The 72,089-nt window shown below is 44.4% G+C and overlaps 2 long non-coding RNA genes across 2 annotated transcripts; both read left to right on the top strand.

The window, feature by feature from the left end:
* Positions 1 to 16,352: 16,352 nt before the first annotated feature.
* LOC140212864 (uncharacterized) lies at positions 16,353 to 38,886 on the top strand. The gene is made up of 3 exons (XR_011889827.1): positions 16,353 to 16,443; positions 34,906 to 35,015; positions 38,820 to 38,886. It is a non-coding gene; the product is annotated as an uncharacterized lncRNA (long non-coding RNA).
* A 3,960-nt stretch (positions 38,887 to 42,846) lies between these two features.
* Positions 42,847 to 55,320, top strand: LOC129380145 (uncharacterized). The gene is made up of 3 exons (XR_011889826.1): positions 42,847 to 43,173; positions 47,160 to 47,332; positions 54,697 to 55,320. It is a non-coding gene; the product is annotated as an uncharacterized lncRNA (long non-coding RNA).
* Positions 55,321 to 72,089: the final 16,769 nt, after the last annotated feature.

Here is a 72,089-nt window from a genome sequence, read left to right as displayed (position 1 = left end):
TTTTGTCCCCAGGCATGCACGCTGTATTACTAACACGCACGGTCGCACTCGTGCACATTCACTCGCTGCCATGCATGCACCGCAAGCACGCAAGCGCACCCAAACATGCACTAACACGCGCGCACACGTTCACGTGTGCACACACGCCGCGAACGCTGACAAACGCGTACACGCACTCTTGTGCATGCATATGCAAATACGCAGGCACTAGCAGGCGCACACTCTCTCTGTCCCTCGCACGCACACCCACACAAACACTCTCTAACTCCCTCTTGCATACACACGCTCTCTCCTCCTCGCACACACACACTCTCTCTGTCTCCCTCGCGCACAAACGCACACCTTCCTCACACGCACGTACTCTCTCTATCCGTCGTACACGCGCGCGCATGCACACACACACACGCACACACAATACGCACGTAAAGTCATTCATGCGCACACAAACACGCACACATTTGCTCGCACTCGCGCATGCTGAAAGTCGAAAACACATGTTGGCACGCGTACACGTTCACATGCGCCCACGCATGCATCGCAAGCGCGCGCACACCGCACGCACACGCGCACGCACACGCAGGCACTCACACACGCCGCAAACGCTCACACACGGACACACGCACTCGCGCGCATGCAGACGGAAATACCGAGGCACACGCCTGCACACACATACACAGAGCGCACACGCGCATACAACCATACCCAGGCAAGCTCAAGGCATGCACACGCATAACCACTCTCTACCATCTCGGCTGCCTCTCAAAAACCTGCGCGTGCAAACAGACTGCATAACACTCCCTCTACCATTATCGTCGCAATGCCAACTGCAATAAATCGTTTCACGGTTAAAATTTTTCGCTTCCTCAAGTCAATGCGCACTCTGCCGGGAGGGTGCAAAACGATTTCCTCATGTCGTGGCACTTCATCGCCCCTGTCAGAGCTGCTTTTACGCACCACATTTGTTCCCACGAACTGTCAAAAAGCATACGTTGTTAGAAGGGACTACCCTCTTGATGTAGTCAGTTGAAACTTTTTGACCCACGGCCGGTAATCTGAAGTATAACTTTGAAAAAAAAAATTTCCCATTGAATTATACTTGTGCATTTCTGTAAAGTTCTGACGGATAATGTCCAGAATTCCTAGACATGGACGCGTCGTTCGCCCCAAAATCGGAAATAATGGTGTTTACGTAAACGCTCAAACTCAATTTTTAACTGCGCACCATGGCAACGTTTAGTAGGCCGATCGTATTGGGCACATCTTGCCCCGCCGCAGCCGTCGCAGTGCAAATCATTGAAGATGGAGCGGAAGCACCGCCAACGGTATGTTTGATTGCGAAGAACTCAGCTTCGTCGCAACATATTGCTGAACTTTGTGCGGCAAAGTTTTTCTGAATTAGTCAAATTTAAATTGAAATGCGTTTCTCGACTGAGATAAAACATGGTTCAGGGCCCGTTTATTGGCAATCCTGTGAAAGTCTTCCATAGAAAGTATGCATTTCGAGTTTTCTCCGAGAAAATAGCAATTGTTCTTTCATTTTATGCATGTGGTTTCTGTGGCATACTATCAGCTAGATAAGGCCAATCTGGGCAGCCGACAAAATAGGGGAATGTGCATCAGGTCGCTGGGCAACGCTTAATATTATGGGGTTTTCCGTGCCCAAACCACGATCTGATTATGAGTCGCTCCGTAGTGGGAGACTCTGGAAATCGGGATTACCTGGGGTTCTTTAACGTGCACCTAAATCTAAGCACATGGCTGTTTTCGCATTTCGCCCCCATCGAAATGCGACCGCGGTGGCCGGGACTCAATCACGCGACCTCGCGCTTAGCAGTCTAACACCATAGCCACTAAGCTACCGCCGCGGGTACTGGGCACCGCTTTGTGGGGTCATCGGTGCCGATGGTAAACAGTTATCAAATGCGGAGGCCCAGGGCAAGTTCACGCACGTGATGCGCCCCTTCCGCTTTGTTTTCGTTTTTTTCCTGCTCTGCAACCATTTTCCACTTGTGTAAATGCGTCTTCAGCCGGGGATAAGCGTGCTGTCGCATGCTTTTTCCGAGCCTGCCATGTAAATCCAAAGTTAGTCTTGTGACGCGTCGCTACGAAAAGACACTGCTGTGCTCCACGGAACGGCGTTAGGCACAAGGGGCCATCGTGCGGTACTTCCCAAAGTTGGCAACCGTGAAATACGCAGTGGTCATCCCGTGCACTCACTTTCTTTGGTGAGGCGGTTTGTCCGCTCTCTGAGGGTCGCGCGACCACTGGGAGTATATATGCGGTGAACCAGAAGCCGTAAATTTGGCCGTCGACTACGAACGACGTTGTACCAATTGTGCGCAACAAAATAGACAGTGTTACCAATGGTGTGGCCGTGACAATTCGCCACCGTTCGATGTGACAACGAACCGCAAACCGTAGCAGAAAGCTTGTCGTTACGAATCATCAGTGATTACCGGCCATTGAAGCATTGTTAGGTTCCGCGGTCTCCCAGCCGAGAACTACCGCGATCACGGGTGTGTCTGTGCTTGCGTGTGGGTAGAGAGCTCGGAACGGCTTGAATCTAAATGTTTGGTGACAGAACTTGCGTTGCGATCAGCCTGCGTTAAGGTGGCTAATTGGCCGAATATTCGCACGTGCTTGTGTGCTTTCCACGCGCACTCATGTTGCTGTTCCGTCTGTTCGTGCATCAGTTCGATCGGTCCGGTCGAGCTAATGTACCGATAAAGAACGCGCGTGAAGGCGCAGACCACGGCCAGGCCATTCAGAGAAGGTTCTCATATCCGAAAAATCGAATATTAGATATGCGAAGCGCGCAACGAATTTTTCCAACGTTCCCTACTGCGTTCGCAGTGAAATATTTGAGTAATTGCATGCCCCACTTTTACGGTCATGGCTGTGTGACATTCGTACTTACAGTAAAATTACGCTATATATTCTCCCTCCTGTTTCAGATAAACGTCTGTTGAAAGTCAGAGCTTGTTCGTCTGGCCTCTTCCAACTCTGTTTCATTTTTACAGTGTGTGCTCCCTAATCGCGAATGTCTCATTGTGCATAGAAGGAAATATCAGCTATACTTTCATGCTCTTCGGTCATGCGTCATGCACTAGGTGACGCATGTGCTTCACTATGTAGTCTACATCCATTACAAACACCATGAGTTGTTCTTCCTAATACTCCATTAAAGATGCCTTTGGGCGGCAGTCCAACAAAATGAAACGTTCACTATGGAAGAACTGGAAGATCGCCGCAATTCTCAGTTGTGGTTGTAGGTTCCCTACCATGCAGTGGGAAGGTGCCTTCTACTTTTATTTACATTTTTTCTTTATTGGGAACGAAAATATCATCGTACCTATTACCTTGATTTGGAAATATATTGGCCCAATAGAACAAAAGTGGCCTTTTGTGGTTTCCTGGCTTCCTTGCCCGCTGGTGTGTAATCACGCTATGTGCATTCCGATTTATTTTTTACCTATTACCTTCATTCGGAAATATACTGGCTCAATAAGAACAAAGCGGTCTTTTGTGCTTTCCTCAATTCCTTGTCCGCAGTTTCATGCTGCACGCGATATGCTCTCTGATATTTTTTTTTTGTTTTGCTATCACTTGTAAAGGTATTTGTCCTTAAGAATCCAAATTAGAATGCGTACTCTTTAGTTTTTGTTTGCTCTTTCGAGAATATTACGCTTTAATTAAACTGTCTCTCTAAAATGTGAGGATATTGATTGCCTCATTTTAAAAGTTTATTGTAATGTTTGATATGGGAAGCGTAGGAAGTCTAAGGCAAGAATGTGGTCTTTATTATGAGAGGAAATTTAAACTACCCGTCTCGCCTCAACTCGTGCCAGCTTACGTGCTATGTGATTTCTTTAGGGAGGCCTCCGTGGAGTGGTATGGACGGATTGCATGCAGTTCATTATTATCTTGGTCGCCCCTACCGTTGTGCTCGGAAAGATCATGGTGGACTCGCTGTCTGCAAACTCAACCGTGCAGCCACTGAGTGATATGGACATGAGGATGTACATGGGAGAGTAAGTAGGGATATTGAAAGCCCAACGAAAATGGTCTTTTTCTTTTTTTAAAAGATATAAAAAATGTTAGAGTAGGCGGGAACACAAATATAGCAATTAGCGTGGTTTGTTTTCTTTACTAAAAGTTGATGCCTATTAGTTGTACAGCACCAGTTAACTTATGTTTCGCCTTTGTTTAGGCTAGCATTGAACAAGCAACTTTTCAATAATTTTCGACCGCGCAGGAACACCATTTGTAAAACGTTAAATAAATGGCGCCCAGTATACATAGTAGAAGCAGTCGGGTCAAAAAGCGAACACTTTATTACAGGATGAAAGAAAGCAGGCGCGGGAGTAGCACTTCTTAAACCAACATGCACTAACCAATTGTCAAGGAGCATGTTATCTAATACACATAAAATATTAGTCAGAGAAAATTCCTTACTTTTTTGTATAGCATGAGTGAATGTTTGATGCTAGCCTGCGTGGCGTGGCATAAAAAAAAAAAAAGCGGGAAACGCAAATGTGTGCTCCGGCAACTTTTGATGTTCATTTGCAGCTATCTTTACTCCCTTTAATCGTGCAAATAACGGGGTATATTATCCGAGATTTCTTCTCCTGAAGGTAGAGATGGTACTAGCACACATCTAGCACCCACGTGACAAAAAAAAATAAATCAGGAACGTCGAAGTGGGGTGCTATAATGCGGAAGTTTTCAAGAATGTGTTCACGACTGCCTTTGAGGCATGTGTGCTGCGGAAGCATTACATAGCGTATCTTCAAGCATTTTTTTTAGTTTTCCTTAATGCTGGCGTTTACGCAATTAGGCGTGTAAAAAGAAGTAGACCACACGACAAGCATTCCTCGTTGTTCGAGCTGGTATGTATTTGGCAAAATTTTGTAGGGGCGTCTTAGCCTGATTTACTCAGTTTGTTTAAACTTTGGAATGTATTTCTAGGATCTGAACAAATTACTTTCATGTCCGTGTTCCTTAAAACTGAACCTGAATGTTACCAACTAATACTACCGCAGTCATGAAACCTTTAGTTTTCTATGGTACGTTGTTTCTGTGTGCATGCTTCGCTCTCACTGTTCATTTATTTTTCAACGCTGATTTTCACCCAGGTACTCAAGAAGTAGAAATACATCTGCCCCCTGCGGTATACCAATGCCCTTCAAAGCGGTTTTGAGCATGTGTAGTTCAAACTTCAAAAAGTTGAAATATACTTTCTCAGGCATATATTTTGTAAAAGAAGTTTGTAGCTGCTACGCGAGTCAATGCGCTTTCCTGATATCACTGTGTGAAACGCGTATGTGATAATCGATACAGAAAAATACTGGTGTTGGAAAATAGCAGAACCTCTCTTTTTGCCAATCTTACACGTGAAAGAAAAGTATTGCGCAAAATTCAACACAGGTACAGGCGCCAACAAAAGTGGTATACTCTATGCAGTCCACGCAGCGGCTGCCGGAGCAGCAGCAACCGTACCACGTGACTTTGGGGTGCCATATACCTCCCAAGCGCCGGGCGGGCCGGCAGCGTTAGAGCGCAGGCAGCGCAGGTTCCTTACGTTTTTTGTGTTCCGATTGTCGCGCTCGCGTTTGACTGCAAGGAAATCATGCCTGGCTGCTGTGCCTTCGGATGCCGTAACAGAAATGGAACTGGAAAGGTGTTTTTCTAGATTCCGACCGGGAAAAATGACCGAGAGTGTCGTTCTGCGTGGTTACACAGAATCGGCCGGGAGAGCTTCAAGCCTACAAAAACACCCGCGTGTGCGAGGTATAAGTACACCTTGCTTGTGCTTTTCGGCACTGTTTTAGAAGATATTTAAGCGAAGTACACGCGGTGTTAGCGACGCTACAAAAATAGGAATTCATTGCAGGGATCGTCCGCGTCTTGCACGCTTCACGCGGGTACACGTGTACGCGTTTTTTGCTGAACACACGCAGTTATTCCGTGCTCGTGGCAGGCGAAGGTACACTTGTCGCTCAAGAATTCCGCGTCCTCACGTGCACCAGGTACTCGCATGATTTGTCCGCGCACGTGAGCACGCTCTCGCCTCTGGTCATCCGACCAATATGGCACTGGTTTTTCGCAGATCGTGACGATCGCAGTCAATAAAAACATGGTCAATACGAGGCCCATGATACTTCCTTTTTTCCACTTATCATTTGCTCCTTTATACATACGCATTTCGAGCTTGAAATTAATGGCCAGGTGATATTCACAGCACATGCTTCAAATTTTGAGCTTGTATACCGAGCACATGCAATGAACTGAAGTCAGCATACATATCATGTTTTATGTTGGAATGCTACGGTGCACACCCAAATAATGTTGTGCTTGATGCATAACAAGAAATAAAAAATGACAGAACACCCAGTAGCTCTAGTTTCACACTGTCACTATGCATATTACATAAACCGCTCTAAAAGCACAAGAATTTTATACATCACCTATGTAACTTAGAAAAAAAATTGCTGCGTCACCAGCGCGCGTTCCTGCTTCTTTTTTTACACAGGCAGCAAATTTTGGCAATCTAAGAAAACAGTCATAAATAAGTTGAGAAGGATAGCCGCTGATGAACGCACTAGACAGCCGCGTTCATAAATCGCAATGTAGCAAACTCTCGCTCATTATCAGTGTACTGAAGTACATATACGTTGCTGTAATCACGCAAATGGCTCATATTTGCCTCCCACGAGATTTAGTGCACAAAATGGTCATCGAAGTTGGTTTTTACGCCTGCTGTGCATAGATCGTCTTTCAATCACGGCCAAGCACCGGTGCGCACGAGGCAGTCGCAATGTGACGTGCGTATACGGCGGACGAAGTAGCCCGGCAGAATCGAGAACGAGCGGTATCCGTTTACGAACTAAATTAAATGTATCCGATTTAGCTTGTGAAATTATAAAATGAACGTACGTGTCTGTGACACTGTCAGGTGTTAGTTCCGTCCTGCTTGGAAATATTCAATAGAAGCCGACGGCGGTCCACGATGTTCATGCCCAAAAGTACAAGCTTGCCTCATTCCGGCTCGAAGTGACGAAATGTATCCTTCGTAACTCGCTCCGCGGAAGGGGGGAAAAAACGCGCACACGAGCTCCCGATAGCAGCGCTAAGCTGCTGCCCACAATCGTAGCACAGTTCCAGCGGCAACCACAATCCGCGTGCAAAACAACCACCGGCTGCATTACTTCGCCCAAAATAACATGTTATTTTCGTTCTTAGCAACCATTATCTCCGGGCACAAAGTATTTGTACTCACTCAACCCGATGTGTCACCGAATATCAAGCTCTTCCAACACGGCGGCCTTCCCGCGACGCAGTCGGCTTGGAAGGTATATGGCGGTGGCCGCTCAGTGTTGCCAGTCAAATCCCGCCCTTTGCGGTACTCTGAAATTTTTTTCCAGTGTCTCTACGGCACACTGCATCGCGAGGCCGTCTACAGGCGGCATCTGGGATCGAGACAGCCAATTGGTGGCCTTTATTATCGGCAGACATGATCCCAGATGCTGCCTGTAAATGGCCTTGCGATGCAGTTTGCCGTTGCACCGGCTCCCTACGTGGACTGCGTGGAGTATACCACGTTTGTCGGCGCCTGTACGTACTAAGGGATACGGAGTAGCGCTAAATGAAGTACAGGATCACATTAAATATGCTAGTTACTGCACAAACAAATTAGAAAAAAATGTTGCTTCCGAATACTTCCAATTGTTTGTTCAATTGCCACTCAAGCTGTAAATTCTGGTACGCTGAAGTTTTATTTCTCATTTCCAATCGGCCGACGTTCAAAAGCCAGATACAGTGCACCAAACACTTGACTCTCATGTTTTGTCACTGAGGCAGACAGGGTTGCCTGTGCTCTGTTCAACACCAGCCACCCGTGAGTTCCGCGGCGCGGGTTTTGCGCCGCCTCCTTTGAAAGATGGCGCCAGGCTGCGTAACTGGCTTGGCTTCATCCATCGCGCCGTGGATGGTTGAGATTGTTGTGAGATGGTTCTCAGTAATTGTAGTAATTCATCTAACCATTCTGCTTTGCCGGTAGCCATTTCATGCTGACACATTATCGAGTACGAGAGACACAGCATTTTTTAATAGTTCCTGCTTGCCAAATGAGACAGCGTATTCGGAGCACTGGAAACAAGTTTAACGTCAAAGTGTTGTCCTATTTGCTTGACAGATGGGGCATGCAGTGTATGCAAGGTGCGACGGTGATTTTGTTGACCTTCTTGGCTGACCTTTGTACCCCTGCATCACCAACGCATCCTTGCTGTTCTTTTTTCCCGATACACTGCCTCAGCTACTGAGAGAAAGACAGGATCCTGGGTAACCTGCTCTTTCTAGACGTTTCGCCGGCTCTAAAAAACTGCCCCCCCCCCCCCCCCCCCCCAGGCGTGGTGGCAAGACTTGTGCAAAGCACTTGAGAAATATGGCTGCACAGTTGCCTTCTTTACTAATTTACTATGAGCGGATGTAAATAGAAGGCGTGGCTTCTGCGCACGAGGCTCATCTAGCCAGCACGTGTGAGCCGCTGAGAACACGTTCCTGGTATCTGTGCCGAATGTAGTCGTCCTTTTTCGGGCCCCTCATGCGCCAACACAAGTCACCACACACGGCGTTATGGTAGACACAATTGAAACCCCCTGTTTCTGAATATCGATACGTTCATTGCATTCCACGACAGTGGACGTGAGGTACGAAGACGTGAAGCAACCCACGAGCGCTAATGCCAGCCATGTTTCGGAATTGCAAAACTCCTGAATTATGAACACCTTCTTCAGTGTCCTTCAGTATATCTCTTGAATATTGGAGGTAATTTATGTCCACCGAGGAAGCTTTCGATGCAGCAGCCTGATTACTGCATCAAACATTGTACAACCTGCCCTGAATTTTCAATCATGGATAGATCAGCTACGGTGAAAGGGGGGGGGGGGGGGTTGCAACTTACCTTTTAAGAACCGCCCCAAATTATTTTGCCAGGATCCCATTTTTGAGAGAAGTAACCTCAACTGTATCGAGTGTTAGTGCGTCTTAGCACCGGGCTTGGTACGTCTGGTTACAATTCGTCCTCGTGTTTTTCGCGCTGTTTAGCATTTGTATGAATGACTAACTAGCCCAGATAGCCACCTTGCTATGTTTCCTTGTATCCTTGACTGAGTGGAAGGACTGGCGTGAACGCCTCTCTGTTTGCCCGGTATTAACGTTAGCCACAACCTCAAGAGAGGTGGGTGGTGTCAGCGCTCGAGACAGGGAGGTACGGTAGCGCCACGGTGTTCTTTTCTCTTCTTATTCGTAGCAATACGCAGGCCATGAACTTACATGGCGCTGAGGTGGCCTTTCGAAGAGCTTATATTGCTTGGCGTTTTCTTTGTGTAGCTTGACTCTAATAACAGCTTTTTCTGGGGGTTTGTGTCGGTCTCTAGGTTGTCACTTTGAAGAAAGAAAAAAGTCAGTCACCCAATAAAATATTTTACCATCCTTAATCAGCTCCCGTTATCAAGGATCCCGGCCAGGGCGGCCGCATTTCAAAGAAGGCAAAATGCTAAAACACCCGTGTACATAGATTTACGCGCACGTTGAAGAACCGCAGGCGGTCCAAATTTCCGGAATACCCCACTACAGCGTGCCTCATAATCAGAAGGTGGTTTTGGCACGCAAAACCCCATAATCTCTCTCTCTCTCTCTCTCTATTATCAAGGACTTTCAAAAGCTGCACCCCGCCACAAGACATCGTTAATTCCTTATGGAGTTGACTTGGTGCGTAATCGTCGGCACTTAATGCACCCACTGTTTATTTGGAGGCGCTATTAATAACTTATTTCTACAAAACAAGAAAAGAGCTAATTTTGTTCGTATTTTGTCGCTTCCCGAATAGAAGTTTTACATTTTGTGGAGGCGATGAGCCCATTTTGTTACCAATGCACAGCGCAGCTTTACTAGTGCAGTACAGCTACACCTTTCACATTTTGCTGGTTTTTCTATACAAATAACTATACACGGAAAATAAATGGAGTATATATGACCAAAATGTGCCTTTATTCTAGGTAATGCCATCGACACGATTTTTTATGCGTCCTTGCGTTGCCAGGTGCATTGGTATTAAGAGGAGTCTTTCATATCGGTGCAGTCTGCTCATTGAAACCCAATTCGCAACATGATACTGCTGCCGTATGCACCAGCTCAGAAAATACCGACGTCACTTCTTTTGGTAGTTTCAGTTTCAACTTGACCATCGACGAAAACGTATGGTCCTGTATAGTGGGAACAACAGCACTGGCAATATATCGACTATGTCTTGACCAAATGGTTGTACAGCGGATAATGGCATCTCCTTCATTGAAGAAAGCTCGAAGGTATGCAATTCTTGTGTTGCAATGACGAGGCGTTTCCTTTTTTTTTTCAGTTTTGTGAGCTGAACTTTCGGCTTCAGCTCCTTCTATCTCTGAATTACAGTTGACATCGTTGCGTTCATCTATTATTTCTTCATGTGAATCCAATATTGTTAGTGCTAACAGCAAATCGTTGGTTTTTATTGGTGGAGTATATTTTATTTTACTAAATATAAAGAAAGCCCGATTTACCATTCTACTGCTCTGGCATGGATCACATGGTCAAGATGTTAGCACATATGCAGAAACCAACCTTTCGAAACTAATTCTGCAGGATGACTTGCTCACGCGAACGATATGTAAATCGCCTTTAGAGACGGTAAACGCTGCTAAAAAAATGTTCTAATCGCCTTTCTATTCGGCGTAAAAAATGATAGCTGCGGCTTTAAGTCTCTCAGGTTTCAAGCAAGCGCAACATGGAATGACCGAGAGCTGGCTTTTTCTAGAAATTTCGTCCCTGCATACTATGGCGGCTGTTTCAGATTTCACCAAGGATTGTTTTTTTTTTTTTTCATCAGCAAGGTCTTAGCTTCATACCTTGCTGGGGAGCCTAAATCTAAATCTAAGTTCTAAAAGAATTCAAACCCGCAACCAGCAAGCAGGGTGATGCACGCGACAGCAGGCTATGCTGTCTCCGGGGTCGTGCAACAGTTCGCCCTGATAACTGCGGGGCAAGCCCCAGTTAACGATTTCACTGTCTTCTTCACTGGCCTGACTTACTTGAATGAAGGAAGAGCGAGTAGAAGTGCCAAACTCCGCGAATGAAAGCACAGGACGTTCCGCTTTATTAAAGTATTTGTACGTATGGAGGCGTAGATTTCATGCCGTGATGACAAATAGATGATTTTGGTAGTTTGACCACGTAATACCGTAAAAAACAAGGGGCGGAATTCACTACGGGAACTTACGAACAAATTTTGGCGTAACAACAATCTTACTATACAAACGTGTTCCCAAAGTTTAGTCTTCGCAAGTTCAGCAAGTTTGCGGCGCCGGCACAGAAAATATGAGCGCTGTAGACGAAAAAAGGCGCATATGTAAGGGTGGCATAGGTGGGAATTTCGGTACTTCCGTCAAGATTTAGCGTAATTCAATTCACAAAACCTAAACAGTCGTCGCAGATGGCGACCTATGAAGTATCTTTACGATAGGGGTGTTGAAATCTTACGACCATAATCATGTCTATCTGCGCCGCCCGAGCTGACTCGGGTAAGTGTTGGAACGCGCTGTTTCGAGTTATTGGCCAGAGACCACAATTGATAGCCAACGATAGCGCGTGCTTATACATTTGCGGTGCGGTGTGATTTGTCAACTCAAAGTGCTTTGAGCTCTTTCTATGCACAACTGCAATGCACCTGCGCTGCTTTGTAAGGTAGTAGCATTAATGCTCAGCGGCAAACTTCTTTCTTATGTCTGATGAGCTTTGTTTCTGTATGCGCGCAATGGCCTAAGTTTTCATGCTTGTCATTGCACTCTATTGGGTCTTAAAAATAGAAGCGTAGCGCCCATGACTGGCATGTAGTTTTTACAGAGAAAGCTGTACATGGCTAACTTTCCGTAGGGTTTTTCGGCGTCCGGCAACAGAAACGGACTTCGTGATTTTTAACAGACGCATACGGGTGCAGTCCGCCTCCACAGATGTCAAAATGCCGAACAGATTAGAACGCTCGGCTTGAACAATAGCGTGGCGTCGAAGTTATGGCAGTGTATAAGCAGGAGAGGTAACGGCACTAAAAACAGGAACGCTGGAGGGAACAGCAACGAGACTGTAAACGGCGCCTCGAATAATGTTCCCGCGATGCTGAACGAAAACGACAATGGCCAGCACGGGCACCTCCGAACCAGCAACGGCGCCAGACTCGCAACGCAAAAAAATGAGAACCATCCCACTCTGTGAAGACGGAATGGTATCAAAAGCACTTTGCTTTTCGTTTGGAAGATTTTACTGTCGTGAGCTTTGGCTGCCATTTCATCTTCACAGAGTGGGATGGATGTAATTTCTTCATTGATGTGTTTTGAACACTTCTATCATTTCTTTTTCTAGTTTGCGCAATCTCTTGGTCATAGTGCTGCGGATGATACTTTTTCAAACGCCTTAAGGCTATAACTTCATGCGAGATGAAACAATAAAAAAGAACGCTTATACGTATCGAATTATCAAAACTTCTAGCTGTTGCACAATTCCATTGTAGTCTTTCGCACTGTTAGCCTCAGCCTTGTTTTATAAAGCTCACAGTTTCAATTCAGTACGAAGTGGAAGCGGCGTAGTGTCTGTGCCCGCAATTTGGCACATTCTCTGATCCCCGTTGTGAAACAACGTATGCGTAGGATGTATGCCAATCCTGTCTCTGATATGAAGCGGCACGTCAATTCGATGACATACAGGTGCCATAATGGCCAAGCACCAGGCTGCGAGCGCGCTTGTGGCTATTTCACCGATAAGTACTAGGCAGCAGAACTTGCCTCCGACTACGGCTTGCCTTAACCATGTGAGTTTTATGTTGAGTTTCAGTTACCCTCATGTGATGTTACGTACATCAAAACAGTAAAATGTTCGGATCAGCAAACATAGTGGAAAATTTTGTTACAAGAACCGGAGTATAGCTGTACCAGTACAAAATATAAACTAGGAATACGTCGCAACTTACACTCTTTGAAATAATTTATCAGTATAGCGTTGTGACGTGCAGCACTGAAGGCTAATTTGTTGCTGTGAAAACCGAAAGCGTGGCCAAGGTTTTTGAACTTCTACATAGAGTCATTAAACAAAGGAAGTACTCGAAGTGTTTTCTTAAGTTCTCTTTGTGTCTATGCAGAACCGTCCTCTCAGGTGCTCTCTTACTTTTTCTACCATACGCTTCGTGCGATTTATTGGGGATTGCGATGACTATATGGTACAGAGGATGTGATCCAATGCTATCAGGTGCCATAAAGAGGATTGACCAGGTAAGCGTTTTATTCGAGCAGCTTATCTCAGGATAATTACCTACTTTAGCGCTAGAGGAGGTATTCCATTTGTAATGGCAACAAACAGCAAATTATCGCGGCCAACGAATCTCTACAAAACTTCTCTTACATGTTCTCTTCGGCACTTTACTCATCTCTGCCAAACAGTACGGTTGAACTCGTTCAGTAAGTTTTGCTGCGACAGGAGTTAATTGCTCTGAACAGGGTTTGCGTTGTCCGTCCGTCCAATTAATTACGATGATGATAGCAGCTGTCATCGTCGACGTAACTTTTCGTCATCAGCCTGCCTAATCATCCCCAGCTTCAACATCGCCATAGTACGGAGAAAAATAAAATTGTTTCATGACGGCCTCCACTTTCATTCGATACGATGCCACGGCAGGAATATATATTCCAGTGGAAGACACACTAACCAATACGCTTTGATGGATCTTTTATTGCTCGGAAAAAAGAGCAGCAGCCCATCTACAAGCAATAAAGTTTAGGTAAACACACACACGCAGACGAACACATGCACGTAACAAAATCATTCGTTCTGGCTGAGGCGACTGAGCGGCATGCATACTATGTACACATGCCGCACTTTCCAGAATAAAGCTATCTTGTCCGTCGTGGAGTTTCCGCATGTCGATCGCACGTGCCACTTTTAAAATAAATATGGGACTAACTTTTGTGAACATATCACATGGCGGATTTTGGGGATTTTGAAAGCCGAAAGGCAAATTGAAAAGGTGTTACATCAATGTCATTTTTCAGGGTCCTTAGGACAGGCTATGAAGCAGTGTTTTATAGTTTCTTAACGTCGACTAAAGAGAAATCTGTTCACCAGGGCACATATCAACGTCTGGCATGTTGCTATCTCTTAACTGGAAGGGTTGCTGTCAGCACCATAAAAAACGTTACAGTGTCGTTTCATTTAGTGAACCCGGGTGACGCGCAAGCGTATGGGTGCTATAGCGTACACGATGCTATCGGCCCCCGGTGTGCGTTGACGCCTACTCCATCCACATCACAAGTCGTACTCAAGAAAGGGGTCGCGTGGCCGTTCTATACGGCGATAGATTCCATCACCGCGTGCCGAAGTTACAAAAAAACGCCGCTGTGCCGGTAAGCGCGCGCCGCTTTAAAAAGCGCTGATAGCAGCGAAGCGTAGGCACTTTGCAAATGAGAAATCTCAAGAACGCGAGCTGACTGTTATGCGCTACTTGTGCGGTAATTCAGTGAGTGGCATAAACAGCAACCTGCAACTACTCATAGCATAAACAATCACCATAACAATAGCTCTGGTATAAAATAACTGCTGATGGCTGTCGACCCAAATGCAATTCGCGTTCAAGGAACGTCGCATCACAGCGCATTGCCACCGCAGGAGCGCCTCAAGTATGAGGCACGTACTGTACCCGGGCTCCTCTCAAGCCCATCCCTCTGTATACGCTGCGACATTTGGCGGCGGCGCCTCCACGAAGACCCCACGTGATGCCTGTCTTAACGTACAGTCAGACCACACTTTCTGAATATGTAGGACGGCAGTTCAATCCCGTTTATAACTGGATACGTTTTGAAGGATTTATTCTTTTATCGTTGAAGACCGGCACGTACCCTGCGGCACAAAGCCAATGACTTAAGATGGCGTGAGAGGTTAGATAGAGACAAACAAACTTGCCGCCAACTTGTCATGGGGTGAAGGTATTTTAATAGCTTGAAAACATGTCCGACGGTTGGTTTCGAAATTTGTTCCGTCATCACAGCAGCCCTGTGTTCGAATCATTGCATAACAGACTATGCAGTGACCCAAGCTGGCGTGATTTAGGTGACGCATAGAAAGACAAACAAACGATGCCGCTAACATGGTCATGTTCCCCCCAAAAAATGCTAATACCATTATCAAACAGAGTAAGACGCAAACAACTCACACAGAAAAGAGGGAGAGAGATAAATGCATAAGTGACAGGGGCGGTCTTTCTTCTGGAGAGAGCTTCGCTTAGCACCCGAAAGTGTTCGCTGACATCATAAGTGGAAATCACATTTCTTATTTTTTTCATATCTCTCGCTCAAATGAACCATTAGCACCACCTTACTGATACACAATCAGGCGCAATTGAGACTGTTACGACAATAACTTGAGCGTGTGTGTGGAGCCTGTGTTGATGTTGTAATGTGGCTGCTAACGTGATAAGAAAGTTTCGGCCTACCCATCAAGAGAAGCCGTATTTGTAGTGTTACATATGGAAGCGTTAATAATATTGACACGTATAGTTCTTTATCTTTTTTTAGTCACCGCTTTTCATCGGCAAACAAACGTTAAATGCTATCGCTCGGCGCAGGACGTGCCTGCCTCGGTCAAGAGTTTCCCGAATTTACCGATAGTTCTATGCGTTCGCTGTTGACACCAATGCTTTAATATGATTGTACGCATGACGCGAATTGTGTAGTACGTTGTGAGGGGGTATGAACCATTCCTTATGGTGATATTTTTTGCATCATTGGACTAGGCGCTGCTTCTTTCCCGTATGATTCATTGCAACGGGCCATTTAGGGCTTTCGCCTTAATAAACAGGCAGACATAATTCTGGAACTTTCTTCCTATTAAAAATTTTAGCACATATAAATTGAATTGTCTGTAGCGCTGAAAGTCGAAAAATGGCAAGATTTATTTGAACTGAGTGTCGTTTTATATAGCAACATTAATTTTGACAATTCTCTTTCACATTTTCAGAGATGATGTGACGCCCCAGCGGCGAGAATCTGACATTTACATTTGTTGAAATTTTGCCACTCATTTAACCACAACCTTTCAGCACTTGTCGCGCTTTCAATACGAGTTGTAAGGCAGACAACCATTTTGTAGCAGTCTTTAAACATTTCCTAATGTTTGTGCTTTCCTTGAACTACTTGCCCAGAGCTGTAGCAGCAATTTCTTTTTGTAGGAATTAATTAGGCACTAAGACCGGAATTTAAACCTAATTATTATTTCTAATTTTCAGATTATACCGCATTACATTGCTACTGAACTCATAAACATACCTGGATTCGCAGGGCTGTACTTGGCTGGTGTTGTAAGTGCTGGAACAAGGTAAGGAGAATAAACAGAGGACAGTGCTGCTGAAGTATTGCAGCGGAGAGAGACAATTAATTTATTCAGAAGGCAGAGCGACTTCATGTGCGTATGAGGAGCACGATAACCTGCCAAGAAGGTCTTATTATTTGAGGCGTCTTATTAAGCTCCACGGTGGGCAAATCTTCAATTTATACTTTTCTGGACAATTAAAGCTAGCCTTCATGCTTGCCCACTGATAACTGCGCAGGATACAAGCAGTGAATTTTTTCATGTAGCTTTCATTATTTACTTCAGTATGTCGCGCTGTGTTGTCTACAGCCCCTGCGTATGGTTTGTTCGCTCCGGCTTTATGCAATTTACCACCAATTGGAGGCATACTGTGTACTTTCCCGAAAACATTGTGCAAAAATATTCGACAATGTTGACCAATTTCAGCGACCAGCCGAACGCTGCTAGAAAGCTGTCCCTTTTGTTAAATGTGCAATGCGCTTGAAGGCGTATATTTTTGCAGCGAGGACATATATGTCGAGATTGTTGTTTCATCGCGTAATTTCTAAGAAAAAAGCATCGTTTCCCACTAGGCTTGTAGTGGTGCCAAAGCCCCTCTCCTACTGCCAGCACAGGTTGAGAGGGCTACAGGACAAGAAGAAGCCAGTCCTTTTTGAGTGCTCGATGACAGCATCAAAACCTTCAAACGCCTCAAATTTATAGGACGGCACCACGGGCCTGCCTAATCACTTACATGCACAACGATGTTACGCAAGCGGCTGTTCGAATGATCCTAGATTACTTTCGCGTTCTTGGCCGTTGTCCTATTTTTATAACTAGAGTAATAGGTCTGTCTAATTATTGTAATTTGGCGAAATTTGTTGCCATTGAAAATTCCATATGTAGAACTTATAGCTCTGTATGACGGGGGTTCACATTAAATGTCTTCTTCTTTATTCCGATATATTTACGCGCCCTTTTTGTCATTGGTGAACGTCCGATCGCAGTCAACTGACCACGAAAATTGTTGAAAGCGCCGAAGAAAGCTGTTCATTTTATAAATTCTCCCTCCTACGTCACCTTTGATAAGTTTTTTAAATGGAGTTTCCTAGTTTTTAGCGTTATTATGAGATTAGCTAAAAATTCTTGGATCTGATTTTTGACTGTGTACGAACATTTTGTTTGGTCATCTCGCCTTTGTGTCTGTGCATTCGTTAAGCGTGACCTATTGTCAGTTGTTACATGTAGCGCGCTATAACGTCAAACTATTCCAAACTTTTCTATTCCAATTCTGCGATCAGCCCACAGCGATTGGTCGAAAACTTTTCTGGACCACCCCCACTTCACCTGTCTGTCACGCGACGTCCCAAAAACCAAGATAAGTCCCCATCTGATATGACATGTACACACTGATTATGCATAATTTCACCGAACAAAACAAAAATAGTTATTTCTCATTCGACACCTTTTTCTCATTAGCCCTCGGCTATTGGTCAAAAGTTTTCGGGGTGCACCCACATCACCTGCCTCTCACGGACGTCACAAAAGCGCAAAAACTTACCGCGTCAAAGTGACGTGTGCGCGTTGAAGATGCAATAATATGCCGAACAAAACTGAATTTTCTTCTGAACAGCCGCAGGCTGCCCCCTTCCGAAAGGAATAAAAGATGGCTGCCGCCAATCACTCCGGCACTGGCTACTCGACCCTGCCGAAGAGCACACGTTTATTTGTGTGCATTAAAACTTTTTACGTGGCCGTGCAACGTTTTCGCGAACTTTCGGTACCTTTACGAGCTCGTTCTGCCAACTCTTCTTTGCTGAGGATCCATTTTAGCGTCATTCTTGTCTCCGTTACATGCCGCCGCGATTGTCGATGAGCGACCGCAAGCTAAGTAAGAGAAAGCGGACCAATCGCAGACGCCGGCACCACCCTCTTCATCCGGTCATCGATATTCAGTGCAGTGGCTCAGCCCCATCGAATCCCTCTCCACTTGAGCATGCTCCTTGCCTCTTGCGAGCCAATTAGATAAGACAAGCCACTCAGTGCAGGCAATGTTATTCCTTTTTCAAGCAAACAAAACTGACCACCTATGAACGAGGGGGCGTTTGATTGGTTTGTTCAGACAACACTGCGGATGAGCGCCCGATGCTTGAGTCGGCAGCTACGTAAATTTGACGTCAGAAGATTGGAATAAAAACATATTGCAATAATTTTACGTTATACGGCCCCTGTTTACGACCACAAATATCTTTTTCATATGCATCTTTATGTGGTGGCTTGAAGCAGCGATTGAACACCGGACTTCTAGTGTCAAGGTCATAAGTTCCAATCCTGGTCCAGTCTACCACCTTTTCATGCTTAGGGTGGCGGATTGCACCGGCAAAAAAGTTCCGAGTGTCGGTGCTGCTTTACTAGTCAAGGAGTAAGCAAATTAGCAAGGCTTCAACCAAGAAACTCTCACAGAAGATTAGGAATTGGCCTCAGTAGTGCAATGCTTCACCACTACCTCCTTCCTGGCTCTTGCAATTAACCCATGGCCCTCAGTTCCCAGCGGTTGTGAATCACCTGACCAAGGCATCGGTCAGACCTGCGACGTGGCATAGGGTACTAAGAATCTCTGGATCCCAACAGGTTGCCACTGGAATCTGAACCTGGGAACGTTTAACACGACAACCCTATCGAGCGCGACTAGCTTATCAAGGTCTTTTGAGGAATTACCAGGCATTGCCGTGACATTATTGGCCTTAGGCTAAAAGAACTGCTGAGAGTTACACAGTGCTGACTAGCGGCGACGTCCTGTGCTACAGAGGTTTTCCAGATAACGGAGAATACGTGGTAAGATCTTATTCGTGTAGTCTTAGCGGGCAACATGGAGTAGTTCTACAACATTATTGAGAGGGTGGCTGTCGTCGTAATAAAGACAAATGGGCGATTAAGAAAAAGGTAGCACAGGCTTACGCTCCAACCTCCAGTCATTATCATGAAGAAATAAAATAGTTTTAGGAAGATATTGAATTAGCAATGGAAAAGCTGCTGAATATACTGTTGTCATGGCTGACTTCAATACAAAAGTGGCCGAAAAGGAAGCCAGAGAACAAGCAATTCGCTACTAGGACAGCTACTCTAGGAACACTAGAGGAGAGATGTTGGTAGAATTCGCGGAAAGGAATTGACTCCGAAAAATGAATACATTCCATAGTTACTGCTAGGTAGGGCAAAGTGCACTGACCGTAGGTTAATGAGCTCTTGGATTTCTCTCAATTAGAAGAAAGAGTAAAATTAATCAAGAAGAAACAGGTCAGCCTAGACGCAGCAGGGTTAAATGCAGGCGAATTCAAGCTGGTGCTCGCAAACAACTATGTAGCTTTAGAACAGTAAGACGAAGGCAGCATAGAAGTAACGACTGAAACCGTAACTAAGCTGATTTCAGGAGGTGAAGTGCGCGGTAAGACACCAAGGGAACCCGTAGGCAAGCTCTCCCAAGTAACAAAGGACCTAATGAAGAAAAGATAAAGCATTTAGATGTCTAACTCAAGAGGTCTGTAGAATTCATTGAATTGTCAAAACTGTTCAACAAGAAGAAAGTAAGGAATATTCAATATAGCACCGTGGTAAAGGCTGAGGAAGCAGTAAAAAATGGCCCTAACGTGAAATTAGTGAGACGAAAACTTGGCATAGGACGAGGCAATGTTTATGTACGGAATGTAAGCGGGTAATATCATCAGCAATTTTGATGTTATAGTCAAAGCAGCCGAATTACATACTGACATTTACTGTTCCCAGATCAGTACAGAGAGCTGCTCTCGGTACTGGATAAAAAATACTTGGAATAAGTTTAACGTTCCCTCACTAACTTATATGGCCGTGGATACCAGGTCCTTTCTGCATTCGCTCATTCGTTCAGTACAAATAAAAATAACACGACGTGAAACGATTCAGTGTCGATCACACATGGAATATATATCTCGCAATGCCCCAATACATGTCGCCGAACGATCCCGCCGCACCTCCAGTATTACCACTGCAGCTTGATGGGGCCGTAGAGCTTCCAGCATAACTCGCTAATAGGTACTCTGGCGCTAGTATCTATGGAAGCTGCAAGCATGGTGCGTTAGGCAGAATGGGATTGCTAGTTAGTGTATTCATTTTCCAAAACAACAGGAAGACTAAAAGTCATCATTTTCATCATCATCAGCAGCAGCAGCAGCCTGGCTACGCCTACAGCAGAGCAAATGCCTCTTCCATACATGTCCAACTACCCTGGTCATGTGCTAATTGTGGCCACGTTGTCCCTGCAAACGTCTTAATCTCATCCGTCCACCTAACTTTCTGCCGCCCCCTGGTACGCTTCTCTTCTCTTCGAATCCAGTCCGTAACCCTTGATGACCATCGGTTATCTTCCCTCCTCATTACATGTCCTGCCCATGCCCATTTGTTTTTTTTTATTTCAACTAAGATGCCATTAACTCGCTTTTGTTCCCTTACCCAATCTGCTCCCTTCATATCCTTTAACGTAACACCCATCATTCTATCCATAGCTCCGTGCGTCGTTCTCAATTTAAGTAGAACTCTTTTCGTAAGCATCTAGGTTTCTGTAGCGTAGGTGAGTACTGTTAAGACACAGCTGTGAAACACTTTTCTCGTTTTCCTTGGCTAAAAGTACTATCCCTCTAATACCTACCAAGCCATAATTCGGTAATGATGACGTCAGCATATCTAATATTCTTTTAGCATTACCTCTAGTTTCTTTTTTGGTACGTGCGTAACAAGCCTATCCTTGATGGCAATATTTATCTTCCAGACATGCGAGACATTCGCATATCCATTGATGGCGTAGGAACAATGCTCTCAGCGTTAAAATCTATCTTTTCGGCCGTTCCCGACAAAATTTTCGAGTTCTGTTTTAAATGCGTGTGCCGCTACTGTTTCCAGATAATCTTTAACAAACTCTTGTCTAAATCTCTGCTACCCAATAAATAGACAATAGCAAATATTCGCGTTCGTAAAATTGTTCCATGATACCATGTTTCCATTTACTGATCTACCTCTCTAACTATTATATGCTGCAAAATGTTAGAATACGTTCTTCGTTTATCGAAAATTCGTCATTTGACAGGTATGATTTTATTTGTGCACTTGATTTTCTTTTGAAGAAGTTTCTTAAGCACTGCACAGCTAGCAAAATTTTCGCACAGTATTTTATTGGCATAAAGTGCATCTAAACTGTCATAGTGCATTTATTTTAATTTCAGAAAAGCTTTCGGCACGCTACAACGCTTTCTTCTGCTTCTTAAACGCTTACATGCTTGGCAGACAATGTCATAAACTGAATCCGTATCCATATCAACAGCCAATAAATAAATTCTGCAATTTACCACTCGGACTATGAACTTGTTGGTGGCACATCAGATGTGTTTCTATAGTCTGTAATAGGACACGCTTCCTATTCTTAATCTACGTCAAAGACAAGAACGTCTCATGAGCAGTCCGGCTTTAAGCAGATTATTGTTTATTATAGAAATCTATTCGTTGTTTTCAATGGCGACAGAACCTTAGATAAGGACCTGATCCAGAACATCTTGTGGTGCGATAACGATAAATCGGAAGGAAAGCATTTAAATTTAAACACGTCCTCTCTAGCTGCAAACGTAATGTAATGAAATTTAATTGCTACTCAAAAATTAAAATATTGCTACGCTCTAAAACGTAAAAATGTCTCGTAATCTCCCCGAGAGAACCCTTGTGAAATAGACGTCTTGAAGCGATCAATTTTAAGAGGCCCTGAACCACTTGCCGAAGTTGAGAAATGCATTTGAAGGTGAAGTGGGCTATTCCAAAAATACTTTGGAACAAGATTGCTTCAGTGAGATTAGCAGAATTGGAGTTATTAACAATAAAATGTTCCGTTGGCGGTGCTTTCGCTCATTTAATATTTTGCACGGCGAAGGCTACGGCCGAGCGGGACGTGCCCACATAGTTCCGACTACTGAAAGTCACCGTGGCGCGCAGTTCAAATTTGATTTTGGATGTTAACGTAGACGGCACTACTTCCGGTTTTGACGTCTACGACGTGGCAAACGTAAGAAAACGAGCTTGCCTTCAGCGACCTCCAGTGCGCTTAGCCAGTGCACTCCTATCGGCTCAACGCTGCGGCCGTGGTATCTACGCTGCGTAGCGCACCGCAGCTACGTACAACTGTTGGGCGTACATGCGCAGCATTTGCTTTCTGCACGACAGGGCTTAGAGTGGACGCTCGCGCTCATGTGCTCATCTAAGCGTGCTATGTGGCGCGGACTGGCTTTGTTCTTCACCAGCTTGACCGACGGATCCACGTCTAGATTAAGCATTTTGAAGCGCTATCGATAAATCTCCCACGGTGACTAACCAGGAGTAGCCAGAAGTGAGCGCACGCTGGCAACCGCGCGTGTGGTCTGACTGGCCTGGCCTTAAGTTTCGCGATATTCAAGGCTAGCGGAGCGGTCAGAACTAGTAGAAATGAGCGAGAGCCGACGCCTACGACACGAATAAGCACGGCGGCGAAAGTTTTGTTTGCTACGCAGGCGGTCGCGGCCGAGCGTGAGCGTGAACTAACGAAAGGCATTTGCGTCGGCATTTCATTCTTGTGTCCATGTTTCCAACTCCCGCTTGTTCCGGAAGTGCGTTCTCATTACCGAAATTCGAAACCAAATGTTCGCTTCCTTCAGCTGGTTTATTAAATTTCTTCAGGAGACATACAGACTAAGAGTAGGAAGAAGAGTACTGATCCAAACACCCTACTTGATCGACGTCAGCTGCTGATCAATACCACCCGCGTTTGAGAATCCGCTATATTAAATAATAAAGCGTCCAGAAAAAAATATTGAGGAGCAGGCTTCTGTTGAAAAGAGAGCGTTTGGGAGACATGTAACGTGGCGCTCCCCTTGAAAGCTCCACGCATCGCGCACGACTGTGAAACTTGGCTGAGTCGCTCACAGATCGCAGGATACGCTATCTGCAGGCTATGTTTTTTCATTAAAACATGAGGAGTGGTCCAGGAACGCTTTAAAAGGCAGCCGACATTTCCATTTTTATTAGCAACACCTTTAAGCTGGCACCTCAGGAAATAAGAGTAGTGTTCTATACGAACAACAAGGAGTCCATTCTCGAATAAACGGTATTTATATGTAACTTCCTCCCATCGACATGGAAGGAAGCGTTCGTAGTTCCCGTTCTGAAGCTGGGAAAAGACCCTTCCTTGGCGGCAAGTTACCGTCCGATAGTTCTAACAAATTTTCTGTGTAAGCTTTTTGATAAATGATAAATCGCAAACTTATACATTTCCTTGAGCTCAACAATATGCTTGATCCTTATCAGTGTGGCTTTCGAGAAGGGCGGTCGACAACCGATCATCTTGTGCGCATTGAAGGAAATATCCGCGATGCATTTATACATAAATAGTTTTTCCTATCGATATTCCTCGACATGGAGAAAGCGTATGACACGGCATGGCGTTACGGGATCTTGCGAGACCTGTCGGAAATTGTCATCCGTGGAAATATGCTGAACACACTTGAAAGCTATTTGTTAAATCGTACCTTCCGAGTAAAAGTCGGTAATACACTGTCACGTCCTTTTACGCAGCAAACTGGTGTACCCCAGGGAGGCGTGCTCAGCCGCGCTCTCTTTATCGTTTAAGATGAATACACTTCGTTCTTCACTGCCCCCAGCCATTTTTTATTCCGTCTACATAGACGATATACAGATAGGCTTCAAATCCTGCAACCTTACAGTGTGTGAAAGACAGGTACAGCAGGGCTTAAACAAGGTGTCCAAGTGGGCAAACCAAAATGAATTTAAAATCAACCCGCACGAAAGTTCTTGTGTTCTCTTCACAAGGAAGAGAGGCTTGGTACCTGATCCCTGTGTAGAACTGGGTGGACAACAAATTCCTGTTAACAAAGAACACAAATTTCTAGGTGTTATCCTTGACTCCAGGCTTACATTCATTTCACGCATAAAATGTCGTAAAGCAAGATGTCTAATAACCATGAACTTAAAGTTCAATCCCACACTACATGGGGTAGCGACAGGAGGTGCCTGTTGAATCTTTACAGGAGCCTAGTTAGATAACGGTTACATTATAGTGCCGTAATATTTCACTCTGCTGCACCGAGTGCGCTAAAACTGTTAGACCCCGTTCATCATCTGGGTATCCGCCTGGCCACTGGCGCATTTAGAAGAAGCCCGGTCGAAAGTCTATATGCAGCGTCAGACGAGTGGTCACTACATTTTCAGAGAACGTACATCAGGTTTATCTATTTTCTCAATGTGCGATCCAATAAGGAACGTCCGTGTTTCAAAACTGTTACTTGACGTATCAAACGCTTTTTCATAATAAACCCTCCATGAGACTTCCTTTCTCACTGCGTGCAAGAGAACTTAGCACGGAAATGGATGTCCCTGTTCTCGAACATCGACTAATGCCTCCAACTAAGCTATTAGCGCCCTGGGAGTGGCAGGTGACAGACTGTGACGTATCGTTTGTAGAGGTCACAAAACACGCACCTGACATTGAAATCGCTATGCATTTCCGTGAACTTCATTCGAAGTACAGCTGCTCCGAATTCTACACAGACGCGTCAAAATCACATGCTGGTGTATCTTATGCTGCTGTTGGTCCCTCTCTTTCTAAATCTGACTTATTGAACCCGCGAACAAGTATCTTCACTGCAGAAGCCTATGCAGTATTGTATGCAGTAAGATATATACAGAAATTAAAACTCGACAGAGCAATTGTATACACAGACTCGCTAAGTCTCGTAAAAGCGTTAATTTCATTACAAAACCTTAAAAATCATGTTTTTATTGAACTTTACTCCCTCTTGTGCAGTATTTACATGTCACATATACACGTAGTAATATGCTGGGTACCTGGCCATAGAGGTATCGAGGGTAATGTACTGGCTGATAAAATGGCCACATCACACACATCACTACTTTTCCTACAGCTGCTGTCGCTGTCACAGATCTGAAGCTTTTCTTGCGTAAGAAACTACGACAACACTGGCAACGCATGTAGAACGCAGAAATAAACAATAAACTGCACGTTTTAAAGCCACAGTTAGGTTTTTGGCCCTCCCCAACAAAATCACGGCGAACAGATGTCCTATTCTGCCGCCTCAGAATAGGGCACACATTGGGTATACACAATTTTCTGCTTACGGGAAATGAACCGCCAACCTGTGGTCGATGTGGTGAGAGGCTGACCGTCCTCCACGTCCTCTTGGAGTGTCGCAAAGCCGAATCTGAAAGAAAGAAACATTTTCCTCTTGCATATCGTTATTGCATACCTCTTCACCCAGCTATGTTTCTTGGTAAGGAACCATTTTTCAACACCAAAGTAGTCCTCAATTTTTTAAATGAGGTTGTCCTACATCTTATGAGCCCAATAAATTCGTAGCGCATCCTCTTTCCAGAGGATGCCGCTGTGATAGTTGTCTTATATAGCACATGCCTCCAGGCCCTCTTGTCGCAAGGGCTCTAACGAGGCCATGGTGCTCTAGTGTATTTTAGAAATTTATGCATTTTTTATATCGTATCATTATATTGCAATGCACCTTAATGTTCGTAGTACACGTCATTTGTCATCGCCATAATTTTATTACACGTACATTTTATGCACTTTACAGTGACTATATTTTAGGCCCCTTTACAGCCACGTCACATCAACTTCATAGAGCCCATCACTCCATTACGAAATCACTAACACTTGCATGGCGCTCTTTGGCCATACCTGGCCCTCGCGTCAATAAAAACCACACATTCATTCATTCATTAAAACATGAGGAGTGGTCCAGGAATGCTGTAAAAGGCAGCCGACATTTCCATTTTTATTAGTAACACCTTTAAGCTGGCACCTCAGGAAATAAGAGTAGTGTTGTATACGAACAACGTGGAGTCCATTCTCGAAGAAACGGTATCTATATGGAATACCTATTCTGTAACTCTAATGATCGACCTCTTATCTACCCTACGCATCATATGATAGGCCCAGCTTCATTTTTTCTGTAGGAGAGTCACTGAGTCTATATTTACAAAAAATAAACCAAACAGCTTTACGTTATACCATCTCTAAAGCGTTAATGTTAATATTCTTATAGAGATCCCCACAATGCATGCATATTCTGGTTTCGATCGGATGAATAAAGTGTAAGCCAGTAATCTAGTACCAGAGGGAGCATGCTTTAGTTTGTGCCTGAGGAGACGAAAGCTTCCCGAAAGACGAGTGACACACATTAGAAATGTGGCTATTCCAGCTGAGGTCACTGGTTATTGTGATTCCAAGATATTTATTATAGCGGACTTTCGTAAGCGGTTCAGAATCGAGGTTACAGACAAACGACATTTTATTTATTTATTTATTTATTTATTTATTTATTTATTTATTTATTTATTTATTTATTATGTACATGTAGACCATAACAAGAGATCCGAGGTATTCAGCCCCGCACCGCCCTATTCAAGTCATTTCTTTTTACGCGACATCTGTACAATCAGTACTCCTTATGCTAAATCGTTCACTCACGGCACTACGCTCGGGGCAGCTATTATAATTGCGCTTTTCGGTAGTTGACTGGTACGCGTGATTGTCCCTCAATGGCACTGGCATTACATGTTTGTATTGTTGTACTCGTTTGTATCTAATATTGCAATCCGGGCGCATGTAATGATCCTACAAAAGTAAGTAACAGTAAATAAATATCTTTAAAAAACGGACACTTGTTTTACTACAATTTCGTTCTGATCGGCTTTCCTCTCTCACACTCGACCACACCGCCTTCGCTCAGCTGAATCGAAAGAAATGGAGCGCTGGGGGTGTGTTCCAAAAGGGCGCGCCTTCATTTTTTAAGTGGTACGCGTGCGCGGCAAATTTCTTTTCTCTGCGTCTGTCTAAGACGCTTTTACACGGTGTACAGTTAACGCGCCAAGAAGTGTTTGTACCCAGCCTTTCCACGATCGTACGAGTCACAGTCAGAGGAAGTTAAGGTGCTTAGCATAGACTCCTAATCGTTCCGCGTATATAATGTCATGGAGGCCAGAATTTGAGGTTTGAGGTTTATTTATTTATTTCTTTCTGTACATCAACAGAAATAGAAGCAAAAGCAAAAGGCTATACAGCCTGACAGAGGCTTTTGCTCCGGGATACAGTTCAGCAAGCAGACATAAGCAGACAAAAGATAATCATAGAACAATCTAAATTGTCTCTAGTTATAAAAAAACAAAAAAAATATAACAGAGTAAAGAAAACAAGCAGATCGACATTCATATATTGTAACAAGCAGTAAAAAAAAAGAAACAATGTGTGCTAAGAAATAAAACACAGTGTAGATTGAGTAAGATAAAAAAGTCAATACGCATGGAGGTTGTAACCAACACTCAAACAGTAATTAAACATATTCAATGCAATTTTCAAGAAGAATTGGTTTAAACCTATTTTTGGAAATTTGTTTATTTAGGTCTAAAATGTTGCCAAGTTTATTAAGCAGACTGGGCATTTGATGCAGAATATGCTGCCGACCATAGGTAGTTCTAATTTTTGGTGTTCTAATACTTTGTGACCGGAGGCAATATTGAACAGATCTAGAAGAACTGTACGAGGGGTATAGCTTATTATTTTGGATATGAAGAAAAAGCTTAAGATAATAGATTTGATTAGTTTGCAATATGAAATGTTTAGTAAAAAGCGGACGCGTGCTGAGACCTTGCGGCTGACCATAATATCCCTCAAATATTCGTAGTACCTTTTTTTGTAATGTGAGTAATGTGGTATAGTTCTGTGCTGTCGTTGTGTCCCAAATCAACACGCAGTAACTAAGCCTGGAATAGAATAACGTATAATATAGCGCTTTCTTGAGCCAAAGTGGTAATAATCGGCTTAACCTGTACATACATCCAACACTTTTGCTTAATTCTAATGCTAATTTATTTACGTGTTCATTCCAAGACAAGTCTTCCTGGAACCATACGCCCAGAAATTTTTGAACCTTAACTTGCTGAAGCGTCTGGCCTTCAAAGTAAACATTTAAGCTTATATTCCGTGGCTTATTGATAGGTGCAAACAATATGTATTTAGTTTTACTCACGTTTAGTCGTGACTTCTTGATTTTAAGCCTACAAGACAGCTTACTTAGATAGGTATTTACACTTCCTTCAAGGTTAGAAATTGAAGCATCAGCAAAAAAAATATTAGTGTCATCGGCGTACATAATTATTTTAGGAGAATCCGGAATGCGACACAGGTCATTTACGTAAATTATAAATAACAGTGGACCGAGTATAGATCCTTTTGGGACACCTTTGTTGACCTTAGCATGCGAGGATGTTTCTTGATTAATAACTACATATTGGTAACGGTCTGTCAAGTAATATTGTAGTAATCTATTGGCAATACCACGGACGCCGTAATTATTAAGTTTTTCTAGAAGAACGCTATGACACACGGTATCAAATGCTTTACGGAAATCTACAAACAGTCCCAGCGTGTAAAGCTTTGACTCGAAATTATATAGTATCTCACTTTTAATATCGAGTAATGCAAGCTTAGTGGATTTGCCTTTTTGAAAGCCAAACTGGGCCTCACTTGGGATATTATACTTCTTAAAAAAAGTTTGTAATCTGATATTTATAGCACTTTCAAACACTTTCGACAGTATCGGAAGTACCGATATTGGCCGATAATTTGCAATTTCTTTGTCATTACCACCTTTGAAAACCGGACACACACGAGCTATTTTCAGTTGATCAGGAAAAACTCCAGTAGAGAAAGTTAAGTTAGTAATGTATGAGAGCGCGGGCGATATCACATCAGCAACGTATTTTATTGGCATAGGTTTGATGTCATCATGTCCTGCCGCACAGTTGTTTTTAATCTTAGTTATTAATTCTTCAGTCTCACGTCATGAAACAGAATGCAAAACTATGGAGTTAGGTAAGCCACGGTCATTTATCGATAATCTTGGATCATCGTCATCACATATCTCATCGTAACCACAACTAGTAATGAAGTAATCGTTCATTTCAGTTGCAACCTCTCTGTAGCCAAGGCCGCTAGAGTTAGCTAAAATGCTAGGGACGTGGTTTTGTTTTATTCGACCGGAAAGATTTCTAACTTCGTTCCAAATTCTCCTGGGATCATTACTTATTTTGCAAAATAAATTCTCATAATATCTGAACTTAGCACACCTTAGTTCACCATTTAGCTGGTTTCTGTACTTTTTAAACTCAATAAATAAATTTATGTCGCGTGTCTTTACAAATGCATGGTACATGCTATTCTTCTTTTTTATTTTTTTAAGTAAGATATTAGTTATCCAGACTTTTCTAATTTTCTGCCGTTTTACGTACCTTACAGATATACCTGGAAAGCATCATTATAACATTTTATCAGTTTAGACATGAAAACGTTGTATGCCAAGTTAGGATCCTTTTCCCGGAACACGTGACTCCACTCGGTCTGAATAACATGATGCCGGAATACTTCTAGTGTCCTAGCGTTGATCTGGCGTGACCGCACTTTTTCATTAGCTTCGCGACTATCACTGGAAGAAGGAAAGGTACAAAAGATAGGTAAATGGTCGCTTACTTCTACAACCAGCACTCCAGCAACGCAATGCGGCGGGTGTACCAATTTAAAGGAGGAAGACGGGTAGCTGACTGGTAGGATGTGGCATGGAATTGCTGTTAATCGCAAGTTATAGCCCTCACAAGAATGCGAAAAAAAACAGATAAAGCGTGCCACAAGGAAGAGACTATGACTTTCCTTGTTTCAGAAAACAGATGGCTAGAAATGGCGATAGCCGAGGGGAACACACAAGTTTTTCTTCAGAACTTATTGGCGAACTGTTATGCTTGTGGACACTGATATTGGTAGTTCCTCAGGCAAGTCTTTCAGGTTGCTCATTTTTGCTTCAAGAATCTCATTGGTCACACAAAGAAATCACTATTATTCATTGTTGTGTATAGCGTTTAACGGCTCATATCGCCAAGCTTTTGTAACCTGCGAAGCAAGCACGAAACTATTGAGTTTAACTGTGTCTGTGTTTCATTTCATTTCATTTCATTTTCATGGTTATATTGCGCTCAGTTTTACACAGACGATATTAAGGAAGGACAGGACGTGGATGGACGTAGCGCAATGTTATTACCTTGAAGACCCCTTCATAGGGGTATTACATAAGGGGTGGGAATACATTAATACATAATTTGCATAATACATACCTGAACACGCAAACAACAACAAGAAACTACATGAGCTGCAGTGTTACATACGTTAGCGCAAATACATAGACCTAAATAATACAGACTCAAATTGCACGAGCATGTAAGTCTGTAAACACAAGACATTTTGATTGTAAAAGTGCGCAGTGACACTCTCCATGAACGCACAAGGGCAAATGATGCAGGCGATTTTGTGGGGCAGGTTGTTCCAATCTGTAGCGACATGACAAAAGAATGAGGCGCATGCGAGGTCGGCCCACTTGAAAAGTGTGCCGTGTACGATGAGATGTTCGGGCGGCGGGGAGGATGTAGGGTGGTTATTAAGCGAGCTGTGATAAAACTTATGGAAAAATGAAAGGGTACCAGTGCGCCGGCGCGTACAAAGGGGAAGTAAGTTCAATTATTTCTTTAAGTAAGATATGCTCAAGTCATATGAATAATTAGAATGGATGAACCTTGCCGCGCGGTTTTGAACGGCTTTGAGTGCGTTGATGAGACATGTTTGGTGTGGATTCCATATGGAGAATGCGTATTCCAGTTTTGGTCGGCCTATTGCCTCGTAGGCCAGTAGTTTAACAGGTTTTTGGGCACGTTTTAGATGACGCTTGAGAAAACCCAGTGATTTCCTGGCAGATGAAATGACGTTACTGACGTGTGTTCACCAGGATAAGTCGTTCGACATAGTAACACCTAGGTACGTGTAATGCACACAATGGAGTGTTATTAATTGTGTATTGGTAAGGAAATGCCGACGAGAAAATACCATCGCGCCGACGTGAAAATACCATCAAGTTGCATTTCTTAGGATTAAGTTCCATTAACCACTGGTCGCACCATTGCAGTAAACAGTTAATGTCCTCCTGAAGTAAGTCTTGATTAGATGTGCTAGGAATTGTTCGATAAATGACGTAGTCGTCTGCGAACAAAGGAACGTTGCAAGACACGTGCAGGAGCAGGTCATTAATGTATATTAAGAAGAGTAAGGGTCCAAGAACAGATGCTTGGGGTACACTGGAAGTCACTGGTAAGTGGTTAGAAGCGCGGTTGTTTACTGTAACGAACTGAGATCGGTTTTTCAAGAAAGCTTCAATCCATCGCAAAATGTTGGAGTGAAGGTTTGCAAGAGAAAGTTTCAATAGTAGTCGTTGGTGTGATACCTTGTCGAACGCTTTTGCAAAGCCTGGAAATATCGCGTCTGTTTGCAGGTTAGAATCTAAATTAGTGTGAATATCATGCAGCAAAATGGCCAGTTGTGTTTCGCAGGAAAAGCCTTTGCGGAACCCACGCTGTGAAGAATGAAAGTATTTGTTCAAGTCAAGAAACTTCATGATTTCTGTGTACATGACATGTTCCATGAGCTTACAGGGCACACTCATTAATGAAAAGAGGCGATAATTAAGCGGGCGATTCCTGTCACTTGCTTTGTGGATGGGAACAACCATCCCCACCTTCCAGTCATATGGTATTTCACCAGTTGAAAGCGACTGCGAGAATAGTAAACACAGTAACACCGCGGTGACATGTTTAGTATTCTTTAACAGTTTAGAATTATTGTTATCCACACCGGCTGACGATTTGAGTTTAGGATTGTCAATTAAGGACGAAAACCAGCTGGGGAAAATGTAATTGTTGGCATAACGCTTGTTGCATTAGTACGTGAAGAAAAGGGGGACGTGGTAGGCTCTTTTGTAAATACAGAGTCAAAAGCTGCATTAAAAAGGTTCGCGCACTCTACATCGTCGACCATTTCACCTCCTTCATTGGTAAGTGTTACACTGTGCCTTTTTTTAGGGTTTGTCACATGCCAGAAATTTTTTTGTGTTATTGATTAAAAGTTTCCGAAGGTCATCACCAAGGTGCATCTTTCGTCTTGCGAATCGCTGATAGGTATGCCCGTTCAGCAGCGTAGTATATTTCGTATGCACACGTGTCCATCCTGCATTTTGTGGCACGATGCATGCGTTTCGTTTTGTTTTCTAGTGTTTTTAACGAATTGTTAAACCATGTTATTTTTTTTCATGTGTTCGAAAGGTGATTTTGGGTATGAACCGGTTCGCTAAGTTGTTTATTTTTTGTTTGAATATCAGTCAAGTTTCATGAATGGAGCAGTTATGAAATGGATTTTCGAAGGAAGGTAGAAAATTCTGTAAACGTTCACATATTGCATCATAATTACCGTTGTCGTATAAGTGTATAGTTTTCTCGCGCTTCTGCCGCAGAGCTGGAGCAAGGCGAGTAGAAGCATGGATGACCTTGTGATCACTAATTTCTCTAAGAAAGGTGATGGACGAAAAACTGTCTGGACGGTTGGCCAGTACTAAATCTAATATGTTTGCAGTGGCTTGGGTAATGCGCGTTGGCTCTAATATGAGTTGTGTCAGAAAAAAGTTGAGGCAAACGTCGAGAAAATCTCTAGCTTCGGTTTGGCGTACTAGACAGGGTACTGTGTTGTGCCAATCAATGTCTGGTAAGTTAAAGCCTCCAAAAAGAAGAAGGTAGGCATTAGGATAGCGAGAGCAAACCACATTTAGTACAGTGTTTACATTACGAGCGAAGTCGGCGCTATTGCGAGGGTGCCTGTAACATACACCTAAATTTATAGACTGTGGGGCGGCGTGGCATAGAATAAACAGTAGTTCTAATTGCGATGTGATGTGAATAGCAGAGCAGAAAAACTGTTGAGGAATGGCAATAAGCACACCTCCTCCTCTAGTCCCGGCACGATCTTTTCGAAAGACGCTGAAGTTTGGCAAATCAGCCAACACTTTCGAGTCATAGATTTGGTTACAAAGCCACGTTTCCGTCAGTACAAGAACGTTGATGTTGGATGACAGCACAAGGTTAGACACGTGTTCTCGTTTTGGAATGAAGCTTCGTATGTTAGTATAACTTATTGAAAGGGAAACATGCTCCAAAAGGTTTCGTTCGAGGGGGTGGCTTGTTTTTTGATGATGTGATGACTGTTGTATTTCTTTCAATCTTTGCGATGCGTCATCGAACACGTAGCGCTTAGAAACAATGAAGAGAGTTTTAAAGCGCAATGAAAATGGCACAGATTTGGTTTTCGCAAAGGAAATGAGTTTCCTGTGAGCGTCCCTAACTGCTGGGGAAAAATCCTCACCCATGCTGAGATCAGTGCCCTTGAGTTTGCGCCCATTTGAGAGCACCATTTCCTTTTTCTTATAATGAATAAACCTAACAATTAGGGGCGCGGGCGATTAGCAGAATAGCGACCAACACGATGCGCTCGCTCTATATATTGAGGTTGAAGTGGCACGTTCAGGTGCTCTGAGCATAGACGTAAAATGTTTTATTCAGATGCGGCCGACGTTTCTGATGCTGCTGTGTCAGAAAGGCTGTAAAACACAAGATTGTTTCGCCTTGAGCGATTCTCTGCATCGTCAACGCGGGCATTCAGAGCGTGAACAAGCTTTGCTGTTTACCCGGTAGCCGCCCGTATAGTCTGTATCTCGATTTGCATTGGTAGTAATTTCTGACAATGGCCCTCCAGATCCGCTAACCTCTTGCTTAAGTTGGTCAGTGCAGCACTTGTAGCTGTGCATTGACTTTGAAGGCCCTGCATGGCGGCTGTTATTGTGGTTTGGCCAGCGGACAGTTTTTTTTTTAGTTCGGCAAGCCCAGTATCAGTATCAGGACCAGGGTTCATTTCAATATCCCCTCACTGTAACAAAAAAGCTCTAATGACACTAAGGCACTCACAAACATTATCAAAGCAGCACTACGTACCTACCTGCATAATATACTCCTAGTAGTCGAATAATTAACTGGAAGTACTGCTCCATCTGGTCATGCAATGGCGATGCGCTGAAAATGCCTGGCTCAGAACAGACAAGTCACTAATTCGAACCCTAGTGTTTGAAGTGATTTTCTTTCTTGTACGAAGCGTTTCTCGGCGACTTAAATTACGATAACATTACCAGAACAGCCGTGTGTGATCCGAGTAGAAAGAAGAGAGAAGAAAAACCACCCGAAGCGTTCTGCTGGCCTCGTCATCACTCTGTTTGTTTACCTAACCTTGATGTCATGTTTTTTGCTTTCAGTATTAGTGCGCTGGTGAAAATTGATGCGGCATGTTTCCAATACTTTTTCAAAGTTTCTACCCCTTCTATGGTTTATGAGTAGCTTCAAGAAACTAAAATAGATACAGCGGTTTCATGTGAGTAACTTTTCATATATCCAACTGTTGACGACAAATACTTTACTCCTATCCAGCACAATATCATCAGTGATAAATTCCCAAACAGCAATCCTCTACGTCGACGTCATCTCACGTGGATACAAAGGCGCAGACGAGCACGTCTTGATGATAACACGCAGCACCGGTTAAGTATAGACCTTTTTCTTTTTTCTTTGTGCCTAACTCAGATATCCCACCGAGTAATTTATTTAGTGAACAATAATTTTAATACACCTTTTGAATGGTCACAAATGAAGAGCTCTTAAAATTTATTTCTTCAAGAGGCCCTGAAACACTTTTTGAACATAGCACGAAAAGGTTTCTGATCTGTCGCAGAGGCTGCTGCTTACATGTGAGACAAACAAACCTAACTGCACCGCATGCAGCAGGGAATCTAAAATCCCGCGTAATAATAACGACAAACCACTTGCTCTCGCTTCCGCAATGACGTCATGGAGCGTCATCGAAAGCAACTGGCCCATCGAGTATATTTGCTGATATTTCGATTGCTAGAGTATTCTCACTAACGCAGATTTCCCAACATTACGGTAAAGAAATGCAAAAATGCATATGTTTGCGATCTCAAACAGACAGAAAATCACTTTGCACCTTTGCACGGGGCGTGGCTGCGTCGGCTGCGCGTGGACTCCGAGATGGCAGCGCAGTGCTGCGTGGCACAGCCTCTCTCCCGCAGCCGTCACGGTGTTTCGTCACGAGCCCTCTTGCTGCTGCGACCCTAAACATTTCGTCCCGTGCTTCGCTCTGTTGCTTTCGCCCTTGTGTAGATCCCAGTGCGCTAGCGGAGAAGAGAGCGAACTCCGGGTGCAGGTGCGATAATCCCCCTTATAGTTGAAGCATTGGAGACATTTTCTTCGCATGGTGTTCATGAGACGACGCCTTTGCTGCGGAGACCATTCTGTAAATAATTAGAACATTCTTACATGGTTCCAGTGACTAAGAAACACTATGGAGTGTGCCATATGTCTCTTTGTTGGACGCGAGTTTATGCAGTGTTTTAATTGGGTATATTTTGCTGCTTAGTGCCATGATTACTCCTTATGTGTGATGGAAGGTACTGTGTAACGCAATTTGCAAAATAAAAAGGAGCTGTGCCTCGTTGCAGGTACTATTTCGAGATACTAACGAAACACCGCCATTTTTAATGGAAGTCAACATCTACAATCGTAGCATTAGCCTACAGATAACTTAAACCGCTGAACCACAATATGCTCTTTAGCGCTAGCAGCAGCCTTCATATGTCAGCCAGTGTCTACCCTGTAACTGTTCGCAATATCGCGATAGGAAGCTTACGTCCTGCAAACACATTGCCCAGAATATTCATAGGTTGCTAAATCATGAATTCTTTCTCATTTGAAAAAAGCAATCAGTTGTGTGGTGTAAAATGCAGTTCAGTTTCGGTAAATGTGTTTCGAGAAAGGACGCACGAAAGTCGCTCAAGTCGCTGTTGAATTCGTGACCGCATTACGTAAGGGGTTAACTTCGGCACCACTCATGTCGTGGTTCCCTGGCATCCGTTTGGTTACCTGCTTTAGTGCGTAAGTAGCTGACAAGGCCATTTTCCCTGTTTATTTTTTTTGGTACTGTAGCCTTTCATAGATTTCGGATATCTGGATGCTGATGAAAATAAAAAATTGCTGACATAGAGAACAAGGTTAACCTATACCATGATCATTCATCAACCCTCTCACCAGCCCTATCCCTCCCCGTTCCTTTTCTCCAGTGCAGAGTAGCAGGCCAGAGCAACTTATAGCTCAGGCCAACCTCTCTGCCTTTCCGTAAATAAATTTCTCTCTCTCGACAGCGTCTGTACTTGCTGGAACCCCCTATACTGTCACCATGCACCAAGTGGCCTTGCAAACCACACTATAAAAGTTAACCTATAGATTCATGCGTATAATATGTACCTTATACAAGCTGAGCTCCTATAATTGGCCACCTGACAGAATGGCAAAAAAAAAAGCGCAAATGTTCTTCTTGCTAAGTCCCTGTATCCTCCCCTCACGCAATAATCCTTCGCGAGCCTGTGAAGTAAGTATACACGCACACACACACACATATATATATATATATATATATATATATATATATATATATATAATTTTAGTTACTTAAGAGCGCGACATTTCAACTTTACGAAAGAAGTGGCACGACAAAAGAGCTATCTTCTGTTGCCCAACGTTCCTGACTCAAGCGGTTCCTAAACTTGATTGAGTAGAAGAGGTAGATTGACGGCTTCAAAGAACCTCTGTCTATTTAACACGCGCGCAGTGGGGCTGTGGAGCCCATCAGTTGATGTCACACAAGAGCGGCAACAAGGACGCGTCCATGCCTCTGCATGCCGTCAGCCGCAGCGCGCAGCTATATACGTGATGCGACCGTTGCTGTGACGCACACCAACCGTCCACCAAGCGCCATGGTGCGTCGGTCATGCGTGCGGATTTTCAGGCAGCTCGGACGCCGGCTATGCCTGTGGTGCCGCAGTTAGCCGGAGCTTGTGAGGTGTTTGCGCTAGTGCGCCGATATGAGCGTGAAAATGTTATTTCCTGAAAGAAAGTTCGCCGGACTCTCGCGATCATTAAGCAGTGCTTAATTGAACTGCATTTATAGTTATACTTGGCATGTATTCGCATCCCATTGTGCTCTACAGTGAAAGTCGCTTCGTTATGCATTCGCATACATTAAAATGTGGTCTTAATACCTAATCCATTACGCACGTATGAAATAATGTGAGATCATCTGCTATCAGACACAACCTCACGGCTAATGGTGGTCATATGCACCGATATTTCAAAGGGATAGTGTTAAGGGCCCCGTGTTGCACAAGATCCGTTTTCGGGGTAGGCGCCCAGGTCCGTGGCCGAGAAAATCATCCCGAACCACGCATATTCTACATAGCACTAAATTTGTTCTTTTATCACTAAGCTTGCCTATACCTTGTCTGACGTTCTTTACCTAGTTATTCCTCGGGATTTTGAGGTTGGCAGCCGACGAACAAATGCCGCGAAAGAAACCAGCGACAGCGCATGCCTTTTATGTTAAACATTCTCAGACTGAAACATGAAAAGTGAGAAACAGTAACAGAACATCGGCCTACGTGAGAGGCCGTGTTTCTTCCAGAAAGCAAGTCTTCGTGCATAGATTTCGCCGCCAGCGTTTCACGGTATACATTGCGGTGGCGTATAAACTGCTGTTGGCCGGAAGGGTCAGAAGTAGTCAGGGATCTTTTATTGCTATCGGGGGCGTTGCACTCTTAAAGGCGAAGGTTAAGCGCTCTCCAAACTTTTTTGTGAAGAATCACATCATCGCACCCGCTCTTTCATTTTATAATACTTGTTTTATGCAGGACCTTCTTAGGTTTAGAGCATACGCACAATGACAATTTAAATAATGAAACCATTATAATTTTGGCTGTGCGCAATCAGTGGAAGGTGCTCAGTTTTTCATGTTTGTTGCCTTATTTTTGATAAGGCAGGTGACACCCTTTCTGACATGATCCATCCACCTATCGCACATTTTTTCTCGTATAAATGAATCATAACGAAATCATTATTTCCCGAAATAATTAGTTCCTATGTGAGGTGATAACATTTTCATCAGTTCTAGTAAAGGCAGGAGGAAAATGCTAATGAGTCTGTCTGATTGAATAAATAATTTAATTTTCGTGGCCGTGATAATTCGCAGGTTGCATTGAAATTTGAGAAGCTGTAATTTCAATGTACTTCATGATTATATTGCGCTTAGTGTTACATTGACGACCATAAGGGACGAGACGCGGACATACGTAGCGCATGCCCCTTATGTTCGTCAATGTAACACTTAGCGCAATATAATCATGAACGTCCACCAACTAGCCCCATCCATTGCTTTATAAATTCAATGTACTTGTCGCGGCTGCTTTTCTTATGCCAATTTATTTCAAATTTTACAGCTATTATTCTAGGCTTGTTAATGACAGCGTACAGCATACTGATTATGAATATGGGATCCTTAACTAGGGTAAGTAAATACTTCGTTAACCAGATATCGCAGTGACATAATAGTTAGAAGGTGTAGAATGCAGTTGAAGGACTAACATGCAGAAAACAACTCTGCAAATGAATACAAGGCAACAGAAAGGAAGCCAATAAATATAGCGCTGTAGACGATACGCCATTTGAATATTGTTACTACCCTTAAAACGGGTGCCATAACTAGGGCTGGATTTAACAATACGCTTCATTCCCGCTCTGGCGCGCTCCTTCTAGCGGTTCACCAAAAGTACCTCGCGTATCGTTTCACATTTGGTAATGACACACCCACGTCAGAACGACGAGTACGCAGAGCGCATTATCCGCGAATATATTGCGACATTAGAGAAAGTGGATACAGATGGAAATTATTGAAATGAGGAAGAAGCATTTAAAAAAATCCCTCCGGCAACTTGTAACTGTCAGTCTCTAAATTATGCGGTTGATGCGGGCGCCTACACAGGAGCACCTACACGACCGCTGCAACGAATACAGGACTAAAGCTGCCACGGATACGCATACGCCGAGGCATGCACCCGAGCGTGCGGCTTTATTGGTAGCCACGTCAAATTATACAGCACTTATTCATTCCGGCTGAATTTTCTTAGCCACGATGCAGCATGCTAGCCAGTTGTGTGAGCGTTCCGTCTGCGCGCAGCCAGATAAGAAATTGTGGATCGGTTGGCTTATAAACTGTTCGGTGACTTCAGCAGTTCATCGAAAAATCGGCGTCCGTGTATGGCAGGCTAGCTGTTCACTAGTGTAGGTACGGTAATTGTTGCGAGGGGATGATCATGTTTCTGAGTCATGCTGAAATGACGAAATGTGCGGCAACAGAAGGGCTAACGAAGAAAGTAATATTTCTGTCCTGTATGCTGCATTAATCGACAAATGTTCTGCAGCTTAATTTGTCTTTCAGGCCTTGCCAATGATGTACGATGTCATATATATATTTAGTGATCTCTGTTGAACCACAGCACTTTTTCAACGCCTAATGATGTTTATATATACCAGGCGAGAACCCCTCGTTTTTTACCAATACTCACGCACAACCTCGTGAATACGTAATTTTTAATCACGTGGTAAATATTCGTAAAAGGAAACGCCCTATGCAGACACAAGCGAAGGCGAAAGCTCGTGCTGAGTTTCAGTCTGGATATTCCATTCATTGAAGACAACCTGTATTTAGGGCTGATGGATATGGGGAACATGTCCACTGTCTTTATTTTCGCTGAAATGCGCCATGATGTCATCAGAAGCAAGACCTCGATTTAGGGAAACAGAATTTATTTTGTAATAAATTGGCAGTGATTACTAGACTGATTACTGGCCGGAAACATCACACAGCGCTTCCTATTTGAGCGCCTCAAATTCGTGGCTAAAGTCACTATCCAACGTGTTCCGTTCACAATAAAAAAAATTTCTTTTCTCTCCAGTCGTCAATACCTTGGCTAGTCTACATCACTGTTTTATTATTTTCATTTTTATACTTTCTTCTGTGACGACATGGAATTCTTTTAGTCTTGTGCCTCATTTGAAATGAGGATTTTAGAACCGTTTCTTCTGCTCTCTACGACTGGCTGCGGTGGTGTAATTATTAATGGCTTTTGGACCTTTAACATAGAAGGAGAGGAATCTGAGCGGTTTTATGAATATTCTCAAATTGAACGCTTAGGCATAGAACTAACGAACGGCCTTTGCGTCATCATTCAATTCTTATATCCATGCTTTATAACTCAACCTTTTAAACCATATCGATCACTGTTATTGCTTCTGTATTTGAGACATTCCATCAGGGGAGCTGTCTGTCAGGAGAAAGCAGCTCACGCTCATGACACAGAGGTAAATACCAGGCACTCTGATCTTTAGAGCTATTGAATCTTTAGTAATCGCCTGGGGCATACACGAGGTCTCTCCCAGAAGTTGGTGCAGTAGGTTCAAGAAAGACACGTTTGCAAGCTTTGCGACACAACATTGTGCTCGCTTGCAAAGTTCTCCCTATTAAATGGACCAAACAAACTGAACCGCTTATTCTATGGCTAGACGAGTGTGTGAAAGTCTTTGATTTCGTCATATCCATAAAATAATGCTGCTGGAGCCCAAATTTCCATGTTGGGGGGCATAAAGTCACCAAACACTAAATCCAGCGAGCACTGATACATTTGAGGCCTATTGTTGTAAGTGCATGGCGAAAATGGTCGCAATATTAATGCACAAAGCGTAGGGGCACAAATGTGGTGGAGAACCCCGTGCCCGCCTTTCGACAAATTTGATCGAAAGTTGCAAATGAAGAAAGCTGACTCGACCAGCTTGGCCCTATCTTACACACTCGCGGTGCACAACTCCATAGCACTTAAGTGACACCATCAACGTGAAGTTGACTTTTCCGTTGTTTATCCGTGCTTTTCTGGCCTCGCCTCATCTTTCTTTTTTCAGTTGATGCCGTCTAACTGAATTCAAATCTGGCCGCTGGTGTCAACCCCTCGAAAGAATTATTGGTTGCTGTCATAAGGTTTACATTCAACGCAACATTCTTTTCGTCGCAGCTGTTGCCAGCATTTTTGACCCTGTCGTGGCGTAAATAATTTAGTTTTCCATTTTGCTAGTGAAATATTGGGAACGTACAACCGTCCCAAACCAAGCGTTTCTACTATAATTCTAACAATCGCTGAGCAGAAGAGAACGCGCAAGATCGACCTTTTCATCTGTGTAACAGGCGGAGTCTAGAAGAATAGAAAATCAGTGAAGTTGGAACGTATCCATTTTTTGCAAAGCGCACCAACGAATAAACACTTTCTGTTGCTTTTGTTAGTTTGTGCGTTTTGCAAAAATAGACGATGTGGATGATCATCCTAATTCGCATCATTCTTGGAGTCTTCACAGACTTTCCACAAGCAATTTATTTTTGGGACAAAACTGTTTCTTTAAGGGTATCCTTTCGATAAGGCCTTCACAACACTTCGTGAAATTATGCAGCATTTATGCCAAATTTCACAAGAAATTGCATATTAAAGCTTTGTTGTATCGGTTCGTCTGTATACATTTCGAAAGGGGTTCCCGAAAAGGTACCCACGAGAACTTCTGCCTTCTCATGCAACACTTCGGCTACAATAAAAGGTCAACCTGGTTCGTTCGACTGGACAGAGAGAGGAAGTTGCATGGCTACTACCATCTCCTCCTTTGTTTGCTAACTCACTGAATAATCTTTTCTAGAGACCTCGCAGAAGAATCAGTTTTCTTTAGCTGGAGTACTCGGAGACGCATACATTTCATGCCAAAAAATGAATATACACAATTGACAAATAAAAAATGAAAATTGGCTAGTCACATTTTTAACTGACCTTTTAGACATTTGTTGCAATTTACATACTTTAGGCATTAAGTTCACAAGGCACAACCACTTAGAACAAATTTTGGAACTAGCATTATTTTCCAGAAAAACGCAAATAAAGTCGATGTTAATGTGGCCATGATCCACTAACTTTTTAAAAAGAACGTCTTTTTAAATACTGGAAGACAATAATTACTTAGGCGCCATTGTATACTGCCGGAAATTTTGGGAACAGATAACTCTAATCAGAAACTGGCGCACGACAGGCCGCTCGAGGGGCTTTGCGTGTATTTTCGAGCTTCTTTCGCGCTAGGACAAACACTTTTATGTACCCTTTATTCAGCAACAGAAAGGTGTATTAGGAGTTTTTCATGTGGCTCTAGACATTTCTGATTGAAATATTTTCATCTAACTTGGAACCTTAGAAAAGTATAATTAATAATTAAAACTGATTATCTACTTAGGTGGAATGTAAAAAAAAATAATCTGAATATTTCCAAGTGACGGCGAAAATCATTACCTTGGTTTTGTCCAGCAGCGTGGTATTTTCATATTTTTAATCTTTTGTTCAATTAAGTCAAACACCCTGTACACTACGCAGCCTGCAAGACAGGCTAAGCAAGACGAAGTAACAACCGTAGAAGGAGCGCCGTCGGTAGCGATTTTTCTCCTAAGTCGTTGCTTTGGCGCTGGATACGATGTGGTAGCTCTGCAATGACATGACGTGCGATGATGTGCCAGCTGTCCTGTGGTAGAAAAGCGCCGACTTCTGGTTATTTCCTCAGTTAGAGTCTTCTGCGTGATATTCTTTGACATCATGTGCTGCCATTACAAACCGCTTATCGCACTCTTTGCAGATACTTTTAATGGTGAACACAGCAATCACGGCACCTTTTGTCGGATTGTGCATCTTGGCTGTGCTGTTTCCTTTTGTTCACTGCAAGGTACGTAAGCAACTCGAAATACATGTTTTTCCAACTTGTTTTGTATTTAGAACACTACGTCATGTTACTTGCATTGTGCAATTTCTTTACGCAGTTTACATGGCGTAGGTCAACTGGTCCCTATGTTACCAAAGCTGCTGGCACAACTTAATTCAGCCTGAGAAAGCGATAATTGCAAAGTTACAGAGGGCAGGTTGTTAACATTTGCTGCTTGACAGTACCATCTTCATTTCGTACTGTTTGTTACAGTACTTACAAGGCTCAGAACAACGATCGCTGAAGTGCTATAAAATAATGCACGTGCGTACGGGAGGCCGCAAAACACTAGCCCCAATTTTTGGTCTTTTCTTTATTACCGAAAACAGACAACCATGACCGCACTGCAGAATAAAACGGTATTTCTGCGCGGCCAACGAATGTTTAGTATCATTCTATATCCTTTTTATGGCAGCATTATTCTCCCGCCACGGAATCATAAATGTCGCCCAGGTATATGGCACAGAAGTTTGATCTGGAGGAACGTAAGCGTGTTACTTATAGTAAGACATGGCTTGACTGCTGCAAGCTGCTGTGCAGGGCGTCGCTGCTGAAGTTTACATGATAATAAAATAAATATGGATTATACTATTATCAGTGTTCCAAATTTTCGGCAGCAGGCCAGCTCAACCACGATGGCAAATTTTTACGCACAAATTGCCATTTGGTCGTTTTTAACGCCATATGCCATGCAGAATTAGTTTTTGGGTGCTTTACTCGTAGCGTATGAAATGCGAAAAGTGCCGCGTAATTAGGCACCCGCACGTCGCAACATCAGTTGCGCCATAAATGATCTGGCGTAACTGACTCGGCTCATTGCCTGACTCGATAGCATCATGCTAAATTGTGCATGCATTTTCATCGCGAAATTTATTTCGGCAAGCATCGGACAATGTTTACGTTTTCGTGACGTTGCTGCAGCCCCGCGCATGAACTGGCGCCTGCAATTCCGCAAGGCTTGTGCATAATATAGCACATGAACAAAACATATTGCACCAGAATGAAATTTTCTCATGTACCTTCCGTCAACATGAACATTGCATGACAATGAAGGTTGCATTGGGGGAGAATAAAAACAAATGTGCGCACTGAATTTAAATAGCCTCGATCTACCCGCTTCACCGGAACTTGCCTTGCAACAGATTCGAGGATGTGCGTTCGGTATGCACGTTTTTTTCTGTAATTCGTATTTTCTTTTTTCTATTTTTTAAAGCATGTGTGGACATTCTTGAAATCATGAAAACACTGTATGAAATTCTACTTATGAGCAGTGTGCACATCACATAACAGTTAGCTGCCTCATGCGCACTCGCACATAACACTTTGCTCGAAGTGTCATAAGCTGATACGACAAAGCATGTGTTCTTTTGAATTCATAATCAATTAGACAACCTTCGTGCGGACAGTCTTTCCCTTCTCTGGAAATATCTTAAAGCCGTCTTGGAAGTGCTTGCTGGTAAACAGGCTGTGTTCATTGTAATGCGTTGATTTGTGTGATCCTCCCATTAGCATGAACCCGAACACAAGCAAAAGTCTAGGATAAGCTGAACAAAGGCCGAACGTTTATTTCATACCACGCGGAGCTAATAGACTCACCGAAGCGCTCAACGCGAATTGCTGCGCAGATGCTCGCATTAGGCCACACTTGCGCAGCGACCGGCACCACATGCGATTAGACGCAGAGAAGCTGCGCGGCAGCTACGAAGGCTATTGAGCAGTGTATTGGAGATAGGCGCGCGTGTGTGGCCTTTGTGCGAGCAGGGTTCTAGCACCTTCAACACTGCCAATAAGTCCGCACCTGAAGCCACGCCAGCCTCAAAAGCCTGACTGCGCGCACCGGTGCTTGGCGCACGGTAAATGCTATCTTATTTTTAGCGTTTGGAAGATCGGTGCTGCGTAGGCTGGAAGGATCCGCAGGTGCGAAAAAAAAAAAGAAAATAAGAAGACGGCCGATCTAACGTGTATAACTGATGAATGGAGCTTTTTTTCTCGTTTACTGCTTGTGTTCACGGAAATTTCAGAGCGCCTCCATTTTAACAGAAATATCAACCCTGCGCGCATTTCGTCCATTTTATCCCCGCACGCTGCTTCTCTCGCAACTCCACTTCTCTACAGTGGAGTTCCTCACTTTTGTTTCCACTTGTTCAGCTTGTAAATTCGGGAACACACACGGTCACATACCCATTGTGGCGAATAAACCACGATTTGGCACATACCTATTGGCACATGCCGATTTTCCCAATAGATTACCTATTCGGCAAACGAACAGAGAACAAACACCACTCAGCCACCTGCCCCCACAAGGGGTGTGACAGGGTGAAAAGGGAATGAAGCGTTTTTATAAAAATTTTAATCTTAATAATAGCCATGCGATAAAGTAAGCTGCACAGATAGTGAAGCTGATAACCAACTATATTCTTCAGCAAAACGAAAGCAATCAAACGTTTTGTCTTGGGGGGGGGGGGGGAGAAGAGGGGAGAATAAAGGTTTATTCTGCATGATTCGCATAGCAAAAACAGGTAGGAAGGGGTTGGAGAAAATAGTGTACAAACCAGTGCTTAAAATCGCGCCAACTTCACTCAATTTTTTTAAACTGTTCGCATTCTTTGGATACTTCACGGACTTTTGGGGGCTAACTATCCATTCTTCTATTTATGTTTATATATAACACCTTCCTGACAGCCTGGGTTGCTGCGTATTGCGTGGTCTAAGGGGTAAAACATTGGACTGGCTCTGCTGAGGGATCAAGGTTCGAAACCAACTCTCGGACCAACTAGAGTCATTGAGTACGGGCAATGTGTGCGTACATGCAACTTTTCAACGCACTTGTTTCCCGCCAACATGGCTCAATGTTGATGTGGGACGTGTAATGCACCGCCCTTTAATGAATCTCTTTAACGCCGAATAGGGCTACTCGGTATGTGCCAAACGGCCTGTGCTGGTCTACAGTGAGCTTTTTTGACGCCAGCTTGGATCACTGGGTATGTGCCCGTAGGTTTATACCGCTCTACAATGAGAATGAAGATCCTTTAAGTTTCTGCGATGCTGAGCGGAATGAAACTCACGCCACGCGGGTTCCTCAAAGACAACCCCAACCTTTAGTAAGCTGGGTCTCAAATGCTCTGGGTATGTGCCGATTTTCAATGAACGCCTTTTCTGCCAACGTTTTGTTTCAGCGAGCTGCACCATCATTGCACTGGGTAGGTCTTCAATGAACCTCTCACCAACTTGGCTCACACTGTATTTGTCACTTGGTGCGCGGCAATCGAGGGAACGATTCTCGGCATGGGCCACAGTTCTCGTCTCAGGGACCACGTGCGGACTTCTCAGTAGCGCTGCTGGATGGCCCAGCGTGTTTACAAAAGGCGCGAACTAGAATACCGGCTGCCGCTTGGCGCGTTTCTCAGCGTTCGCCAACCACCGCGACTCCATGCAACTCGGAAGCGTTACGAAAGCTTCGCGGCGCCGCTGCTTAGTGGCTACCAATACTCTCGATGAAGTACGAAAGAGGAGTACCGCTGCAATGCACGTCTCATGCATATCTCGTTTCAACAGCAGCAATGCGTTGTGTCGCTATGTTGGTGCAATTCTAAACGCAATACAGCCGAGTCATCGTGAGATGGGTGCTGCCGAGCTTTCCTTTCCATTTACATGTTCAGGTGTGTTTATCGCTCTGATTTTTAGTCGTATTGTATTGACATTCAAGAGAGAATATTACTATACACTGCCATTATGGTGAGTCACGTCTCTTACAACTGATATGTGATAAAACCTGCAGAATTGCATACACATGCAGTGAGAGTTCTTAAGGGGAATCTACTATAAAACATTGAGAAATGTGGCGAGGGCTCGCAAGAAAGGATATGTATCTTCTGGCTTGATTTTCAGAGGCAGTTTCAGGGCTATTGAAACTATAAATAATATCCTATATTTTAATTATGAAAATGCAGGGCGCCGGCGTGGCGACGCTCTTGATGGTTGTCTACCAACTGTGGCACATGGCTGAAGCTATCAAAGGAGGAACAAGAGCTGCAAGGCTTCCAGTGTCTCTTAAATATTGTGCTGGGAACCAAACTAGCACATTTACAGCAGTTAACATTACCTCGACAGTACCAAAGACCGAGTAAGTCAGCTAGAACCAGAACTTTCGGTTGTGTATACAACAAAGTATATGCAGCAGTTTCTTTTTTTTTCTTAGAAAAAGAAACATTTCTTTTTTCTTTGCCGGCTAGGTACATTATTCGGTTGGAAGTGAACAAGCACTACGGCTAGTCATGGAACAAGTTGTATACGAAGACGGAGCGGCATTGTGGAAGTTGGCCACAATGCCGCTCCGTCTGCTTGAATGAATTTAGAAATAACTTTGCAGTGAATACGCAAAAATTGCCAACAGCCAGTCAACGTTGTTTCTGAATGGATGAGCTTAAAATGCGCTCGTTTCGAACGGTCCTTAGGGTATGACCTTGTACTCTCCTTGTGTGGCAAAATATGACGAAGCTTTGTAAATTCAATAGCCTATTGTAGTTAAGGTGGGGTGAAAGAAGTCACTACTGTACGAATACTATTCGTTCTACTGGAATAGCAAGCCCACCATAGGACAGAAGTGATATATGTTCATGTTCATGTGGACTTCATGTTCTCTCAGACATATCAGGGCGATTTAGCTCGGGACCTTCCAAAAACATGCCTGCAGATATACAGACTTTCTTCACCGGCAACCACTGAACCATAGATTGATGTTACGATAACTTATTGCGCGCACCGAATGGGGCATCTTTTCTTTTACGTACATCATGCACTTTTTGCCGCAACAACAGCTGTAAATGAAATATTTAAGAAAAGAAGCACCGATATTATAAAACTATATTTGTCATACAACTCAAGATAACAATCTTGTGACTCGTATGTATTTGAACATCTAGAACGGACATAATTTATTTATGAGATCCCTCTATGAAACACTGCGATGATTTCTCAGTTTATGGGTTATTGAAAAACGAACTTATTTGGCCATTAGATACAAATAATGTGCCATCATTTCTCTCTCTATGAGATGAAACAGGTAAAGGTAGAGAATTGGGGAACAGTAGTGCAGATTTTTCGGCTAGTTGGTTCTTTGCATCAATTGAATTCATAGCGCTGGATTGACAGGGACATGAAAGAGGAGAGGACGTGCGCTAACTATCAACTTAATTTTATTTCAGACAAGCATGGTATTAATATCGGCTCACACGAGTGAAAATCATCGTACGCGCAACCCAGCATTTTCCAGATAGGTCATTTCGTTTCTGCTCAGAGAGATCAACGGGGCGCTGACGCAATTTGCACCTTCTTTTTCAATGAAGCTTGCTTCTACAATCTCCCTTGTATCTTTGTCTGCATTTCTAAACACAACTATAGAATCATTAAACAGTGGTTTACAGCCGCAATCATCACAATGCACGCAGACACGTCCATCTCGATAACAATTCCATTTTTGTTTGTGTTCTCTTAGCCTGTCATTGAGCCATCTGCCAGTCTGCCCTATGTATACTTTACCGCACGTGAAAGGGAAGCGATATACGACACCTCGCGCGCACTGCACAAACGTAGCCCGATGGTTCTATGCCTAGCCTTGGCGCGTCTTTCTCAGTGGATCGGTGGCCTTAAATGCTTGATAGCTTTTGTGGAGCTGAAAATACCAGGCCCACTTCCAAATTTCGGGCCACTTTCTTTAAACCATGTGATATACCATGCATGTACGGTACGACCACTTTCTTTCTCCTTTCGTTGCTACGCTGTCGCTTCCCACCCGGTTCCGCTAGCTTTCTCAGCGCATTTTCCGCCACTGATAAAAGTACGTGGATAGGGTAGCCTGCTTCCAGTAGCCGCTCTTGTTGTCTCAAAAAACTTTCAGTTAACCGGTGGGGCATGATTTGCGGAGCGCATTCCCAAAAGAAAGGTTTGCGATTGCTCGCTTCACCAACTTTGAATGTGACGAGGCATGCGGAAGCAACATTTTTGTTTCCGTAGGGTGATATTCCCAACAGCAATGATGACGGCCAAATTTAATTTCATATCTAAAAACTGGATAGCATTATTGTTAGGTAGCTCACGTGTAATAACCAGAGAGAGAGAGAAAGGAAAGACAGGGAGGTTAAACAGAGATTATCTCCGGTTGGCTACCCTGTACTGGGGGAGGGGAAAGGGGATGCAATAGGTGAGAAAGAAAGAAGGATAAAAAGAAAGGAAAAGAAACCCTAAGCACACACACGCACGTACAAACGAACTATTTCTGTGGGCACTGTCACGCAGCCCGCAAAGGCATTCCTAGTGTTACGCAGTGTCACCGCACAGTCCTACGCCACACAGTGTACTGTCACAATTTGTCAGAAAGTCCCGTGTCTTTCAAGTATCGCAGCAGTGCTTTCATAGCGGATATGCGCTGATGTTGGCGTAGGCCAGGTTCCAAGGATCTTGTTTTCTGTCCTTGGGCGCTTTTCCAGTTTGTCTAAGGTGGCTGAGAGGACAGTTCTTTGTGGGTTAAAACGAGAGCACTGACAAAGAAGATGCTCGATCGTTTCTTTGCACCCACAGAAGTCACACAGTGGGCTGTTGGCCATTCCGATAAGGAAAGAGTAGGCATTTGAAAATGCTACTCCAAGCCATAGACGGAAAAGAAGGGTGCAGTCACGTCGTGGAAGCTCGGATGGAATACGGAGCTGTAAATTAGGGTTCAGGACATGGAGGGCGTGCACTTGTGAAATCGGATGAATTCCATTGGGCTAATGTTATGTCACGCGCAAATGCGGAAAGTTTTTTCGCTGCGTCGGCTATCGAAAGAGGAATGGCAACGCAGTTGACGCCGTCATGGACAGATCGGGCAGCTGCGTCTGCTCGATCATTGCCATGTATGCCACAGCGACTAGGCAACCACTGATATATTATATCGTGTCCTTCGCCAACTAGTCGACGGTGGACTTCTCTGATCTCTGCGACGAGCTGCTCATGTGATCCATGGCGCAGTGCAGAGAGTACACTCTGTAGGGCTGCCTTGGAAACACAGAAGATTGACCATGCGTGGGATGGTTCCTCCTTAATGAAATGAAGAGCCGCACGCAAGGCTACCAGTTAAGCAGCTGTCGTTGATGATACATGTGACGTCTTTAGCTGTATCTTGACGGATCTTCTTGGTATCAGCACAGCGGCAGCTGCGCTTGTAGATGTGACTGAACCATCGATGTAAACGTGTACGTGGCCACTGTGCACCTCATGTAAAAGGTCTAATGTGGACTGCTTAAGGGCAAACGACGGCATGTTGGCTCTCTTCATGATTCCTGGGTTGGTGGGGTGTATGTGAGGTCTGTGCAGGCACCAAAAAGGCTGCAGGCATGTAGTTCGATGGCAACGAGGTACGATTGGCATCAATTAAACGACTGAAAGTTGTGTGTGGCCTTTCTAAGGATAGAGCGGCAAGATGGTGAGAAGGTAATCGGGCAACGTGCCGAATACGCGCCCTGAGAGCGTCGGTTGCCAAGTACGTGGATATTGGATGATCTCGAGCTATGACAACCATTGCCGCTGTAGACGCACACCTCGGAAGACCGAGACACGTCCTTAGGGCTTGAGCTTGTAGTCCCTGGAGTGCACGCAGGTTTGTTTTGCAGGTGTTCCCAAGCACAGGGAGGCTGTATCTTGCGAAACCGAGGAACAAGGATGTATTATTGTCAACAATCTCTTCTTCAGGTATGAAACATGCAGGCTCCATGATAGGTCGCGGTCAATAATTACCCCTAAAAAACGGTGTTTCCGTGCATTTGCTACTGCTTGCCCATTGACCTTTACACTGTAACGCTTCATTTTCTTCCGAGTGAATGTAAGAAGGCAGCATTTCTCTGAAGACAGCTCTAAGTTCTCTTTCCGCAAGTACAGAGATGTTAGCGTAGCTGCCTTTTGTAGCCGTGCTCGTACCTGCAGTCGTGTTACGGCAGGCGCCCAAATGCAGATATCGTCGGCATATATTGATACCTGAACTGTGTTGGGCAAGCATCAGACTAGGCCAACGATCACTAGGTTGAATAGCGTCGGGCTCAACACTCCGCCTTCCGGTACTCCACAGCACGTTTGGTGTTGAGTAGTGGCGCCATCCTCGGTCATCACGAAGAAATGCCTGTCGGTCAAATAACTTCACAGCCAATGAAAAGTGCGGCCACTGATTCCGGCTTCAATCAGAGCATTTATAATGACATAATGGGCTATATTATCATAAGCGCCTTTTATGTCTAGGAATAATGCAACAGTGAGTCGTTTCCGGCGTTTTTGATGCTGAACAAACGTAACCAAATCGATGACATTGTCTATGGATGAGCGCCCACGCCGGAAGCCAGACATAGCATCTCGGTACACGTTGTAATTTTCCAGGTACTACTCCAGGTGCGTCAAAATCCCTCGTTCCATTATTTTCGCTATGCAGCTGGCCAGAGCGATGGGGCGGTACGATGACAAGTTTAACGGTGATTTACAAGGTTTGACAAGTGGAACCAAGCGGCTGCATTTGCATTTACGTGGAACCAAACCGTTGCGCCAAGACTCGTTGTAATGGTTTAGTAGCACGAGTCGTGCTTTCTGCCCAAGATTGGCGAACGCCGCATAGGTAACCCCTTCCGGGCCAGGTGACGAAGAGCGCCTGCAAGTCGCCAGTGCCGCTTCAAACTCCTCCAGCGAAAAAATTACATCCGTGCGGGAATCCCGTGGCACAGGAGTAGCAAATGGTGTAATTGCGCGTTGGAACTGCAAGCTGGAAACTCTTGAGCAAAATTATTCAGCAATGTCAATTTCGCTGCGACCTTGGTGCAAAGCGAGGGATTTGAAAGGAACACGCTGTTGTGGTGATACGCGACGCCCACGCACCGTTCTCCATATCTGAGATAATCGCTGACGTGGATCCAATGACTCACAGAAACGTTTCTATCTTTGAGATTGTAGTGCATCGATGCGACTTTGAATCTACTTTTGCATCTGCCTTGCCTCTCGGAGATCATGGATGGATTTAGTTCTCCTGTATCTTCTTTCAGCCCGCCGGCGAATTGCTCGTAGTCGCTGCAGTTCTGCTTCAAATTCTTCATATTTCGGGAAAGGCTGGAAACTACTCGTAGCCTCTTGCATGGCTTTCCTATTTTTTCCTATTCCTATTTCCTTAGGAATAACCAGATTGTCAAGGCATCCATTGAACACGGCAGCCATGTCATTCGCTGTTTCAGTGTTATTCGAATTGAAATCATACATTACGAGATAGTCGTCCACGTATTTAACGGTTTTTAAGATCTTTAGCGTCGCGAGTTTTTCTTGTAGACGTCTGTCGTGATGGGCGAGAAACAAGTCGCTCAAAACAGGGGCCAGCCATGACCCGATACACACTCCTTCCTCCTGAAGATAGATGATCCCGTCACATTCAACACAGGTGGACTTCAGATAAACGCTAGAAGCTCTAGGAACCCGCTCGATGAAATTCCTACCTCGGTTTCGAATGCAATTACGCTATAGTTATCTATACAGTAAGGACCTTCATTTAAAAGTCATGTTTTCTGTAAAGGCTCACAAATTTGTTGGCCATTTCGAGTTATTGTTTCCGAAAGAGGTAGATGGCAGAATACGCTGACTAGTTTTCTGCAACATAAGGATATCTTGTTTTGTATTTACGACCCTTTCATGGTGAGAAGCTCAAATGAGGCAGTACACCGCCTTAGGAAAAATCAAGACAAAGGCATATCAGCCTGCTTCATCCATATTAAGGATTTGTACTACTGCAGCCCTCAAGCAGCCCTAATGCGATGTATTGAAGACTGCATAGATAACTGTGGCGTAATTGCATTCCGAACTGAGGCAGGAATTTCATCCAGTGGTTTCCTAGAGTTTCTAGCGTTTATCTACGGTCAACCTATGTTGAATGTGACGGGATCATCCATCTTCAGGAGGTAGGAGTGTGTATCGGGTTATGCCTGGCCCCTGTTTTGAGCGACTTGTTTCTCGCCCATCACGACAGACGTCTACAAGAAAAACTCGCAACGCTAAAGATTTTAAAATTCTTTAGATACGTGGACGACTATCTCGTAATGTATGATTTCAATTCGAATAACACTGAAACAGTGAATGACATGGCTGCCGTGTTCAATGAATGTCTTGAGAATCTGGTTATTACACATGAGCTACCTAACAATAATGCTATCTAGTTTTTAGATATAAAACTAAATTTGACCGCCCATCATTGCTGTTGGGAATATCACCCTACGGAAACAAAAGTACTCCTTCCGCATGCCTCGTCACATTCAACGTTGGTGAAGCGAGCAATCGCAAACCTTTGTTTTGGGAATTCGCTCCGCAAATCGTGCCAACAAGAGCGGCTACTGGAAGCAGGCTACCCTATCCACGTACTTTTATCAGTGGCGGAAAATGCGCTGAAAAAGCTAGCGGAACAGGGTGGTAAGCGAGAGCGTAGCTTGGAAAGGAGAAAGAAAGTGGTTGTACCGTACATGCATGGTATATCACATGGTTTAAAGAAAGTGGTAGGAAATATGGAAGCGGACGTCGTATTTTCAGCTGCAGGAAGGCTATCAAGCGTATGTAAGGCCACCGATCCACTGAGAAAGACGCGCCGAGGCTGCGCATAGAACCGTCGGGCTCCGTTTGTGCAGTGCGTGCAAGGTGTCGTACATCGCTTCCCTTTCACGTGCGGTAAAGTATACATAGGGCAGATTGGCAGATGCCTCAATGACAGGATAAGAGAACACAAACAAAAGTGGATTTGCTATCGAGATGGACGTGTCTGCGTGCATTGTGATGACTGCGGCTGTAAACCACTGTTTAATGATTCTATAGTTGTGTTTAGAAATGCCGACAAAGATACAAGGGAGATTGTAGAAGCAAGCTTCATTGAAAAAGAAGGTGCAAATTGCGTCAGCGCCCCGTTGATCTCTCTGAGCAGAAACGAAATGACCTATCTGGAAAATGCTGGGTTGCACGTACGATGATTTTCACTAGTGTGAGCCGATATAAATACCGTGCTTTTCTGAAATAAAATTAAGTTGATAGTTAGCGCGCGTCCTGTCGTCTTCATGTCCCTGTCAATCCAGCGCAATGACTTCAATTCATGGGGTACAGTGTTGCATGAAAGTTGTGCCTTTGCGATTTATCCTTTCTTACATATCTCAAAAAATTCCGGTAAATATTCAGGCCTATTCAATGCTCTTGCAAAAACTGAATTGAATAATTCTTGTTTGTTTTTATTGAATGAACACTATGCTAAATCAAAAGGGTATGTTCTCTAAACAAAGCGCTTATGCGCCTACAACAGACATTGATGTACATATGCCGCTTGCCTAGAGCTTAATTATCGTCCTAATGGTGTTCAATATTGCATTTGCCAAGCCGCAGCAATAGCTGAAAACATTGTTGAGATAGTTGAGAAAGGCCAGCGTTCTTATTCGGAATTTTGGTTCTGTATTTGTCCAGGAGCGAAGAAACGTTCTTCATCTTTCGCCTGTCATACTTCTGGAGCAGCTTCTTCGCTTTCATAGGAACCATTGTCATTGCAGTATTTATAAGTGCGGTTACAGGTAAAAATAGTTTCATATTTTCCTTTTTTCTTTTTTTTTTGCGGTGGGGAGCGTCCTTTAGCTTCAACTTTTTGGTTGACGGAGTGTTACACGGTCCGCGAAACTATGGTTCAATGATGTGATCTGTAGTACGTTCTCGCTAATACTGTGGGAGTGAAAATGGGATATCCATAATGGAACACCTGCATACCGACAATAGGGTGCAGTTGAACAAGGGCCATATTTTCAAGTCAGCAACTTGCAACTTTATTCAGCATAGGAATCCATGTGAGGCTATAATGGCTGTCAATACCTCGTTACTTACTTGTACATCGGTGATATTTATAGCTGCTAAACGACTCGTCACGGAGTGGCGACAATGTTACTTTCTTAATAAACAGATATGATGTTGTTGTTTCTAAGTTTGCGACTGAATTATTAACTTGTCGTTGTAATGATAGCTGGTAAAAATGTTTTATTGTTCTTGTACTAGTATGTACGTTTTGCATTTGGTTCTAAAATGCGGTTCTAGCGCTAACGATATATATACAACAGACAAAGAAGCCATCGATAAGATCACTGGAAAATAGAAGTTTTAGATGTGACACTGACTTAACGTAAATAAAGTTAAATTGGTGACAATGTTAATAAGTGTAGTGGTGCCGATGGCAGCCTAACCCACCTCTTTATCGCGCGTTTGATAGTGTATCGATTCAGCTACTACGGTAGCTCTCTCTCTGTCCGTCTTCTATGGTATCTACATATGCACTAAACTGACAAATATATGACTCTTGAAGACGTTATGAAACACCAAGACAGTGGTGTTGATTACAGAGCAAGCGGCAGTGACCGATGTAATAGCTCGCATTATGAGAAAGAAATATAGCTGGGAAGGCGGTCTAACGCGCACAGTGAATTGCCATTGGTATGTCAGAATTACAGAATGGGTGCCAAGAGAAGGGGATGGTAATCAGCGACGTCAGAGAAATAAGTGGTGTCAACCAATCATTCAGATGAATGAAACAGTAGTGACACAGAGGAAAACGTGCAAAATGAGCTCCCGGGTTTACAAATCACAGGCGGCACCTTCTATAGTACTGTAGTGGAGAAAATACTACAGCAATAATAGCCCCTGAAATGGAGATGCCACGCGTTCGAGGACATCTTAAAAAGTGCAGATAACTGTCTATGAAAATTATCATCAAACACACATATATAACGGAGTTATTGGATCACAGTGGTTAAATGTAGAATAAAAACATTTTATTCGCTTATGACCGATGTGACTCGTTTCGCCTCACCGCCGGGCAAACTTGAAGCCAGCGAGAATGCAGCTTGATAAGGAAGCTCGCTTGGAGTGAGACGCAAGCTGTGACGTCACTCATGGGCATCTAATAAAAGCGTTACATTTGCGCTCTTCTGCTTTTCTGTTTCATTTTTTTCTACGTGAAATGTTCGGAATTCATTAGGCAAAATATTTTGCAGGGTAGAGTTTTTTGCGATTCCGCAAGTGCTTATCAGCCTCTTTGGATGGTACGCTTCCACCGCAAGGCTCGTGTGGTATGAAGCAAATTAGGCTAATTCGCATAAACATTTTAGTTATTGATACATCGAATCATTTTCAAATGTAATGCTAAGTGGTAAAGGAAATCAAGCTTATATCATTTATTTATCTTATCTTATCTATTCTTATGCAATTCAGAACGCATGTTACAAAACAAGCGGTAGAGGTGGGATCTCCACAGAAAATAATAAGGTCCTAAAATTTCATTCAGCTTAAAATTTATATAGTGACCTCGGCACCTTTTACATTCTGTCCATGAGAAATAATGAGACAAAAATACAGTGAAACAATCACATGATATAAACAAAAGTATATTAAACACGAGCTCGGAGGAATCCAAAGAATATTGAAGACGGTTTGTCAAGACAAAAAGAATGCGGAAACTCCACTGGTCGCCACTGTATCTGATGTGGGAACTGCTAATGTATCGTCAGCACACCCCCAAATTTCGGATGGCCCATCCCTGAATTTAAGCTGGCCCGCCCCAAAACTTCATGTTGGCGATCTCCAAATTTAAGTTGGCCCACCCCCAACAAAATATTCGCCCAGCCCCAAACTTCAAGTTCATCCACCTCCAAATGTTAGCTGGCCCACCCCTACTTTATGCGACCCCTTGCATTTTCTTAGCAGCGCTGTACATTTCCATATGTATTATCTTTCTTATCGTTTTTTTTCTTTTGTTTGAATTGTTGCTTATGTAGTCGAGATGAAACAACGCACGCAGCAATGGAACACTGGGCGGAACGTCAGACCGCAGATCGCGAGTAGTTGACGCCGCCTGAGACTGTATTGGCTGTGCTTGTTGTGCGGTTCTTCAGCCTGCCGTCCAAAGTTAGTAAACCCCCTTTCAAAGTGATGAGGGGCGGGGTATTCAAACCTGTAACTCTTAAGTAGGACGCTACCAAATGTCCTGACAAGGCCTGACGAAACCAACGAGCAGGCCGTCGCCCAATCCCCGCAGGTTTTAGTAACCGGCGCGCTGCGTCAGCGCGACCCTCCTTTCTTTAGTGGAACAGATGACTATGATGAGGAAGATTGGTTGACGACATTCCAAAAGGTGAGCGTCCACAATAAGTGGGACGACCCGTCGAAACTACAGAATGTCTCGTTTCATCTCAATGACGTCGCAAGCCTGGGGTACCACAACCACGAGTCCGGCTTCGATACACGAAGTGCGTCCAAGAAACGCTTCGCAGACGCGTTCGACCGCCCCGCCGTGCGCAAACTCCACACAGAACAACGCCTCTGCGGACGCGCGGAGCAGCAGGGCGAAAATTTTGCTACCTACATAGGAGACGTGATTGACTTGCGTAAGCGTCTGAATCCTCCCATGACCGAGCAAGAGAAGATTAAGCAGGTATTGGCTACGAGGCCTTTCAAATGTTGCTGGTCCAGGACCCCGCACTGTCGTGGAGCTTGCAACCTTGCGCCAGAGATTTGAGGAGCTACGTAAACAACGCGTCTCAGTTCGGCGGCCAACCGCAACAGACGATTCCCTTGCAGCCTTAACCATAGGTGGTAACCGCAGTACGTTACTGTGGCAAATCAACGTATATGTGCGTGAGGAAGTGGCACGGCAGCTCTCGTGTTTGTCGTATCAGCCGACTCCAGAAGTGTCTGCGCACAACCTAGCGCCACCTATCGCAAAAGTTATTCAGGAGCAGATCTCCGAGGTGCTGCCGCCCGCCTCTCAGCCGATGCCTACCTGTCGCCGCACTACTCACTTACGCAGCTGCCGCTGCACAGCCACTGCGTCGACTGCCAGCGCTGGCCCCTCAACGTCTCCGACAGCCACCGGCACCATTCCCTGGTGCACAGTAGTACATCTTAAATACGCGGCGCACTGCTAAGAACCGACCCATATGCTACACCTTTACAATTGCAGGTCACGTTGCATCCTTCTTTCGTCGGCACTTCGCGGCAGCTCCGCATGCACTACGCTACCACGATTGTTTCTTCCGGCCCCAGTACTACACTCTACACTCTTTTGCGACAAAACGATAATCGCCATCTGTCTTGTCCGTATTTCCTTTCTTTAACGCGGCGAGCCCGGTACTTCCCAGTAACGAACGGCATGCGCGTTGTCAGCGTGACAATGTACTCGCGACAGGAAAGTAGCGAGTGCGGCGTTTGCAAGAAAGGAAACGCAAGCAAGGCTGATGACCATTATCGTGGTGTGGAACAGATATACCCCAAAGGGTGTAACTTTGCCTAACAGTGTCAGAAACGTGTACACGCCCTTTGAGTCGTATCTTGCTGCACAACGATAATCGTCATCAGTCTTGCCCGCATTTCCATTCTTTAACGCTGCGAGCCCGGTACTTCCCAGTCACGAACGGCATGCGCGTTATCAGTGTGACGCAACATTCTCGACAGGAAAGTGGCGGGCGTGGTGTTTTCAAGAAAGGAAATCCAAGCAAGGCAGATGACGATTATCGTTGTGTGGCAGATTTATACTCGAAAGGGTGTAAACTTATTTTACAGTGTACACGCCAAAGGACGCGCCACCTGATGTGTACGCCCGAGAGGCTCAGCCTGACTCCGCCTTTCATTGCTTCCTTTCCCGTCGCTCACCCTCACCACGACGCCCTTCTTTGTCATCTATGCACCTCCGATCCAGTGCTGAGACGAAAAACTGACTGCCACAGCTTCGGAGGCACGAGCTGCGTCGTCGGCGACCTGTGTAAGTCCTCGCTTGTGCCTCGCCGATATTGTTGAAGTTTTTGTTGAAGGTGTTCGAACTCTTTGGCTCGTCGACACCGGTGCCACTATATCCGTAATTAGTCAGAAACATTGCCGCTCTCTTCGTAAAGCGACAACCCGACCTACAGCGTTTTCTCTCCGCACTGCAAGCGCACAGCTAATTAATCCGGTTGCAGACTGCACGGGTAAAGTCGTCATTGGAGGCACACTGTACAACATTGATTTTATTGTGTTGACTCCGCGTTCACATGATGTGATCCTTGGGTGGGCCTTCTCGCGCCATCACGCCATTATAGACTGCGCTCACACTCAGGTGGAACTGTCTTGTGTTTGGCGATGCACCTTCGGCCCATGTGACCATACGTAGTGTTGACAAGCTTGTCGTGGCAGGTGACACTATAGCACCCACCCCCCCCCCCCCAACTCAGTGCCGTCGTTTTTCCTCTTTACTGTGTTGCCCTTTCTGAAACTACAGTTCTGTTCACGCCGTCTACCGTATTCAGTCGCTGCCACCATGCGTCACTGCTAATTGCCGTTCTAGAACTTCACCAGGATACCTCATGCCCTCTCACTTTACGCCGTAATGACACGCTTGGCCACGTTCAGTCAGTCGTCTATGACATTATTCTTCCTATTGATTCCTTCGAGCCAAGTCCGAAGCCTGAGCTGAACGCGTTGACACCGCATCTGGCATCCGCTGACGTGTCGTCGGACGTATTTCTCCCTTCTATTAACAGCAACCTCACTCCGGATCAACGTGCGCAGCATTTTACCCTTCTCAACGAGTTGAGAAGTTCGGTTGACTTCCATCAAGCATCATTAGATCGAACAAGCACTGTTCTCAGGACGGACACCGGAATCAATACCCCTTTGTAACAGCGTCCCTACCGTGCATCACCGGAAGAGCGTCGTGTAATTACGGAGCAAGTTAACGACATGCTTCAGCGTAGAGTCATCAAGCCTTCCTGTAGTCCTTGTTCATCCCCCGTTGTGCTGGTAAAGAAAAAAGACGGGTCAATGAGGTTCTGTGTGGATTACCGGCGTCTCAACAAAATTACTAGAAAAGATGGTCACCCTCTTTCCTCCATAGACTACGCCCTAGATCGTGTAAAAGGCGCCAAATTGTGTTTATTCGACCTGCGTTCGGGTTATTGGCAAGTCCCGATGGACGAGTGTGACGGTCCAAAGACGGCGTTCGTCACCCGGATGGTCCGTGCGAACTCACAGTCATGTCATTGGACTTTGCAATGGGCCTGCAACATTCGAGCCAATGATGGACAGCATCTTACGTGGTCTAAAATGGCAGATATGTCTGTGTTATCTAAATGACGTCGTCATGTCTCGCCCGCCCCCGCCCCCCTCCGATTTCGCGACGCACCTCGCCCATCTGCGCACGATTTTCCAGTGCCTTAGCAACGCAGGGCTTCAACTCAACCTCAAGAAGTGCCACTTCGGGGCTCGCCAGCTCACCATAATAGATCATGTAGTCTCAAAACATGGGATTCTTCCTGACCCAGACAAACTTCGGGCCGTCGCGGAGTTTCCTAAGCCGAACAGCCTAAAGGAACTGCGCAGCTTTATGGGCTTATGCTCGTATTTTCTTCGCTTTGTCTAGAAGTTTGCCTCCATCATAGTACCACTTACGAAGCTCCTTGCTAGCCCTTGTAATTTCCAATTGGACTCAAGTCTGCCGACGATGCCTTCACTATATAACGGCATCGGCTTACCTCACCACCATTAGGTGCCATTACGACCTGACTGCACCACACGGACGCACGGACGCCAGCGGCGTCGGTCTTGGTGCAGTACTCGCGCAACGCAAACCCGGATTCTCTGAGTATATTGGCGCTTATGCTAGCCGTGCCCTCACCAAGGTGGAACCCAACTGATCGGTAACTGAGAAACAGTGTCTCGTGATTGTGTGGGCAACAAAGTTTCGTCCCTACTTATACGGGTACACTTTCGAAGGGGGGGGCTCACCACCACGCACGGTGTTTGTCGTCATCCCTGAAGGATCCTTCTGGTCGCCTTGGACCTTGGGCTCTTCGCCTGCAAGAATTTGACATTCGCGTGGGGCACCGACCGGGGCGATAGCACTCTATCGCAGGTGCGCTCTCCAGATCTCCCGTGAAAGCGACTGCACAACCGCATTCAACTGGTGCCTTTGCCTTGGCTGCTCTTACCGCCACCGACATGCCTTCTGAAGGGCCAAGACCCCTGAATCACGTCCTTCCTAAATGTTCCTTCCGCTCCGTCAACGTCTGCAAACCCACGTGCACATGGCCGCCAAGCCACGCATTTTGCTATACGGGACGAACTATAATATTGTCGCAACTATCAAACGGGTGGTCGTAATTGGCTGCTCGTCATCCCTAGCCACATGCTGTCCGATGCCTGCGCATACGTTCATGCTGACACTCAACATGCTCAGGCTGGTGCGTTGAAGACACATGAGCGGCTCCGACAACGCTATCACTGGCGCGGCATGTACACATATGTCCGCAAATACATTGGGTCTTGCCAATTGTGTCAACGACGGAAACCTTTTGCCCATTCGCCTGGTCTCCTGTAGCCTTTACGGTGTCCTGCACGCCCCTTCGATCGTGTCGGAATCAATCTTTATGGCCGCCATCTGTGTTCTGTCGCCGGTAACAGATGTGTCATCGTCGCCGTCGACCACCTAACGCGGTAAGCGGAAACAGCTGCGCTTCCTTCGGCTGGTGCTCGTGAGGTTACGAACTTCATCTTACTTCATTTCGTCCAGCATCATGGCGCAGCACGCGAAATACTCCGCGACAGAAGGCGTGTGTTTTTATCAAATTTTCTTGAGGAGCTCCTTTGTTCGTACCGTACAGTTCACCGCACATCTGCAGCCTACCAACCGCAGACCAACGGACTAACGGAGCGCCTTAACAGCACGCTGGGAGATATACTGTCCATGTACATTACTTCTGACCACTCTAACTGGAATGTCGTTCTCCCCTTCATCAATTACGCGAATAATACCGCGACACAATCGGCAACCACATTTTCCCCGTTATTTATATTATGTGGCTGCGAAAAATGCATGCACCACACTCGCCACCATTTTGCCATATCGTCCGACGTCTCGGAATACAGCCCAGTTTCTGAAATGGCTCAATATGCTCAAAACTGTCGGCAGCTGACGAGCTCCTTTACTTCGGACAACCAAGCCCTTCAAATAGATCGCCATGGCCGCAATCTGACTGAACAAGCTTTCGCCGTCGGCTCCCTTGTTTGGCTCCGCACACCGTTTCATTCCCCTGGCCTGATTCGTAAGTTTGCCCCCAAGTACCGCAGCCCGTATCGCGTCGTCGAGCGCCTATCTACTATCACCTATGTTATTGAGCTGATCAACCCATCCTCCGACAAGCGTCATCTTGGCCGCCAGGTGGTCCACGTGAGCTGCCTGAAGGCATATCATGACCCCCTTATTTTCACGTCGCCTTGAGTCGCCAGGATGGCTTTCCGTCGCCGCCGCTGTAATGTTGTGGGGATCAAGCAACGCACGCAGCAATGGGTTACTTTCTGGGCGGCGGGCGCTAGCGCAGATCGCGAACTGCCTTTCCTGTGCCCGTCGTGCGGTCCATCCGCCTGCTGTCCAACGTTATGAAACCCCTTCTCAGTTATCGCTTATAAAATTACCAGTGATATACATTTACATTATTATAACGATTAAATGTCTTAATTTTATATATTACGCATTGTTGTGACGATACAAGGCATTACCCCTTTCGCACGACGCGTCTGGGATACCGCCAAGGAATGCTAACGCATTCATAACTGGAAGTAGTAGTCTACAAAACCATTATCTGCAATATACAGAAAGCAGACATTCAGCAGCACTTTGAGTGCACCTGGTGTGGCAGCTCACTTAGTTCGTGTATAAACAAGCTGCAGATCAGGATGCCACGAGAAATTCGGTGGTACTATCACGTTCATCATCATCATCATCAGCCTGGTTACGCCCACTGCAGGGCAAATTCCTCTCCCATACTTCTCCAACAACCCCGGTCATGTTCTAATTATGGCCATGTCGTCCCTGCAAACTTCTTAATCTCATCCGCCCACCCAACTTTCTGCCGCCCCCTCCTACGCTTCCCTTCCCTTGGAATCCAGTCCGTAACCCTTATTGACCATTGGTTATCTTCCCTCCTCATTACATGTCCTGCTCATGCCCATTTCTTTTTCTTGATTTCAACTAAGAAGTCATTAACTCGCGTTTGTTCCCTCACCCAACTTGCTCTTTTCTTATCCCTTAACGTTACACCCATCATTTTTCTTTCCATAGCTCGTTGCGTCGTCCTCAATTTAAGTATAACCCGTTTCGTAAACCTTCAGGTTTCTGCCCCGTAGGTCAGTACTGGTAAGACACAGCTATTATACACTTTTCTCTTGAGGGATAATGGCAACCTGCTGTTCATGATGTGAGAATGCCTGCCAAATGCACCCCGGCCCATTCTTATTCTTCTGATTATTTCCGTCTCGTGATCCCGATCCGCCGTCGCTACCTGCCCTAAGTAGATGTATTCCGTTACCACTTCCAGTGCCTCGCTACCTATTGTAAATTGCTCTTCTCTTCCGAGACTGTTAAACATTATTTTAGTTTTCTGCAGATTAATTTTTAGACCCACTCTTCTGCTTTGCCTCTCCAGGTCAGTGAGCATGCATTGCAATTGTTCCCCTGAGTTACTAAGCAAAGCAATATCATCAGCGAATCGCAAGTTATTAAAGTATTCTCAATTAACTTTTATCCCCAATTCTTCCCAATCCAGGTCTCTGAAGTAGCATCGGAGAGATCGTATCTCCCTGCCTGACGCCTTTCTTTATTGGGATTTTTTTGCTTTCTTCATGGAGGACTACGGTGGCTGTGGAGCCGCTATATATATCCTTCAGTATTTTTTCATACGGCTCGTCTACACCTTGATTCCATAATGCCTCCATGACTGCTGAGGTTTCGACAGAATCAAACACTTTCTCGTAATCAATGAAAGCTATATATAAGGGTTGGTTATATTCCGCACATTTCTCTATCACCTAATTGATAGTGTGAACATGGTCTATTCTTGTGTAGCCTTTACGGAATCCTGCGTGGTCCTTTGCTTGACGGAAGTCTAAGGTGTTCCTGATTCTATTTGCAATAACCTTAGCAAATACTTTGTAGGCAACGGACAGTAAGCTGATCGGTCCATAATTTTCAAGTCTTTGGCGTCCCCTTTCTTATGGATTAGGATTATGTTAGCGTTTTTCCAAGAATCCGGAAACGCTCGAAGTCATGAGGCCTTGCGTATATAGGGTCGCCAGTTTCTCTAGAACAATCTGCCCACCATCCTTCAACAATTCTGCTCTTACCTGATCCTCCCCAGCTGCCTTCCCCCTTTGCATAACTCCCAAAGCTTTCTTTACTTCTTCCAGCGTTACCTGCGGGATTTCGAATTCCTCTAAACTATTCTCTCTTACATTATCGTCGTGGGTGCCACTGGTACTCTATAAATCTCTATAGAACTCCTCAACCACTTGAACTATTGTATCCATATTAGTAATGATATTGCCGGCTTTGTCTCTTAACGCATACATCTGATTCTTACCAATTCCTAATTTCTTCTTCACTGCTTTTAGGCTTCTCCGTTCCTTAGAGCATGTTCAATTCTATCTATATTATACTTCCTTATGTCAGCTGTCTTACGCTTGTTGATTAACTTCGATAGTTCTGCCAGTTTTATTCTTGCTGTAGGATTAGAGGCTTTCATACATTGGCGTTCCTTGATCAGATCTTTCGTCTCATGAGATAGCTTACTGGTATCCTGTCTAACGGAGTTACCACTGACTTCTATTGCGCACTCCTTAATGATGCCCACAAGACTGTCGTTCATTGCTTCAACACTAAGGTCGTCTTCCTGAGTTAAAGCCGAATACCTGTTCTGTAGCTTGATCTGGAATTCCTCTATCACATTCAATGGAGGCAAAAAAAAAAATATTCACCGATGATTACGATATTCCCTGTTGCGAAATTTGAGCTCAGCTCTATACGTGAATGAAGTATCCGTGGGAATATTTCGTATTATGGTTATGCAGGGACACGGTTTAAATGAGAAAGAGAACGGTGCGAGTAGCGTAGTTAGGGCGGACAGTCCGTCTCGCGCGACATAAAGGGAGCGACGTGTGGCACGAATGCCTCGCTAATCGGCATATCACGAAAGACAGCGTCTAGGTGGCGCGTCACGCAGCCTCCCCCTCCCCCCCACTGCGCTCCGCGTTCGATCTTTCATGTTTTCGCTGTGTCCGTTTGCTCAGTTTCGACAATGACGTCAACGCTCAACGCAGGAACGGGTGCCCATGAGCTGCGCTCTAAAGCGCACGCGTGGCGAAAATTTCTCAGTGAAGAATAACGTTCGGGGAACTGAACCGTGGGAAACATGACGATGAACAAAAGCGGTTGCGGCGCTTTTGGTGGATATATATATATAGTACACACACATTTTTTCTTCGATTGCGCTACAGGCGAAATTCAGAAAAGAGAGGAGAAAAGGCTATGCAATGATGCCTTAGTGCGACTATGGGAGAAGATCAGGGGTTATGCGTCGAAAAAGGAACCTCACGTGAGTAAACAATATCCATGTCAGCATCCTTCCAGTCACCTGCACTAACGTCAGCGCTTTCTAATTTACAGACTACGAAATGCAGCTACGAGGAACATTCCGTATCTAAACCGGAAGGCGAAAGCCTCGTCATGCATGAAAGGCCCGCTCACGTAGCGAAAAAATTGCCTCGAAGCTCGCCGAAAAAAAGATCACTTGCTGTATAGAAAGCCAAATAAATTTTCGTTCACCAACGAGAATAGATATTTGTATCGTCACCTACAAAGTGTCGTTTTGTTTACAGGCCGCCAAATCACTTTTCAGAACAAAAATACAATTTCCCTCAGATTATAGGCACTTAGGCCTATAATCTTAAATTGGAGACTGGTTTTTCAAACAAGGCCATGCGGACACGAAGATCAAAGGATGAGGTATACCTGAGATGACATTTTAATGTCATTATAACAGAAGTGTAGTGCACAATTAGAAAGCTGAGTGAACGCTTATCCCAGTTGAAAAACACAACAGAAAATTTCAGTCTGTCGTACTTTCGGACATTCTGTTGGCTGACGTCTATAGTGTGGCTACCTGTAGTCTGACATTCTGTTGTTCTTGATCAATGTTTAATTAAAAAGTGAACAGAGTGCTCTTTAGGACTATAATAAAGTGAGCAGTAAAAGAATTAGAGCTTCTGAGCCGGGGATTTCAACTTACGACTTAACGCTTCTGAACCATGTATCTCACCACGGTAACTGGCCTAATTATTTTCTTTGTTACATGGGAGCAGAATCTTCAGCAAACGAGGAAACTCGAAGCACTACAATAACTTAAGGTTGTTGAAACACGCTCAAAAGTCAGCTAAGAACGTGCAAGCGTCCAATAAAGGCGTCTAGTGCGGCGCTGTTCCTTGTGCGGCGTACACACTGCGAATGTAGGCAACAGATTTCTGAAAAAACGGCCGAGTGCGTCGCGGTGGTTCAGCGTGCCTGTGATACATTCCGCTACGCCATAGGCAATGCAGGCGAAGTACCATGAACCTTTCATAGGGTGGATCACAGGGATCTTTAAAAGGTTAGAAAAGCATTGTGTATGTTGTGCAGCACGCTGGACGTAAACTCCCACATTTCGACCATGACGGTAGTAAGAATTTCTGTCTGCGCTGCTCTTTAGATTAGTACTTTGAGAGTAAAAGTGCCCTTTCACTCCGCCACATCAACTGGCGCCAGTCTAGAAGAGCAAAAGTGTTGTTACCATTACAAGTGTTCCGTGACGTGATAGAATATCGATTTTACTTTAAGGTATCCATATCAGTCAACAAATCAAGAAATAAACAACGGTGAACGGGGACGCTGTAATGTTTTGTTGCAGCTAATTACGACAGCTGACTCCCGGGCTCTTTAGATTTTCGGGAGCACGTACGGTTTTGTGTTCAGTGCAAAATACCTACGTAAACATTCGTGAATAAGTGCTCATTTAGACAGCACATCGGTTTCCCACGGCAGCGCGCACGTCAGAATAGGTAGCGCCTGAGTCTAGATTTAACCAATCAAGAGACATTTTCATAGAAACTTTGTGGAACAATCCAAACCTTCTTTTCCACTTGGCGAATGCTTGTGTAAAATTTCTGGGAAAGTAACTAATGCGTCGGAGTACTCTGTAGAAAATTTTACACACTGGGAAAGTGTTTGGAAGCGTCATTCAAATCCATGGATAACAGACAGCTTTTTTATTGTAAGCTCAAAATAAAACGACTGAGAAAAAAAGCTAAAACCGGAGCAGAGAATTTTACTCAACTTAGGAATCATTTATTGAATAACATTAATCAAGCCAAAGTTAACCTTTTCAGTAAGGGCTTTGAAATGTTTAATAAAAGCGACGCTCCCAAATTCTGGCGATTTCTTGACCAAACTAGTACAGAATTATCGAAAATAAAGGTTGGTGCCCGCACAGTGACGGACCCTTTTACCATAGCGGAATATGTTAATCACTACTTTCAAAGTGTCATTCCGGAGCTGGATGAAACTAAGCATTGCGCACCCACGTGTTATTGTCCACACGGAATATATAAAAAAGAGAGACGCCTGCTGGTTACTCACTGTCGCCCAGTTTTTATCACTAGTCAGTGCTGTAAGCTTTGGGAACATGTTATTGTAAGTTACCTGAAGAAATTCCTTGTTGAACATAGGATACTCCCCGTTTACGAGCGCGGTTTTAGAAAAGGTCGATTTATAGTCACTCAGTTAGTCTCCACAGTTCACGAATTTTTTAGTGCTCTTGGCATCTCTGGTGAGGTAGATGTTATGTTCTTTGATTTTTGTAAGGCCCTTGACAAGGCGCCTCATGGTAAATTATTGCTGAAGTTGCAATGCATTGATCTACCATCCAACATCGTAGGATGGATTGCTGCATACCTTAAAGACAGAGAAAAATTTCTTCAAGTGCAAGATTATTCATCCAGCATGCTATGAGTTACCTCCAGAGTTCCGCAGGGAAGTATACTGCGACCGTCGTTGTTCTTAATTTACATAAATGATTTATTATATATGTTACCAGATGATGTTTCAATCTGGTTATTTGCGGATGAATGTGTTTTTTTTTTAAAGAAGATCTTGCGCACGGATGACTATAACTGTCTACCGGCAGCTCTCCAGGCAATTGATGATTGGTGTGCAGAGTGGAGCATAAGGATAGACAGTGAAAAAAACTTGTATGCGTCACACATAAAAAAAACGTCACAGCGTATTCACGTATCATCTTGGCACGAGTGCGATTTGCGTAGTTGACAAATATAAGTACTTGGGAGGTGCCTTTACTAAAATCTATGATGGTCCACGCATATCACAGACATTTGTACTTATCTTTTTCAAAAGTTATGTTTTCTTAAAAGAAAGCGTAAAAAGGTCCCTCTGAATACAAAGCTTTTAGCATATAATGCATGTATAAGATCCAAGTTGGAGTATGCGTCGCTACTGTGGGATCGCTACAGAAAGAAGGACTCTGAAAAATTGGAACGCACTCATAGGAAATCGGTTAGATTTATATACGGTAAATATGAAAGACTAGATTGTCTTCATTATGCAAAAAAGAAGCGATGCGCGCAGACAGGACACAAGAGTACAGAAGTGGACAACACGAACGCCGACTATCAACTGAAGGGAGCACTGAGACGAAAAAAGAAAGAAGACACAAAACTCATCTGCGCATGCTCAGGAATGGTAACACCACGTGTCAGTCGGGTACACGTGCCGGTCTACGTGAGAGATAACTGTTAAGGCACTTAATCTCTTCCTTATGTAAAGTAATCGAAGGCTGACTCACGCACGCACTTCCACCATTATAGATATGCCATGCCTCTACCATAAAACGCGTATCTTCATTCTTATGCCTGTACAATATCGCGCATTCATCTAACTCTGGCTTGCAGTTACAATCTCGGCAATGTAGCGAAAGATTAGAAGGCGATCCACCGGTTAACGACCTTTTATGTTCCATTAGTCTCTGATTGATACACCGTCCCGTTTGCCCTACGTAGAACTGGCCACAGCTAAGGGGAATTTTTTAAACCACACCCATACGACAGTCAGTAAAACTGTTGTTCTTATTGTGCTTCACTGCACAAATATCTGCTCGTTTTTTGCCTTTTACCCGCTCCTTTTTGTTCTGTACGGCAGCGCATATCTTACCTAGCTTATTGGGAGCAGTGAAAGCAACATTAACATGATATCTACTAGCCACTTTTTTAAGCCTGTGCGACACTGAACGAATATACGGAATAGCCACTACTCTTTTTTTGCTATTACTGCTTTCTGTAATCACGTCCATCCCTCTAGAAACCGACTTCTTTAGGCGCTCAGCCACAGTGGCCACTGCTACACTAGGATAACCTGCTTCTAATAGGCGCCGGGCCTGCGCATTAAAACTGGCGCTCATTTTGTGCATGCAGGATCTGGTGAGGGAAGACTTAAGGCACGACATGGCAATTCCGTTTTTTACTACTTTGGAATTCTTGGATTGAAAGTTTAGCAACGGCTTCGAAGTTCTTGGGGAGTACTGCCAAGAAACATGATTTTGTTCGTAGATCAAGGAAATGTCAAGAAACTGAATTACGCGTCGCTGAGGAAATTCCTTTGTAAAATTTAATCCTCCCCCATAGAGTTTAAATTGCTCACTTACTGAGGTAGTCGCGGAATCGAATTCTTCCCTATTGCAGAAAATCAGGTAATCATCAGCGTAACGAAATATCTTGATAACGCTATCACCTAAGGCTTTCTCTAAGCAGTTGTCAACCTTACAGAAGTGTTGTCCACTTCTGTACTCTTGTGTCCTGTCTGCGCGCCTCACTTCTTTTTTTGCATAATAAATCCTTACCAAGTAGCTCAGCTTTCTGTCCTTCTAGATTGTCTTGCCTTGCTCATGCAAGTACAGCAGATTCCAATTGCAACGTTACAAATGTGCCAGAATATAGGTCGACTTCTTTTCCTTCATAAACTTGCTTGCGGAAAAATCCCGTTAAACCATCCGAATTGCTTTCAGCAAGCAATTCGGATGGTTTAACGGGATTTTTACCAGGCGAACAAGGCATACAATAGAACACACATTTGCTCCGATTTTTCCAAAACAAACTCGTATAAGAACAGCCTTTTTCCTAAAACAGTGAAAGAATGGAATAAATTACTACTAACCGTTTGGAATCAAACGACTTCCCCACCGAACTGGAATATATTTTTTCGCGAGCAAATGCGACTTGAGTTGCAATGTGTTATCGATTTGTGAACTTCTTTCGCGTTAGAAGATTATAGTTGAAATTGTAGTCTCGATCTTCGTTTCTCATATTTTTTGTTACCCATTTTTAACCCTATCGTACTGCTGCACGTTTTCTTTTCTGTTCTGGATTTGTGTCCTCTTTCTTGCTAACTTTACTAGGGTTGAATTAGAGGTAGATCTTTGGTTTTATTGTTGTATAGCCGCTTCACTTTTCGAACTTGTTGTTCTAATGCCCCTCCTGGTTGGGCCAATGAATTGGCCTGCAGTATGGTTAAGGAAAATAAAGAAATCATAGAATGTTGAGCCTACCTCAGGTGCCATATGCCACAGGAAGGCGATTGCGCTATCACCAGCAAAAGCAAGCTTCCTGCCGCTACACGTGCTCAATACCACGTATCAGGCTGATTTCGACACACGGTCACGCTCACTGTCGGGGAATTATCGCGCTAATATGGCTGCCCGACAGCTAATCTGCCGGGCTTCTGGCAGCAAATGCGGCGTCGGTATCGGTGGAGTTGTCCGTTAACGAAATTTCCGGATATATTTGGGTATACGTATAGGGCACGCCTTGCTATATAGCATACGGTATATGGGGGTTATATTGCCACACGATTCTGTCACTAAGGTTTCTCATACCTTGTCTTACATTCTTGACAAAGTTATTACTCGGAATTTCGAGACCGATAGTCCCCAAACAAATGTCATGAAAAAAACACCGACATTGCCTTTGTGATTTTTCCATTAGGGGGCTTTCTTTATTGTGTTACGTTTACTGCTGCCACAATATTTCTAATTTATGGCCCTAAGTGGGCACACCCCGTATGTTACGACTATCATCATAATGATGAAGAATATGTCTAAGCTATTTTCTAGACTCGCCTGGCTTACTGGCGCCGCGTCTTCGCGAAAAAAGCAGCACCAGCCACCTGAACGCTTTATGAAGGAACAAAATTGAGCCTGAAGGCTTTTTTTTTTTTTGCAGAAAGTAGGAAGAATTTCTTGGCTGGCATGGACTTTTAAAAAAAGAACATCGCCCAATTGATGAATGCGGGACAGTGCTCTTAAGCTATAAACACAGTGTTCTTCTGTCCGCTGAACGAATAATAGCGGTCACATGCCTTCTAATACAATAGGTTCTAGTTTTATTCCAGCATTTCGCGCACTTATTCTTGAAATGTGGGCCAGCACCACACGTGGGAAGGCACTTACATTAAGAAAATAAAGGTAACAATCGTGGTATGTATAATTAAAAAATATAGACATCAATCACAGTTCTGAAATAAATTCGTATAATTCTGTTTTTCTTGCCAACTTACGAAGTGCTCCCATTTGGCGCGTTCGCACCGAAACACTTTCGATTGCTCGAGAAGCGGCGCGATAATAAATGACAAAACTCGCGCGCTCACACTGAATGTCTCGTTGCGCCGATAGCGAACTTTCCGGTGTCTGTGACGCATTTTAAGAGGAATTTCAGGCTTTGCCAAGAGCGTGTCGTGCCGCCATAATAGCAGCCTAGCTGTCTGATACAATGTCTAGTATTCCAGTCTGCAGGATCAGTAAAGTATGAACTTCCCCCACATCACGAATATCAAAATAAATAACTGTGTCAAGGGACCTCACTCAAAACATGGTTCTGCAAGTATGTTTGACTGAGTAAGTGCCATTGCAGCCTTAAAACAC

The sequence above is a fragment of the Dermacentor andersoni genome, chromosome 8 (genome assembly GCF_023375885.2).
Source record: "Dermacentor andersoni chromosome 8, qqDerAnde1_hic_scaffold, whole genome shotgun sequence".
NCBI classification, from domain to species: domain Eukaryota; kingdom Metazoa; phylum Arthropoda; class Arachnida; order Ixodida; family Ixodidae; genus Dermacentor; species Dermacentor andersoni.
Note: the sequence above shows the minus strand (reverse complement) of the source record. Positions and strands in the feature narration are given on the sequence as shown.